At 36.3% G+C, this 60,948-nt stretch overlaps 1 protein-coding gene across 2 annotated transcripts; it reads left to right on the top strand.

The window, feature by feature from the left end:
• The first annotated feature begins 233 nt into the window (after positions 1 to 233).
• Positions 234 to 48,636, top strand: LOC131154198 (cysteine-rich receptor-like protein kinase 15). 2 transcript variants are annotated; one of them, XM_058106806.1, is made up of 7 exons: positions 401 to 1,400; positions 40,120 to 40,230; positions 45,834 to 46,045; positions 46,677 to 46,887; positions 47,270 to 47,507; positions 47,913 to 48,063; positions 48,155 to 48,636. In XM_058106806.1, exons 1-7 carry the CDS (start codon positions 515 to 517, stop codon positions 48,461 to 48,463), a joined length of 2,118 nt encoding a protein of 705 aa, XP_057962789.1. In that variant the 5' UTR covers positions 401 to 514; the 3' UTR covers positions 48,464 to 48,636. The 2 variants fall into 2 exon arrangements, with proteins under 2 accessions (XP_057962790.1, XP_057962789.1); XM_058106807.1 differs by lacking the exon at positions 40,120 to 40,230 and having other exon boundaries at positions 234 to 1,400.
• The last annotated feature ends 12,312 nt before the right edge of the window (positions 48,637 to 60,948 follow it).

Raw genomic sequence — 60,948 nt, 5'->3', positions numbered from 1 at the left:
CCTTATATTGTTACGATTGTGAATATATATTTTGTATTCACCATTTATATTGTCTCCAAGTATATGTTTGATTCTTTTACAACAATATAGTTATTCCGCTATACATTGTTTGGAAGAAGACTTATTTCACAACCTGATTTAATGCTAAGAATAATTTGTTCAAACTGAAACTAACGACAATTGTAAGAAAATAATTGATGATTATTTTCTGAGATCAAACAATTAATCAAACAGTGGACAATTTCTTCTCAGCTCAACTACCTTTTTCTTACTTCCCCGTGCTTTCCCATGAGCATGTATTCTATTCAATATTGCCACCAACGTTGATTTTTCCTCAAAAATCAGTCAGTCAACGTAAAGACAGGCAATACAAATAAATCAGCGGCGTTATCCAATGTCGTTTATGTGCAATGGGACTCACGCGCTCCTATAAGGTTGGTAAAAACACGGCAGCTACCCACTGTCGGCAAACCGCGGATCGAGAAGAACCCAGCAGCTGGCGATAATCTCAACAATGCCACCTTCCAGTGCTACGACTGCCGTCTCCACAGCCTACTCCGTATTTCTTTTCCTTTCCTTTCTGCTCCTCCTGCGCTCCGCCCGAGTCACTCCCACGCTCGCCTACCTCTGTGGCAGCGACGCGAAAAACGAAACCGAGTTCTCCCCAAACAGCACATACCAATCCAATCTCAATTACCTCCTTTCTAAAATTTCCTTCGACGACTCCACCCACAACAGGCCCTTCCGATGCACTGCCGTCGGCGTCGACGACTCCAATCCCCACGCCGTCTACGGCCTCTCGCTCTGTCGCGGCGACGTCGCCACAGACGTCTGCCAAGAGTGCGTTGACACAGCCAGAGTAGAGATCGTCCGCACATGCGCAAGGGTGAGGAGTGCCATAATCTGGTACGACGAGTGCATGTTGCGTTACTCCGACCAATATTTCTTCCCCAACGACATTTTCTCCATCCAGTTTAATTCGTCCAAGTCCATCGCTATGCTGAATACCGGGAACATCACGGATCCGAATCGATTTGCGCAGTTGCTTAACGACACGATGAGCAAGATAGTGACGCGTGCGGCGACGGACCAATCGCCTCCGGAAAAGTTTGCGACAGCAGAAGCCAACTTCTCTGGGTTTCAGACGCTGTACACGCTGGCTCAGTGCACCCCGAATATGTCGTCGTCCGATTGTCGTGGGTGTTTGGGAGAAGCCGTAGCGATGCTCGCCGATTGCTGCGGCGGGAAGCAAGGGGGAAGGGTCCTGAGGATCGCATGTTATGTGAGGTTCGAAATGTACCCGTTTTATAACGAGAGCGTGGGTGCGGCGGCACCTGCGTCTGCCCCTGGACCAATCATCCCTCGTCTTCTTCCCCCAGGTGTGGCTGCAAGCCCTAGAGGTAAACTTCCTTTCACAATTAGTTTAATGCAGATGAAGGACACTTCTTGTAAATCATCTATTCTTAAATCAGTGTAATAGAAGAATTTAATATTTTACCCAAGAAAAAAGTATTATTATCGAGTAACAATATAATCATCATTATGATTTCATAATAAAAAATAGATTAAAAATAACTATTTTAAAATAATAGTTATCATGTAGTACTATATATTTTAAATTAGCAACCTACATAAAAATCAATAAAAAGTCAAATATTTATAAATTTTAAATTAACATCCTATATAAATTTAAAAACATCCATAAGGAAAGCATAATCAAAGTTCTAATTCTAAAAGAGGAATAGCATAAAAGTAACCAATCTAAATTTTAAATTGTCATTAAAAATAAGAATGTAATTTAAATTATTAAACTATTGTATAAAATATAAATACACAATATATATTTTAATATACTTATAATATATGAAATGGTCCTTTAATCCTCTATCCTCTGAATCAATGCATGTCATATATTTCCGTTAAAATAGTTTCCCTAAATACACAAAAATTCAAATAATTGTAAAAAATGTCGAAAAAAATCTAGGGTTAGTTTGTAAGTTTTTGAGGTTTTCTTTGTATTTCTACAAAATCAAGATTTTGTGTGCAAAAAAATTTTAAAATGAAAAACTAAGAAAGAAATGATCTTTCTTTGTACATAAAGTTTTTACTTTATTTTGTCCTTTTTGCTTCTTGCTTTGGAAGAGTTAAACCTGTTGAATAGGAAAGTAGCATTGGTGTATGTTTAATAGCCTCTTTTAGTTAAGGGTAACATTCATATCTTAATTTCCTTATTATGATTATGGGATGATTTTCTTTTGAACGCTGTGAGTTAAGTTGATATTATTACTTCGATGGATCAACCTTATTACATGTTTTGGGAGGATTAGTTGTTCTCATTTAATTGATATATCTTTTTTTTTTGGAGATTTTAAAAATTACAATTTTAAAATTTTTAAAAGTTAAAAATTAACATTTTTTCTCGACAAAATATTCTATTTTGTTATAATGCTTATTTTTTAAATATTATAAAATTATCAAACCATTAATTATATTGCATAAAAAAATATATTCATTTTATTTATATAAAACATTTTTAGGCACCCTAAATTTTTTATTTTATTTTATTTTTTATCAATTACTGAAAGTTAATTTTTTCTTTATAGCCCCAATTTCTGACCATGGCCAAACAAATTCTACAACAATCCCAATTTCCTTATGTTCCTTTTAAAAGTTTACTTTCAAAAGTTATCTTGAGCAGGGGTACTAAGCCTTAATCATACAATTTGAATAGTTTACTTTTGAAAACCTCTAATTTGGATCAAAGAAAGTATGTGATAGCATCATTTTAGGGTTATTGGAGTGAGTATGACCTGCTTTTTTTCTTTTTCTTTTTATTTTTTTTCCATCAACTTCTCTTTTTTAAAGAAAATTTTAATTTTTATAAACCAACTTTTGGATATATCGGACAATTTTAAAGTTACAGATTTCAAGTTTTTAAAAGCTAGAAGTTAGTTCCCCCCCCCCAAACAAAATATTATATTTCATTTGTTATCCTTTTTTTTTTTTCAAATATTACAAAATTATCAAATCACATTAATTATATTTCTTAAAAATACATATCCATTTTAGTCACTTTTAATATTTTTACCAAACATTTAAAGACAATTTTCTTTCTTTCTAATAGCTTTTTTAATTTATTTTTATAAATAGATCAATTGATTTTCATAAAAATCTCAATTAACTATTTTTCATCATTTTTAAAAGTTTTTTTTTGTTCTTTTTTTGTTTTTGTTTTTTTTTTTTTTTGTTTTTTTGTTTTTTAAGTGAGGGAAGGTTTAAAACTAAGCATCCCTCTTTCATAACTATACTCCTGAACTCGTAGAACAAAGGTCTGACTTTTTAAATTAGATTAAGTTTAGCCCATGCTTTCTTTAAAATGTTAGTTTTTGCCACTAAAATCTAGATTAGGATTTGTTAGCTTGATCATGACCTAGATGATCTAGGAAAAGAAGAAAAAAAGAAAGGTTTGGAGTATCTGAGGTCTACAACAGCGGATGATTCCAATGGTTAAGTTAGAAAAACAAAGGATAAGTAAAGAAGGAAATGTTGAGAATGAATGATCATGCAGTGCAGCAATTATGATGAATACTACGGAAACACATATAGAGATAAGGAAAGCAAGAAACACACACAGATCTAATATGGTTCGGCACAATGCCTACATCAATGGGAGCAAGCAGTGGTTGAAATTCACTATCGTCCAAAATAGGGTTTCATCATTGTATTTATACAAACCGTCAATGATTTTCTTCCTAATTGTCTTATGGAAGAAATTGTCGATGTACCTATAGAAAACCATCAAGAGTTCTCTTCATACTAGCATCCTTATTTTCTTCAGCCTGCTTTCTCTGTACAAGTGTTCCACTTGATATGAGCCACATACTACAACAATATCCACCTTGGCGAATATTCACCCCTTATGAGAATAAGAAAACATAACCCGGAGCTCCGCCTAAGACAATGGGTTGGAATGCCTACCATCTATCATCTGGAGACATTAATCAAATCCAAGCAGTGGTTGAACTTGTCTGTGGTAACATGTTTTGTCAGCATGTCTGCTGCATTATTAAAAGTGTGAACTTTCTCAAGCAATAGTTCACCAGAAGAAACCAATTCCCTAATCCTGTGAAACCTCACATCTGTGTGCTTGGTCATCGCATGACACACCTGGTTCTTTGCCAAATAAATGACCCTCTAACTATTACAATGCAATTGAAATCTGCCTTGCTGAATACCTAACTCCTTGACTATAGGGGAAATAAACACACTCAGAAATTCCCAGAATGCAAAACGTGTGAGAAGCAAGATAGAAACAAGCACACGCCAAAGAGAATAATCACATGCACACACAAGACAATATTTACGTGGTTTAACAATGTTGCCTATGCCCATAGAGTTGTAGGGAATACAGATTGCAACAATTACAATTTCTCTCACTCTTAACAAGGAAGAAACAATGTGCACACACCTTAAATACCAAAGCGAACACCTTTGGATCGTGCACACAAGAGTCTTACACTCTCTCCACACTGCTGCACACTTCTACGCCCACCTCACGCACATAGAAGAACACTGGAAATATATATAACTTATGGTTTACAAGATCATAACTTTTGAGATAGGAAAGTTCTGCCGAAATCTCGCATAGAAGATCATCGCCATCGATTTAGTCGCACCCCTGTTCCCCATGGTTTGGACTTGGTCGAACCTCACGAAAAATCAGGAATCTTGAACTTTAGCATCCTCGACCTAGTCACACCATTAAGTCTTACTGGTTGAGATGATGGTCGAACCTCTTGGAATTTCATCCTTTAGGATATCTCAGAATCTCGACCAAGTTGCCTTTTAGGGTCTTCATGGTCGAGAACTTAGGCGAGACTCTCAGTATTTCTGGCTAGGCCTGGGCCGATAACATAACTAGGCTCCACAAAGCCCAACAAATCTCCCACTTGGAGACTAGTTCAATCACCAACATCAACCGCAATTCTCCGAAAGAATAATCTCTCGTCCCTGAAACTCATCCTCCTGTCCTCAAGCTAGAAAGCTAACTGAAGCTGCACACAACTTCAGCTTCTCAATAGTGACACCCTTAGTCAACATATTTTCCAGGTTCTTAGATCCACAGATCTTCTCAAGTATTACCAACTTATCTTCAACAAGGTAACAGATAAAGTGGTATTTTGTATGTATATGCTTCGACTTTGAATGAAAAGCCGAATTCTTAGTAAGAAAGATTGCATTCTAACTATCACTGTGTAGAATGCCCATCTTCTACTTCTTACCCAATTCATCTAAGAAACCATGTAACCAAATCATTTCCTTTCTAGTTTTAGTTGCTTCAACATACTTAGCTTCTATAGTAGACAAAGTAACAATATTTTGTAGATTTGAAGCCCAAGATATTGTTGTACCACCCAGAGCAAATACAAACCCAGTAGTACTCTTTCCACTATTAGTATCACCAGCGAAGTCAGTATCAACATAACCCTACAGTTTCAAACTTGTACCTGTGAAGTAAAGACATGTATCTGATGTACCCCTCAGATATCTCAAAATCCATTTGACTGCCTCCCAATGTTGCTTTTTTGGTCTACTCATGAATCTACTCACAATGGCATACATCAAGTTGCCAATAGTTGAGGCATAGGGCACCTTGCTCATGTGGTCCCTTTCTTCTTTTGTCTTTAGTGACTGTTCTTTGCTTAATTTGAATTGACTACCAAGGGTGTGCTCACTGGTTTAGCTTCATTTATGTTGAATCTGCTAAGAACTTTCTTCACATACTCTGATTGTGAGAGCTTCAATGTACCATTAGCCTTTTCTCTAATGATCCTCGTTCCAAGGATTTGCTTTGCAGCTCCCAAATCCTTCATTCCAAGTTGTCTTGACAATTGCTTCTTCATATTGTTAATCTCCTCAATGCTAGACCCTATAATGAGCATATCATCTGCATACAACAGTAAAATGATGTAAGAATTGCCAAAGAACTTGACATAGCAACAGTGATCAACTTCACATCTCTTGAACTCAATTTTATGCATAAGACTATCAAATTTCTTATACCACTATCTTGGAGCTTGTTTTAGGCAATACAAGCTCTTTCTTAGTTTGCAGACTAAATTTTCTTGTCCCTGAACAATAAACCCTTCTGGTTGACTCATGTAAACGTCTTCCTCCAAGTCACCATGAAGGAATGTCATTTTCACATCTAACTGCTCAAGATGTAGGTTTTCAGCAGCCACCATTCCTAGTACCAGTCTAATTGTAGACATTTTCACAATTGGAAAAAATATTTTTGTGAAGTCAATGCCCTCCTTTTACTAGAATCCTTTAACAACTAATCTTGCTTTGTAGCGCTTGCTACCATCATGCTTATTCTTTATTATGTATACCCAGTTGTTGTGCAAAACCTTCTTTCCTACTGGCAATTTAGTCAGTTCCCAAGTCTGGTTCCTCAACAAGGAATCCATCTTATCCTTCTTGGCTAACTCCCACTTGCTTGAGTTTTCATCCTACAAGGCTTCATCTTAACATTCTAGTTCATCACCATCAGTCAATAGGAGATAATTTAAAGCGAGTGAATAATGTTGTCGAGGTTTAATAGTCCTGGAAGATCTACGGACTACAGCTACAGGTGTACTTTGATCTACCTGTGATTCTACATTCTCCTTATCATCTTCACCCCTTTCCTAGAAGTTCTTTCCGTCAACTCATCTAAGTTAAAAAACTCAAATTTCTTTTGATCTATCTTAGTGACATCTGGCACTACAGTTGACTCATCCTTGTACATCATCTATTCATTAAGTATCACATTTCTACTTTTGATGATTTTCCTGTTTTTTTCATCCCAAAACCGATAGACGAATTTCTCATCATCATAGCCAATGAAAAAAATATTTTAGACTTGACATCAAGTTTACTACGAGCATTAGAATCAATATGGACATAAAAAACACGACAAAAAACTTTTAAATAAGAGAACGTAACCTCTTTATTGCTCTAAACCTCTTCAGGAAGTCTAAAACTCATGGGAACCGAAGGTCCTCGGTTTATTAGGTAAGCTGCAGTGCTAAGAGCATCAGCTTAGAAAGTTTTTGGTAGTCCAGCATGCAACCTCCTACTCCTAGCACGCTTATTGAGAGTTCTGTTCATGCGTTCAGCCACACCATTTTGCCGTGGTGTCCCAAGAATGGTATTCTCCATTTTGATTCCATGTGCAGCACAATAGTCTCTAAACCCTCCATCTATGTACTCTCCTCCATTGTTTGACCTCAAATATTTTACTTTCAAACCTGTCTTAGTCTTAGCCATAGCCTTCCACTTCTTAAAAGTGTAAAATACATCAAATTTATTTTTCAGAAAATAAACCCAAACCTTTATGGTTGATTCATTAATGAAAGTGATATAATATCTTGATCCTCCAAGGGATGCAACCGGAGAAGGCCACCACAAATTAGTGTGCACTAACTCCAATTTTCTAGCTTTCGGTGTTCTGTCGATTTTCAAGAAGCTCACCCTTTTCTGCTTCCTTAAAAAGCAGGTTTCACACTAGTCAAAATCAATAGACTTCAATTTTGGTAGCTTCCGTTGCGACAGCAACATCTTCATCCCTTTCTCACTCATGTGAACAAGTCTATAGTGCCATAAACTTATATCAGTGCTCCCATCAGCAATTGCAATTGCATCTCTTGGACTTGAGGTCATATATAGAGTACCATACTTCTTTCCACGAGCCAATACTCTAGCTTCTTTTGTAGCCTTTCAAGTGCCATCAGCGAACAACATCACATGCCCTTCATCATCAAGTTGTCTGACAAAAATCAGATTCCTTCTCAGGTTAGGAATATGTCGTACCTTCTCTAGTAACCAAACAAATCCATTGAGCAACGACATCCGGATGTTTCCCATACCCACAACATCCAAGGTTGTGCCATCAAGTGGACTGTCTACTGCAATAAGTAGTGCATCCTGTACCTCCTCTATTACGGCATTAGCAGAGTCATCTTCATTCTTCTTCTTGAGACTTTTACATTGCCTCCTGAAGTGACCCATTTTCCCACAGTTCCAGCAGTGCCCCTTTTGGCTAGGTCTCAATTTGCTTCTGTTCCTATTAGAATTTTTGGATTTTGATCTGCCTCGATTTGAATTTCTATCATGACATCTGCCTCTTGTCTCAAGGTTTAGGGCAGAACCAGATCCTAAGGTTTCACCAGCATCCTTTCTGCGAATCTCCTCAACCAAAACTAAATCTCCTATGTCGTTATACTTTAGTTTTCCCTTTCCTGTGGAGTTACTTACAGTCATCCTCATGGCCTCCCAAATGTTTGGCAATGAAGCCAAAACAATCAGTGCACGTATCTCATCTTCAAAATCAATTTCTACAGACGAAAATTGATTTGTGATTGTGTTAAAATCACTCAGATGTTCTGCAACCGATGCATTCTCAGCCATCTTTAAATTAAATAGTTTCTTCATCAGGTGTACCTTGTTATTCACAGATGGCTTTTCATACATACTTGACAACGCCTTCATCAAATCTGCTGTGGTTTTCTCCTTTACAACATTATGTGCAACAGACCTAGAAAAAATTAATCTGATAACTCCAAGTACCTGTCTATCAAGGAAAGTTCATTCCTTATCCTTCATAGTCGCAGGTTTTTCTCTTAAAAGCGGTAGATACAACTTCTTCCCATAGAGATAATCCTCGATTTGCGTCCTCCAGAATCCAAAGTCTGTGCCATCAAACTTTTCTATCCCAAGCGTCTTTCTTGCTTCCTCTGCCATTGCTCCCACTCAAGCCTAACCTGGCTCTGATGCTAATTGTATGGGAAATAAACACACACACAGAAATTCCCAGAGCCCAAAACCTGTGAGAAACAAGATAGAAACAAGCACATGCCAAAGAGAATAATCACACGCACACACAGGACAATATTTTCGTGGTTCTGCAATGTTGCCTACATCCACAGAGTTGCATGTGAAAGTAGAATAGTGATCCCAAGAGGGGGGGGGGGGCGAATTGGGTTTTTTTAAAAATTTAAGTTTCTTTTTTAAATTCTTTTACGTACTTGTTTAGTACTTACAGGAAAACTTAAGTAAATCAATCAATCATTAACCAAAACCAAAACACACAATCAATTTGCTAAAAACTTAAACAATCCAATCTACTACACAATACCAACAACCAAAATAACCAAGAAGTTGCAATCCTTTGAATTGCTTTCAACTTTTGTAATTAGCCCTGTAATTTGTATGCAAGCCCTACTTTGGATTGATTGTTTATTGCATTTCTCTTAATTAAGATTTCTGCAAATCAACCAGCGTACTCCCTTGTGGGATTCCGCAAACAGTTAATTGAAATGTACTTTCTATAGATTAAGAGTCTTCTTTGAATTCAGTGTTTAAGCTCTGCAACTTGCACTTAGTATACACAAGAATATATATAGTGCAGAAATTAGAAGAGTATGGTTGAGAAGAACTCCAAGTTTTTATAACGTTCATATTTAAAAAACTAATTTTTAAAATTTTTCTGTTGAAGTTTAAAAATATGGAATCCCATGGAGTCAGTTGGCTAGACAGGAGTCTGGGTAGTGTATTTCACAGGGTCAGTCAACTAGACAGGCGGCTGAGACCCTTCTGCTTATTGTCAGAAAGTAAATTCAGTAAATTTTTAGTCAGCTGATTAAACCACGTTAAAAAATGTCAGTCGATTGGACAAACTAGGTTGTCAGTCGGCTGACTGATCCTAGTTCATAATGGTTAGTCGGTTAAGCAGATTTTCAACATATAACTTGTGTCAGTTAGCTAAGCCATTCTAGTGTGTTCTAGTCAGTTAGCTGGCCAGTTCATTCTTTTTCCAAAATCTTCCAATTTTGATTTGTAAACCCTTGTAATTTAAAAGACTCAAATGTAACTTTACAAAATCATTTTCCAAGGTTTTCAAAAACTGGTCCCTAAGTCTTTGCACCCTAATGAGCTTCATATTTCTAAATTATATTTGATTTGAAGTACTTACAAACGAATTTACTGAATATGACTTTTTAAATACTAAGTCTTCAAGTCTCTTGAGGTTCAGCTTGACTTCGAGTCCCACTTAGCTTTTAAGTTTTTCATTTGTCTTTTATTGTTTCAATGCTCTGAGAAGCTACTTTCACTGATTGGCTTTGATTTCCAGCTTGCTTTCATGACAATCATGAGTGTAGTTTTATGTAATCTTGAAATAAAGTCACTCAACAACACATGTTAAAATATCCTTCATTTTATATCATCAAAATAAGATTGAAAAGTCTAGTTAGACCAACAATTTCTCCCTTTTTGATGATGACAAACGAGGAGCAAAGATGAGGGTTCCTTTGAAAAAAAACAAACTCCCCCTTACTATAAGCATTCTTTAACATGTGATTGGACCCCTGTTTGCATGGTTTGGCTAAAGGTGGTGAATTGCTGGTAAAATGGATTAAACTATGTAGGAGTAACAGTAACAGGGGGTTGACGTACTTGACCTCCACTTCCTTTTAGAATCCATCCATCCTCTTACTTTTCATAACCCGTTAATTTGAGAGTTGTGGAATTGAAAATGCCACAATGGGTGTGTTTCACAAAGAAATCAGAAGAGGAGGATACTTGGAGTTTTGAAAAAAGCATGTTTAGGATTCCTCCATAAGGAAGGGTAACTCACTGTGCTTCTACACGCGATATCATCCATTTAAGCATAAAACTCGGTAAGTCTAGTTTCTTTCCCTTGAGCAAGCACCAGAGGACAAAGCAGTCTGCATCGGAGATATATGCATATGATCCAGTTTAAGGAAGTATATTCTATGTGATAATTGTTTGTAAAATTTGTGCTTGAAGATTCAAACGTTTGTATAATGGAGGATTGTCAAAAGAAACAGGCTCGGTATCCAATATCAAGGGAAGGAATTCTTTTAGAGTGAAGTCCTGTTCTAGAATGCAAGAAGTACCAAAAGTAGGACATTCAAAATCTCCATTGGTGATTTTAAAAATTTTTGCAAGGGATTCGAAAGAGAGAGAGATAGATTTTCTCATCACTTTGGTAGAAAGTCCGTTTTCTTCCTTAACAAGATTTGTGTAGAAAATTTTAACAAGGTTTGGGAAGTGTCCCTTAGCTTGATAGAGAACGAAAATTTTCCATCCTATGGCCTCGACTAAGGAAATTATTTGTGGGAAATCAAATGTGAAAAATGAAGCATCAAGGATTTTACCTAGGATTGGATTTGCTGTGTTTAGATGATTTCGATAAAAGCTTTTGGCGTGTGGGACTACAAGCCATTGCTTGATCGAAGAATCTTCAGTGGGCTGAGATGAAGTGGAGGGTTTCTTACTTCCTATAGACTTGATCCTCGGCATTATGTGAAGGTGGTTTTGATAAGGCAGTGTTAGATTTTGGAAATGGAATACAAGATTTTGGTGATTTTTGGAAAAGGAGGAATTGAGGAAAGGGAGAGAAAGGGAGCACAGGTAAGAACAAAGCCTAGGTTAGTTGGCTGACCACTCAAATGGCTCGGATTTTTATAAATGAGTTTAGAATTTTTTTGCTAGTCAGTCGGCTGACTACAGGGTCAGTTGGCTGACTGGTCTCTATTTTAGAAAAAAAATATCTCAGTCAGTCAGCTGGGTCTTGGGTCAGGTAGCTGTCTGTGACACTCTTCTCATGCATTTTTTCAGTCAGTCTGTCAGGCCTGTGATCAGTCAGTTGACTATTGATCTTTCTTAAATTTTGACTTTTACTCAATTTCTCTACCGTGAAATAGACCAAGATCTCTTCTAATGGTTATGAATCTATTTTCTGAGAGAGGTTCAGTAAAGATATCAGCCTATTGATCATTTGTATTGATAAATTCAAGATTTATGTCTTCTTTTTTAGCATGATATCTTAGAAAAAGATGTCTTATGTCAATGTGCTTGGTTCTTTAGTGTGAAATAGGATTTTTAGATATGTTTATCACACTTGTGTTGTCATACTTAATTGGTATTGTTTGATAATCTAAATTGAGATCTTTTAATTGTTGTTTTATGTATAGTGTTTGTGCACAACAACTCCCGGCTTCTACATATTCGGTCTCAGTAGTTGATAAGGCCACAGAGTTTTATTTCTTTGAAAACCAAGATACTAATGATCTTCCTAAGAAGTGACGTGTCATTTGTACTCTTTCTATCAATTTTTCATCTGGCATAATCTACATCCAAATAACTAATCATTTCAAAGCCGGTGTCTTTTGGATACCATAGTCCTAGTTCAATTGTGCCTAATAAGTATCTTAGAATTCTTTTTACAGCAACTTGATGAGATTCCTTAGGTTTTGATTGAAATCTAGCACACATGCACACACTAAACATAATATCGGGTCTACTAGCTATTAAATACAATAAGCTTCCTATTGGTCCTTAGTAATGTTTTGTGTCAATTGGTTTTCCCTTTTCATCCTTATCAAGACTCGTGGAGGTGCTCATAGGAGTTCCTATAGGTTTACTTTCTTCCATATCAAAGTTTTTTAGCATATCTCTAATGTATTTGGTTTGATTTATGAATGTTTCATTTTTAGCTTGCTCAATTTGTAATCCTAAGAAGTAATCTAGCTCTCCCATCATACTCATTTCAAACACTTTTTGCATGCATTTTGCAAATTCTTTACATAGATATTCATTTGTAGCACCAAATATGATATCATCCACATATATTTGAACTTTTAGCGTGTCTTTATTTTTAGTCTTGATGAATAGAGTGTTATCTACTTTTCCTCTTGCAAAATTATTGTTAAGTAAGAATTTACTTAATCTTTCATACAAAGTTCTAGGAGCTTGTTTTAAACCATACAAAGCTTTAGTTAATTTAAATACATGATCAGGATATTTTATATCTTCAAAACCCGGAGGTTGTTTTACATATAATTCTTCATTTATATACCCATTTAAGAAAGCACTTTTCACATCCATTTGACATAACTTGAATTTCTTATGGGTTGCATAGGCTAGAAGCATTCTAATTGCTTCCATTCTTGCTACGGGGGCAAAGGTTTCATCATAATCAATACGTTTTTCTTGATTATATCCTTGAGTTACTAGGCTGACTTTGTTTCTAACAATTATCCCATTTTCATCCTTCTTATTTCTAGGAACCCATTTAGTTCCTATGATTGAATGATCTTTAGGTTTGGGCTTTAATTACCATACTTGACTTCTTTCAAACTGATTTAGTTCTTCTTGCATGGTTATAATCCATGAATCATCATTTAATGCTTCTTCTACATTTTTAGGATCATCTTGAGATAGAAATGCGTAGTGATTGCATACATTTTTCAAGGATGACCTAGTAATTATACCTTTTGATGGTTCTCTGATTATTTGTTCTTTTGGGTGATTTCTAACATAGTACCATTCTTTTGGTAATTCAGAATTTTCTATGGGTTTATCATTTGGAGTTTCTTGAATGATTTCTTCCTTTTCTTTTACTTCTTATTTTGCTTCAACTATTTCTAAGTCTTCTAATTTTTGAATGGGGTGTCCATCTTCAGCTTTTGGTGTTTTGTTGAAAGGGTTTTCTTCATCGAATGTTACATGTATTGATTGAACAATAGTAAGTGTCCTTTTATTGTATATCCTAAAGTCTTTACTTTTTAATGAATAACCTAAAAATACTCCTTCATCAGCTTTTGCATCTAATTTTCCTAACTCATCTTTATCGTTCAATACAAAGCATTTACATTTGAACACATGAAAATATGAAATATTTGGCCTTCTACCTTTACAAAGTTCATATGGTGTCTTATTTAACTTTGATCTTATAGATACTCTATTGATTACATAGCATGCAGTATTTACCGCTTCAGCTCAAAAATATTTCGGTAGATTATGTTCATTTAACATAGCTCTAGCCATTTCTTGTAGTGTTCAGTTATTCCTTTCTACAACTCCATTTTGTTGTGGAGTTCTAGGTGCTGAAAAATTATGATTAATACTATGTTCATTACAAAATTTTTCAACATTCTTATTGTTGAATCCTCTACCTTGATCACTCCTTATGTTTGACACATTATATCCTTTTTCATTTTGGAGTTTCTTACATAAATTTATTAGTAAGTTACAAGCTTCATCTTTGGAGGCTAAAAATAATACCCTAGTGAACCTAGAATAGTCATCTACTATTTCAAAGGTATATTGCTTACCTCCTAAGCTTTGGGTTCTAGTAGGACCAAATAAGTCTAGATGAATGAGTTCTAAGGGTCTACTAGAAGAGATATGTTTCTTCATTTTAAAGCTTGTTTTAATTTTTTTTCCTAGTTGACACGCATCTCAAATTTTATCCTTTATAAATTTTGAATTAGGTAATCCCTTGACCAAATTCTTTTTAGATAATTTTGATAGTAAGTCCATGCTTGCATTACCTAGTCTTCTATACCAAAGCCAACTGGCTTCATTTATGGTAGCCAAGCATGTTGCACTTTGATCAACTAGATTGTCAAGATTTATGCAATATACATTGTTAACCCTATAAGTTGTGAGTAGGATTTCTTGTTTATTAGGATTTTGAACTAAACATTTATTTTGCTTAAAGAGTATGTCAAATCCTTTATCACTAAGTTGACTTATACTTAAAAGATTATGTTTTAGGCCATATACTAACAACACATCATCAATAATGAGTAAGGGTTCCTTACCTATTTTACCGATTCCAATAATTTTGCCTTTAGCATTGTCGCCGAAGGTGACATATCCCCCATCTTTTTGTACTAATGTAGTGAACTTGGATCTATCTCCGGTCATATGTCTTGAACACTTGCTGTCCAAGTACCACTTTTCCTTTGATGGTGTTGTCCTAAAGCATACCTACAATGAAGGATTCATGGTGTTACTTTTTGGAATCCAAACTTTCTTAATTTTCTTTAAATCTTATCTAGTTCCATTGTTTTCTTTCCATTCATTTTTAACTTTAACATACTTCTTTTTAAAAGGACAATTAAACATGATATGTCCTTTGTTTTCACACAAGTAGCATGTGGTATGTTCATGTATATTAGTTGAGGATGTGCTAGCATAGTGTTTTGCCTCTTTTACAAAATACCCCATGAACAATTTCTTCTTTCTTTTATTTGTGATTCCATTATAACCGATTCCTTCTTTATTGTCATTCATTCTTTGTTGTCCTACCATCTTCTCAAAATTTTCTTTACCTTTGGTGAAGTTGTAAATAATCTTCTCTTTATCTTCAATTGTCTTTTTGAGATCAATTATTTCTAAATCTTTCTTGCTTTGATCATTTACTTGTAGCTTGACTAATTCTTGTGACATATAATTTATTTTCTCCATTAGATTATCAATGTGGGAATCCTTTTCTTTTTCAATGGATTTATAGGATTCTACTTGGCTTTTAAGATTTTCATTTTGTTCTTTCTTTCTAAATCTATTGTGAAGAGTAAATAACTCAACTTGAAGTTCCTTGTAAGTTGGCATACTAACACAAGAGTAGTTGCATGATTGATTACTTGATTCTTCTGAGGAGTAATAGGAATTTATCTCTTCATTGTGTGTCATGAAGCATAAGTTTGTCATCTCTTGCTCGCTGGTTTCTTTTTCAAATTCACTTGAGTTCGTGTCATCCCATGTGGCTTTCATCGCTATTTTCTTCTTCTTCTTATCCTTTTTGAGTTGACGACATTCCAGCTTGATGTGTCCTACCTTTTTGTAGTGATAACAAGTTGGCGGATCATTCTTGCTTTTGTTCTCCTTCTTACTTGTTTCACCTTTTACAATTTTTGTTCCTCTGAATTTTCTAAAGAATTTCTTGTTTCTTTTATAGAATTTTTCAAGTCTTTTAGTAATAAAGGTTAGTTCATCCTGATCTAAGTCACTTGATTCACTATCTTCATTATTTAAGCTTTCTCTTGATGCTTTTAGAGATATGTATTTCTTATTCTTATTTTTAGGATTTCTTTCTTTTAAAGTCATTTCACAAGTGAGTAGTGATCCTATAAGTTCATCTAGAGATGTGTTTTTAATATTCTTCCTTCGGTTATGGCTGTAGCCTTTGGTTCCCATATGGGTGGAAGACCTCAAAGAATCTTACGGATCATCTCATAGGTAGAGTATGTTTTTCCTAAAGCATTGAGAGAATTTATTATGTGGGTGAACCTAGTATACATGCTAGTGATTGATTCATCCGGATTCATTTTAAAAACTTCATATTCACTAGTTAGCATGGCAATCCTATTATCTCTAACATCATCGGTTCCTTCATAGGTTACTCTCAACTTGTCCCAAATTTCTTTAGCAGTTTTGCAATCCATGGCTCTATTAAATTCATTAAAGTATAGAACACAATATAAAACATTAATAGCACTTGAATTTACTTGTAGCATTTTGTGATCGATTTCAATCACGTCTTTTTCTTCCTTAGGGATTTCTTTTCCATCTACTAACTTGGTAGGAATTAAGTCACCATCTCTCACAACCTTCCAAGCCTTCCAATCCATAGTTTGAAGACAAATTCTCTTCAAAAAGTATAATTCAGTCCACAAAAGTTTGGTGGTCAAGTTAAGGCCCTCTCCGAAGGGAGCTATTCCTAGGTGTGCCATTCCAATCTTTATATAGCTTCTAGTTAAGACTTACTATAACTTAGCTCTGATACCAATTGAAAGTAGAATAGCGATCCCAAGAGTGGGGTGAATTGGGTTTTTTAAAAATTTAAGTTCTTTTCAAATTCTATTACTTGTTTAGTACTTACATCAAAACTTTGGTAAAGTAATCATTTATCAACCAAAACAAAAACACACAATCAATTTGCTGAAAACTTAAACAATCCAATCAACCAAATAATACCAACAACCAAAATAACTAAGAAGTTGCAACTCTTTAAATTGCTTTCAGCTTTTGTAATTAGCCATGTAATTTGTATGCAAGCCCTTCTTTGGCTTGATTGTTTATTGCATTTCTCTTAATTAAGATTTCCACAAATTAACTAACGTACTCCCTTGTGGGGTTCTGCAAATGGTTAATTGAAACGTACTTTCTATAGATTAAGAGTCTTCTTTGAATTCAGTGTTTAAGCTCTGCAACCTGCACTTAGCATACACAAGAATATATATATAATGCAGAAGTTAAAAGAGTAGGGTTTAGAAGAACACCAAGTTTTTATAATGTTCATATTTGAAAAACTAATTTTAAAATTTTCCCATTGAAGTTTCAAAATTTGAAATCCCATGGAGTTAGTTGGCTGGACAAGTGACTAGGTAGTATATTTCACAAAGTCAGTTGGCTTGACAAGCGGTTGAGACCCTTCTGTTTGCCAGAAAATAAATTCGGTAAATTGTCAGTCAGCTAGCTGAACCATGTTCAAAAATGCCAGTCAGCTGGACAGACCAGGTTGTTAGTCGGCTAACTGATCCTAGTTCATAATGGTTAGTCGGCTGAGCCATTCCAGTGTGTTCTGCTCAGTCGATTGACTAGTCCATTATTTTTTTCCAAAATCTTCAAATTTTGATTTGTAAACCCATATAATTTAAAAGACTTAAATGTAACTTTACAAAATCATTTTTCAGGGTTTTCAAAAACTGGTCTCTAAGTCTTTGCACCCTAACGAGTTTCATATTTCTAAATTATATTTGATTTGAAGTACTTACAAACGACTTTACTGAATATGACTTTTTAAGTACTAAGTCTTCAAGTCTCTTGAGGTTCAGCTTGACTTTGAGTCCCACTTAACTTTTAAGCTTTTCATTTGTCTTTTATTGCTTTAATACTTTGAGAAGCTTTCACTTGACTGACTTTGCTTTTTAGCTTGCTTCCATGACAATCATGAGTGTAGTTTCATGTGATCTTGAAATAAAGTCACTCAACAACATATGTTAAAATATCCTTCATTTGTTATCATCAAAACAAGATTGAAAAGCCCAGTTAGGCCAACAACATGGATTTCACTATTATTAGGGAAGAATATAGAGTGTAGCAATTACAGTTCTCTCACTCTCAACAAGGAAGAAACAATGTGCACACACCTTAAACACCAAAGAGAACACCTTTGGATCGTGCACACAAGAATCTCACACTCTCTCCACGCTGCTTCACACTCCTACGCCCACCTCACGCACATAGATGAACACTAGAAATATATATCCTAGTCGCACACCTGTTCCCTATGGTTACAACCTGGTTGAACCTCACAGGAAATCAGGAATCTTAAACTTCAGCATCCTTGACCTAGTCGCACCATTAAGTCTTGCTGGTCAAGACAATGGTCGAGCCTCTCGAGATTTCGTCCTTCAGGATAACTTAAAATCTTAACTTGGTTACCCTTCAGTGTCTTCATGGTCAAGCACTTGGGCGAGACTCTCAGTATTTTTGGCTAGGCTTGAGCCGATATATAACTAGGCTCCACAAAGCCCAATATTGACCAACCCTATAAGTCACAAAGCTTTCTTGGCAGCTTCAGCCATTGCCATATACTCTCACTCAGTAGTAGATAGTACAACTAGAGACTGAACCATTGACCTCCAACAAATAAGCCCCCCACAAGGTTGAATACGTACCTTGTGATAAACTTCCTATCATCCAAGACCCATGCATAGTCTGCATCCATGTATCCCACAACTGAAGAATCACCCTATTGTCTGCTAAACATGATGTCATAGTCTGTAGTACCCCTCAAGTATATGAAAATCCACTTGATTGCATCCCAATGTTGTTGTCCCAGATTTGATAGAAACTTGCTCACCACACTGACAACTTGTGCCAGATTCGATCTTCTGCAAACCATAGCATACATCAAGCACCCCACCACACTAGGATATGGAACCTTTGATATGTCTTGAACTTCATCATCTATTTTCGAGCATTGGGCTGTAGACAATATAATTAAAATGATTCACCAAAGGTGTACTCACTGGTTTTGCATTATCTGTGCTGAACCTCTCCAACACTCTCTCAACATAGCTACACTGAGATAACGATATTCTCTTGGAAGATCTTTCCCAACGAACATCCATTCCAAGAATCTTCTTGGCCACACCCAAATCCTTCGTATCAAATTATTTGCTCAACAAAGTTTTCAACTTGTTGACCTCACTCATACTCTTTGTAGTAATCAACATATCATCCATGTAAAGTAATAGGAAAATAAATGAATCATCATCAAGGATCTTCACATAAAACACAACAATCATACTTACATCCTATAGCCAATTTGGATAATGTAGGATTCAAATCACTTGTACCACTACCTTTAAGACCGTTTTAACCCATAAAGTGATTTTCTTAATTTACAGACCAAGTGTTCCTGTCCAGGCTGACTGAACCCTTTTGGCTATACCATATAAATCAGCTCCTCCAAATCACCATGAAGAAAAATTGTCTTTATATCCATCTATTCCAAATTCATATCAAAATGCACTACCAAACCCAACACTGCCCTGATGGAAGTGTGTCTGACCACATGGGAGAAGATCTCATCATAGTCAATCCATTTCCTCTGTGAATAACCCTTTGCTACTGGACAATCCTTGAATTTTTTTCTCTCATTTTTTGATACTACTTTCTTCTTATACACCCATTTGCATCCTATTTCTATTTTCCCCTATGGAAGCTCCTCCAACTCCCATGTCTAGTTCTTGTGCAGAGACTCCATCTCCTCCACCATAGCACCATCCATCAACTCTTCTCTTGGCTATGCACCGCCTCTTGAAAAAAGTAGAAGGATCCCCGCTACTAGTAATGAGTGCACAAGAAATCAAATCATCAAAACCATACTTGGTGGGTGGCCTGATAGTGTGCCTGGGCCTATCTATAGCTATATTGTTATGCTGCTAGTCTCCTAAGGTAGAACTCCCTGCATTCTGAATATTGTCCTCTCTACTATGAGTCTCTAGCACCACCTACACAACATGCTCATTACTGCTATAATTTTCTAGCACTTGTTTCTATTCTTCCTGAGTACGCTGTAATATGACTTACGCATAAAAAACCACATCTCTATTAATCACCACCTTGTTTGCCTTCAAATCTTAGAGCTTGAAACCTTTCACCCCTTTCTGATACCATAGAAAGATACACTATCTAGACTTTGCATCAAGCTTCAATCTCTCCTTACTAGAAACATGCACGTAGGTTGGACACCTAAACACTCTCAAACCAGAGTAGTCTACCGCGATGCTTGTCCACACCTCCTCTACTACTTTCCCATCTAGTGTTGCCCTTAGTGATTAATCTATTAATCAAGAAACATGCCATCATCATTGCTTCTCCCTAGAAGTTCTTTGCAAGCCCTATATTCAACATAAGAAACGTAGCTTTTTAAGTTATTGTTCTATTCATCCTTTTCGCTACACCATTTTGTTGTGGTGTCTTGCGTACGGTGAAGTGTCTCTTAATCCCATGCTACTCACACAACTTTGCGAACTTTGAATCTTTGTACTCAATACCATTGTTGGACCTGAGGCATTTGATCTTCCTCCCAGTCTGGTTTTCTACTTCATATTTCCACAACTTGAACTTGGAAAATGTTTTTGACTTGTGTCGCATGAAGTACACCCATATCTTTCACGAATAATCATCAATAAAACTCACGAAATACGTTATGTCCTCTCTATGATGCAACCCTTACTGGTCTCCAAACCTCTATATGAACATCATTAATAATTCCCCCTGTCTTGTGTGTGGCTATCTTGAACTACACCCTATTTTATTTCCCAATGATCCAATAGCTGCAGAAATTAAGTTTGCATGTTTTGAAACCCTTCAATAGATTTCTCTTATGAAGCTCCATCGTCCCATGCTCACCGAAATGACCTAACCACATATGCCACAAAATTGTACTATATATCTAACTTAGACTCTACAACTGTAGCTTCTCCTACAATTGTGGTACCTACCAGTGTATAGACATTTTCTACTAATTTCAGCCCCTTCATCACTGTTAAGATACATTTCAACCCCTTCATCACTGTTAAGATACTTTTACTCACCTTCATTACTCCACTTGCTGATTTGTAATTAAATTCATTACAATATAAAGTGTCCAATGAAATTAGATTCTTCCTTAAATCCAGTATATGTCTAACATCACATAACATTCTAACAACACCATCAAACATTTTAATTCAGATATTCCCTATTCCAACAACTTTGCATGATTGCATCGTTACCCAAAAGAACAAAACCCTAATTTGCTAGCCTGTAGGTGTCAAACCAATCTTTATTGGGTGTCATGTGATAAGAGCATGCCGAATCTAGAATCCAAGAATCTGCGAGATGATCTGAACTGGATGAAATAGAAAGCATATCCCTGTCATCACTCTTTGAGTCTTCTTCTTCCACTACATTTAGATTTTGATGAACCCTGTTTATTCCCTATATTCCCCTTCTTTTTCTCTAGACCATCTTGTTTTTTGTGCCCATTTTTCCCACACTTAAAACATGATATGTCCTTCCTCTTCTTGGAATTGGACCGAGATTCAATGTTACTCGGTCCGCTTTGGGACTTGCTTCTCCCACGTTCCTAGTCACTCCTCACCACAAGCTCTTCATCTCATAAATTCTCATCACTGGCTTTCTTCCTCTGATGAAAACTTAATAGAGCACTTGTGATCTTCTATAATTCGATAATTTCTTTTCCCCACATCAGAGTTGCAACCAAATTTTCATACGTAGAAGAAGCAGGTAGGGAATTCAGTAACATCAACACTTTATCTTCGTTTTCGAACTTCACATCAACTCACTTCAAATCATTGATGATCTGGTTGAACACGTTGATGCGTTGGTTCTGATTTGAACCCTATGGCATCTTAAGACCATATAGTTTCTACTTAATATAAAGGTTGTGCATAAACGACTTTGGCATATACCGACTTTCTAGTTTCAACCAAACTACTTCTAATGATTTCTCATGCATGATGTGATACATCACGTCATCAGCCAGACAAAACCTGATAGTTGCCACATCCTTCGCTTACAGTTCCTTCCAATTCATGTCGTCCATGCATTCTGGCTACTTTCTGTATAACACTTTCACCATGCCCTGCTACACTAACAAATCCTTGACCCTCATATGCCATAATCCGAAATTTCTAGATTCATCAAACTTGACTGTGTCGAACTTCACGAAAGAAATCCTAGCCATCGTGACTGGGGCTCTAATACCAATTATTGAGAATGAATGATCATGCGGTGTAGAAATTATGATGAATAATACGAAAACACACACAAAGATAAGGAAAGCAAAAAATACACACAGATCTAACATGGTTCAGCAGAATGCCTACGTTCACGAGAGCAAGTGGTAGTTGAAATTCACTATCGTCCAAAATAGGTTTATATCATTGTATTTATACCAACCCTAGACATACAGAGGTATTAGAAAAATTCCTAAAATACCCATGTACCATACCGCGGGGTCGTTGCCCCTGCACACCCAACCTATTAAAGTTAAAATGTCTTGAAGTTAATATTTTACCGTAATCCTATATTTGGAGAGGTCATAGATTTAGATTTGTAATTGATTTGGGTGAGTCTCAATATAAAATTGTGTTAAAATTCATCCAAATCCACTCACATATATAAAATTGTGTTAAAATTCATCCATATCCACTCACATATAAATCTATGATTCAGAATTCATGCTTTCAAATGAAAGGTAAATGTTAGGCTAAGAAATAAAATAAACTAACAATGTGTGTGTGCATGCATATGTGTTTAAGTACACACACATGTTTATACTACAAAAAAAAAAAAAAAACCAACTGAATAGGGTACAACAACAACAACAACAACAAAATAAGCCTTAAGTTTCACTAGGTGAAGTCAATTATATGAATCTTTTTTTGCCAATTTATGCAATTATGGACAATTTTCTTTGACAAATTTAAGGTTATTAAATCTTTACTATCTCATCTCTTTACTATCTCATTCCCAATTATTTTAAGTCTACTCCTACCCCTGTTATTACCCCTCATAGTAACTAACTCACTCATGTTTTCTCATTGGTATACTATGTGACCTACATTACAAGTATCCAAACCATCTTAATCATCCCACCCTTATCTTCTATGTTATAGGAGTTACGCCTAACTTAACGCAAATATGTTCATTACTTAATTTATCTCTTAATGTTATGTCATTCATCCATCTTAACATCCTCGTTTCGAAAATTTTTACCTTTTGGTTATGTTAGCTATTTTTAAGTTGCCCAACATTCTAATCCATATAGGATAAACTGGTCTTATAGGTATCTTATAAAACTTCCCTTATAATTTTAAGGTTATTATACAATCACACAACACACTCCAAGAACTTCTCCATTTTATCCAACTTGTTTTAACTTTATACATTATATATATATATATATATTGATTTCTCCTTCAGCTTGAATAATAGATCCAAGGTATCGAAATAGTGCTATTTATTTCTTTATTATCAAGTTTAACTTTGTCTCCAAAATTAGTTTTTCTATGATTTACATTACATTTCATATATTTTATCTTATTTTTACTTTTATTAAAGTCTTTTGATTCGAAAGCTTTTCTCCTAATTCTAACTTATATTCTACTTCTTCCTTATTTTTAACTTATAATTTGAATACTCTTAGTCAGTTCATTCATCACTAAAGCAAAAAAGATAGTGGCTTAAAGCAAATTCTTGATATACACCTATATTGATTGCAAATTCTCTAGTCTCTCCACCTATGATTTGCACACTAGTCATTACTCTATTGTATATATCCTTAATTGTTAAGGATGTGACTCATATTCAAAGTGAATCACATGTATCAGAGAAGGCTACATGAAGCGAGGTGCAAGTGCAAAAGAGGAGGTTGTAGATAAGACAACAAACCGTCAACGAATTGGACAAACCGTTGATGGTTTTAGTTGGTGCACATCACGTAAATTCAAATCAGGGGCCAATAGATTGGGCTAATCGAAGGAGTTTCCTCTAGGGATTGCTATAGGGATTGTTTAGATAGGATCTAAGGTTCCTATACGTTTAGGGTTCACATATAATTAATGATTTGTAACTCTATTGTAAGCTTTGACATTGTTCATAGTGGAAAAGCAATTGCTGCTCCCATGGACGTAGGCAAATCGCCGAACCACATAAATATTGCATTTTTTCTTATGTTTTTTATTCTTCTCATTGCTGAGTGTTTGCTTCTTGAGTATATTTCATCAATGAGTGATGGGATTGGTGGTTGTTGATTGATTTGTCTGCGATTGTGTGCTTTCACTATGCATATTCGAGAACGAACAACAACAAGTGGTATTAGAGATATTGGTTCAGCAATGGCTGAGGTCTCTTCGATTGTGTTTTATGTGAACAAGTTTGATGGAACTGGTAATTTTGGGCTTTGGAAATAAAGGGTGAAAGATATACTACTACAGCAAGGGATGGTGAAGGTTTTGTACGAAAAGAAGCCTGGCGACATAAACGAAGACACGAGTTAGAAAAAGCTTGAAGCAAAGGCGATGTCCACTATCTGACATTGTTTGGCTAATGACGTTATGTATAAAGTCATGGATGAGGAATCGCCGGTTGCAATTTGGTTGAAGCTTGAAAGCTGGTACATGTCCAAGTCGCTTACGAACAAGTTGTATCTTAAAAAAAAGCTTTATTGGCTTAAGATGGTGTAGGGTTCGGATTTAACTCAACACATCAACACATTCAATCAGATCATTAGTAATCTGAAGCATGTTTATTTGAAGTTTGAGTAAGAGGATAAAGCATTGATGCTACTGAATTTCCTACCGATGTCTCCTACATACGAAAACCTGGTTACGACGTTGACTTAGGGAAAAGCAACCTTGGAGTTGAAGGACATCATGAGTGCATTGCTAGTGCTCTACCAAAGGAAGAAGGCCAGCGATGAGGGTTGACATGCTAAAGGGCTCATGGCAAAGTTGAATTAGGATCGGGGCTGGAGTGGTTTCTTAGGCAGATTGAACAGCCATAGGGCTCGGTCCAAGTTCGGGAAGAAAAAGGATATGCGGTGTTTTAAGTGTGGGAAGAGAGGGCACATAAAAATCAAGTGTCATGAAAGGAGGAAGGGAGTTGCTGAAGGCAAAGAAGGTTCGTCAACTACGACGAATGTAGCAGAAGAAGGTTCACATATGACGCCCAATAAAGACTGGTTCACTATGTACATATTGGCAAGTTCTGATTCCGTTTCGATGGGAAATGATGCTGCTTGCAAAGTGATCAGGATGGGGAATATCATAATCAAGATGTACGATGGTGTGGTGAGGACATTGTGTGATGTGAGGCACATACCAAAGTTGAGGAAGAATATGGTTTCATTAGGCACCTTGGATTGTAACGGGTTCAATTACAAATCCAAAGGTGGGGTAATGAAGGTAAGAAAACGAGTTCTAACCGTGATAAAGGGGAAGAAAGTGTCGGGTAATATATACATAATGTTGGGTACCACGGTTGTAGGTGGAGCTATAGCCATAGAGTGTGAATCTGACAGTACTATTCTGTGGCATATGCGTATAGGGCATATGAGTGAGCGTGGGATGAAGGAACTTCACTAGAGGAATATTCTGAAGGGGGTAAAATCATGTAATTAAGATGGAGTTCTGCAAGTATTGTGTGGTTGGAAAGCAGAATTGGGTATAGTTCATGACAACCACGCACAAGACGGAGGGAGTACTAGACTACAATCATTCATACGTTTGGGGACCGGTGAGAGTGGCATCAAGAGGGGATATGTGTATTTTATGGGTTTTATCGACGACTACTCACGAAAGGTCTGGGTTTAGTTCACGCGACACAAGTGAGAGACATTTGCAAAGTTTAAATTTTGGAAAGATGAGGTGAAAAACTAGACCGGGAGAAAGATCAAGTTCCTCAGGGAAGATAATTGAATTGAGTACACAAACTCTGGATTTAGAGAGTTTTGCGAGCAACAGGGCATAAAGGAAGAATTTTACCATATACCAGACACTATAGGAAAATGGTGTGGTGGAGAGAATGAACCAAATCCTAGCTAAAAGGGCTCAGTGCCTAAGGTTGCATACTGGGCTCACTATGAATTTCTGGGTCAAGGCAGTTAGTATGTCATATTTCTTGGTAAATAGATCACCAAGTGCATCACAGATTGGGAAAGTTGCTAAGGAGGTGTGGACAAGTGACAAGGTAGACTACTCTGGACTTAGAGTATTTGGGTGTCCGACCTATGCACACATTCCTAGTAAGGAGAGGTCTAAGCTTGAGGCAAAGTCTAGACGGTGCATCATTCTAGGATATCAGAAAGGCATGAAAGGGTTTAAACAGTGGGATCGAGTGGCAAACAAGGTAGTGATCAGTAGGGACGTGGTTTACGATAAGAAAGCCATGTTACGGCGTACTCAGGATGAAATAGAGAAACAAATGCCAAAAAATTGCAGCAGCAATGAGCATACAATTCAGGTGGAGTTAGAGACTCGGGGCGGACATGCAGGGAGTCCTAGCTTGAGAGATCAGCAAACGGTTCAAGTGGAGTCAGAAACTCGAGGTGGAGATGACATAGGGAGTTCTAGCTCATATGACCAATAGTAGCGTCAGAGCATAGCTGCAAAAAAACCTAGACGCGTCACTAGGCCACCCCCTAGGTACGGTTTTGACGATCTGGTGTCTTATTCGCTTGTCACCAGCAGTGGGGATCCTACTACCTTTTCAAGAGGTCGTGCATAACTAAGAGAAGGATAACTAGATAGCCGCTATGGTGGAGGATAGGGAGTTATTGCATAAGAACCAGACGTGGGACATGTATTTTCAAACAAGGAAAGAGAGAAGTACAAGGCTCGCTTGGTAACGAAGGGGTACTCGCAGAGGAATGTAGTAGATTATGATGAAATCTTCTACTCTATGGTCAGACACACTTCAATCAGGGTAGTGTTGAGAGTGGTGGCATAACATGATATGCATCTCGAGTAGATGGATGTAAAGACGGCGTTCCTCTATGGTGACTTGGAGAAGCTGATTTTACATGACACAACTTGAAGGGTTTAGCGAATTTGGACAAGAGCTCTTAGTCTGCAAACCAAAGAAGTCACTTTATATGCTAAAGCAATCTCTGAGGTAGTGGTACCAAAGGTTCGACGCCTATATGACCCATATCTACTATAGAAGGTGTGAGTACGATTATTGTGTCTATGTGAGGAAACTTGTGTACGGGTATCTCATATTTCTGCTACTGTATGTTGACGACATGCTGATTGCTGCTAAAGACATGATCAAGGTGAATCAGTTGAAAAATCTGTTGGGAAATGAGTTTGACATGAAAGGCTTGAGTGCAGCCAATAGGATACATGGCATGGAGATTCGTAGGGACATAGTTATAGGGAGACTATGGTTATCTTAGGGAGGCTATGTGGAGAAGGTTTGGAGTGGTTTAAAATGGCTAATGTTAAGCCAGTGAGCATGCCTTTGGTGAGTCATTTCAAGCTGTCTACCACCCAATTTCCAAGGACGGATGATAAGGTCCGTGATATGTCAAGGGTCTCTTATTCTAGTGTAGTGGGGTGTCTGATGTATGTCATGGTGTGTATGAGGCCAAACCTGGCACATGCTGTCAACGTGATGAGCAAGTTCTTCTGGAATCCAGTTCAACAACACTGGGTTGCTGTGAAGTGGATTCTCAATCAGGTACTTGATGGGTATGACCAGATATGGCATAGTGTTTAGTACACAACAAAGTGATCCATCATTAGCAGGGTATGTGGATGCTTATTACGCACGAGACCTGGATGATAGGAGGTCTACCATAGTGTACATATTTACCCCTATGTGAGGACCTATTTGTTGGAGGTCTATGGTGCAATCGCTTATAGCATTGTCTACTATTGAGTTAGAGTACATGGCAATGGCTGAGATTGCCAATGAAGCGTTGTGGCTTACGAGGGTGGTCTGAGAGCTGGGTGTCCAGCAAGGTGGAGTTCATCTACAATGTGATTGTTAGAGTGCCATATACTTGGCAAAGAATCAGGTGTACCATGCGAGGACGAAGCACGTTGATGTGCGGTATCACAAGGTCAGGGAACTAATTGCTTTAAGGGAACTTCTTCTTGAGAAGGTTCATACGTCTGACAATGCAGTTGATATGCTAACGAAGCTGGTCATAATGGATAAGTTCAAGCATTGCTTGTACTTGATCAACGTCTCAATGTGCTAGATGGGAGACAGACCCAATCTACATGCTCGGTGGAGTAATAGTTATGCTTTCATATTTCAAAGGTGGTGAATATTCACTAAGGTGGAGATTGTTGGCTGGGGATGTGGCATATATTCAAAGTGAATCACATGTACCGGAGAAAGCTATGTGAAACAAGGTGCAAGAGTAAGAGAGGAGGCTACAAATCAGAGGGCAAATCGTCAAGAGATTGACCAAACCGTCAACAGTTTCATGCTGAATGCAGGGGTGTTTTTCTCAGCTCCAAACTGTCGACGGTTTCAGTTGGTGCAAATCACGTAAATTCATAATGAGGGCGAGCAGATTGGTCTAATCGAGGGGATCTCCTTTGAGGATTGCTACAGGGATTGTTTAGATAGGATCTAAGGTTCTTGTACATTTAGAGTTCGCATACAATCAATGATTTGTGACCTTATTGCAAACTTTGACATTGTTCATATTAGAAAAGAGGTTGCTGATCCTGTAGTCATAGGCAAATTGTCGAACCACGTAAATCTTGCGTTTTTGCTTGTGTTTTTTATTCTCATTACTGAGTGTTTGCTTCTTAAGTGTATTACATCATCGAGTGATTGCATTGGTAGTTGGTGATTGATTCGTGTATGATTGTATGCTTCTTCTGTGTGTCATGCCCCAAACCCCGAAATGGGACCCACGGGTGAAAATGTAACCTAACCTATCCCTATATCATACAAATCATCAAAGATACAGTACAAAGGATGAGGGTCCGACCCCGTGGGGTTCCCAGGCATCCTAAACACATCCAAACATAATCATATACATAGCGGAAAAACCATACATACATATGCAGTACCATACCAAAGTTTATACAAGAGCAAACACAATGCTCTATCAAAACATACAAACGGGTGCCCAACACATCCCAAAATGGCAACCCACCAAAATTACAGTCCTAGCACTTACCTAGCCCTAAATGCGGTACAACGGCCACTACGCTCCCTACACCAGGACGCTAGTTCCGGTTATCCGAATGACCTATAAAAATATACGTATAGTAGGGGTGAGACACCTCTCAGTAAGGAAGAACACAAGTTATATCGGGGTGTGGCATTTGAGTGTTATCATGATACAACATACATGCAATTGAATGCAATCTAGTACTAGTTCACACAGTGCATACACGCACACACACACATGATCAGCAACTCGGTGTCGTCACACCCTTTAGCCCGAAGCCGGTCTGCGATAATCTGGCGTTGGCCCAACCAACCCGCGAAGCACGGCACCACCGACACATGGCTAGTCCCCGACTCCCATGGCATTGTACCGGTGCTAACGGGTGGATCCACACCCTTCAGCCTAATCTACTAGTATAGGCTCACGCCCTTGGATACAGAGTCAGACACTCTTGCCTACGTGGTAGGTAATAAACACATGCCCTCGAATATAGAGTCGAACACTCTCAGTACTTGGAACAATTTCGGAACCCAGTTCCTACTAGCATTTCAACATATCACACACACATGCATGCTTATATAAACAAAAACACCACTCATTTGGTAATCTAAATCATGGTTTTTCAAACAAATACAATTTGAACAAGTCAAGGCACGACAATCCCAATGTCACCATATAAATCAACATATACTCGGTTTTCAACCAAAATCAGGGATGTAGCTCGTCGCCCCCTTTTTTCCAAAACTGTAATAATGAAAAACACATAGTTTTCCCCCGTTAGATCCCCCCAAATGAGTAGCTAAAACACACATAGGACCGTGAACCATAGTTCTACCGAATTTGATTTCAAAAATAACCAATATAAACATAGTTCCCCTTACCTTTTCCCCGAATAACAAATCCCAAACTCCAAGGCCCCTAAACAGCAAACCGAGTTCCAAAACCTACAAATCACAATACAGAATATATTCACAAGATAGTTACATACAAAACTACCGGATCAGAATTGAAAACCGAACCTTACCTCAATTTTTTGTCGAAACACAAAAACCTCTAAAACGAGATTCCGGTCTGTAGAAGTTGTAGAGAATTCTTCCACGATCCTCGTGGTAACTTCAAATTTCTGATTTCGTCAACAATCGACGAAGAAATCTAGAGAGAGAGAGAGAGTAAAGAGAGTTTTAGAAAGAGAAAGAGATATGATTGAAATTTCTTAATGGTGAAGTAATGAAAATTTCCTTTTATAGCCCTTTGACTTGGGGAAATTCGATGACAAAATGGTGTTCTCGTCGACGAATCTGGGATCTCCGATTTTTCCCAGACCCCTCAGCTTCTCCTCGTCAACCAATCTTTGAATTTCATCGACGAGAAGAACAAAGGCCTTGTCGACGAAATCTGGCTTCGTCGACGAAATATGCCAAATTCCCAATTTGTCCCTCTCTTTAAATATTTAACCCATTTATCACGATTCGGTTTTTACAATCTCCCCTCCTTACAAAAATTTCGTCCTCGAAAGTTGCCATCTCTCATTCATAAAGTCATACTCGGAATACACAAATATGATCTACCAACAATAAACTGGCGACTACTACAATGCAGTCCCATCATACACATACACATACATACCCTCACTTATGGCAGAGGAATACTGTGGTTACATATACAACAGTCTCAGGAGTTCACAGTACACACACACTCCCGACGACTAACCACCTATCCCAACCCACAGTAGAATCATGTACAAGTGCTCAAAACTACTGTGGATACTTCCAGCGTATCTCCGTTTCCAATTCCCAAGAAGCTTCCTCTACCTCGTGGTTCCGCCACAATATCTTCACTAACGGTATCTCTCTGGTACAAAGCTTCTGAACTTTACGGTCCAGAACCTGAATAGGTATCTTCTCATACGCTAAAGTATCCCCAATTTCCAACTCATCATAGCTAATAACATGCGAAGGATTCAACACGTACCTCATTAACATGGATACGTGAAAAACATCATGGACCCTCGAAAGTGCTGGAGGTAATGCAACTCTGTAGGCTACCGGACCCACTCGCTCAAGTTCCTCGAATGGTCCGACATACTTCGGGCTCAACTTGCCCTTCCTGCCAAATCTCATCACTCCTTTCATCGGAGCAATATGCAGAAATACCTTACCGCCCACTTCAAACTCTAACTCACGGTGGCAAACATTTGCATAACTCTTCTACCGACTCTGAGCTGATTTAATCCTCTCCCGAATCAAACCCACCTTCTCAGATGCCTGCTGCACAAGTTCACGTCCTAACACCTGACGTTCACCAACCTCATCCCAACACAAAGAAGATCGACACCTCCGACCATACAAAGCCTTGAACAGTGCCATCCCGATACTAGACTGGAAGCTATTGTTATAAGAAAACTCTATAAATGGCATAAACTGTATCCAACTACCACCGAAGTCTAACACACATGCTCGCAACATATCTTTCAAGATCTATATCGTCATCTTCGACTGTTCATCAGTCTGGGGGTGGAACGCTGTACTGAAAGTAAGCTTCATCCCCAATGCCTCTTGTAAGCTCATCCTGAATCGAGAAGTAAACCTTGGATCTCGATTTAACACAATGGACACTGGTACCCCGTGCATTGTCACAATTCCATGCATATACAAATCCGCTAACCTACTCGAAGGATAGCCAACTTTCATCGGTATGAAATGAGCAGATTTTGTCAATTTATCCACGATCACCTAGATAGCATTCTGCCCGTGAAGCGTTGACGGCAAATCGGTCACAAAATTCATGGAACTATGCTCCCATTTCTACATCGAAATAGGCAAAGGCTACAACAGCCTCGCTGGCCTCTGATGTTCAGCTTTCACCTGCTAACATGTCAGACACTGCTCCATGAACTGAGTAATCGGCCTCTTCATACCAGACCACCAGAAGGTCTCAATTAAGTCCTGATACATCTTTGTAATACTAGGATGTACTGAATACATAGAACGATGCGCCTCTTCTAGAATCGTCCTCTTGATCTCATCAACTTTTGGAACACACATTCTGGTCCCAAACCTCAACACACCTCCCTCAGAGATGTTAAACTCTGTAGTCAATCCCTGCTGTACCTTTTCCCTAACCTCTGTCAACTATGCATCACTAGCCTGCGCGACTTTAATACGCTCAAATAAGGTCGGTTGGACCACCAAACCAGCAAGATAAGCCTGATGATCACCAACCACCAACTCTATACCTGAGCTCTCCAAATCCCGTCTGATGTGACGTTGAGTTACAACCGCAGATATAGCCATAGGCTCTGACTTCTGACTTAACGCATCAGCCACCACATTAGCCTTCCCTGAGTGATAACTGGTCGTGCAATCGTAGTCTTTAATCAATTCAAGTCACTGCCTCTGCCTCATGTTCAACTCATTCTACGTGAAGAAATATCTAAGGCGCTTATGGTCAGTGAAGATCTCACACTGCACCCTGTACAGATAGTGCCGCCATATCTTCAGTGTATATACAACAGCAGCTAATTTTCAATTTCCAAGAAGCATACACTACTACCTTACCCTACTGCATAGGCACACATCCCAGGCCCTTCAGAGACCCGTCACTAAAAATCACAAACCCACCATCCCTCAAAGGAATGGTCAACACTAGAGCAATAACCAGCTAGTGCTTCAACTCCTAAAAGCACTGCTCGTAATCACAGGTCCACTTAAAATGCACTCCTTTTCTGGTCAATCATGTCAAAGGTCCAGACAGTTTAGAGAAACCCTCTATGAACCAATGATAGTAACCAGCCAGTCCTAGAAAACTTCGAACCTCCTACACATTCTTCGTCCTTACCCAGTTGACCACAACTTCAGTCTTGCTTGGATCAACTGATGTTTCATCCCCAGTAACCACATGGCCTAAGAACACAATATGACTCAACTAGAATTCACATTTCTTCAATTTAGCATACAACTTCTTCTTCCGCAGAATTTGTAACACTAACTTCAAATGTTCCACATGCTTTTCCTTACTCCTCGAGTATACCATAATGTCGTCAATGAATACCACTACGAATCAATCCAGGTACTCATGGAAACCCTATTCATCAGATCCATGAACACCGCCTAAGCATTCGTCAACCCAAAAGGCATGACTAAGAACTCATAATGGCCATATCTAGTTCGGAAAGCTGTTTTCGCCACGTCCTCTGCTCTAACCCTCATCTGATGATATCCTGACTGCAAGTCGATCTTCGAAAAGACCTGCGTTCCCTGTAACTGGTCAAAAAGATCATTTATACGAGGTAAAGGATAGCGATTCTTCACAGTTACCTTCTTAATCTCACAGTAATCAATGCACTTCCGCATTGACCCGTCCTTCTTCTTCACAAACAATACTGGAGCTCCATAGGGCAAAACATTAGGTTGAATGAAAGCCCTATCCAGCAATTCTTGCAACTACTCCTTCAACTCTCGAAGTTCTACTGGAGCCATCATGTATGGAGCTTTGGAGATTGGTGTCTTACCGGGCAGCAACTCTATCGCAAACTCCACCTCACGATCTGGAGGTAAACCGGGTAAATGATCTAGAAACAAATCCGGGAATTCACTGATTACCCGAATGTCCTCGAGTCTCAACTCATCTCACGGCAGTTCCTTCATACAAGCTAGGCACCCCTGACATCCGTCCAAGAGTAGCCTTCTCGCCTATAGTGCCGAAAGAATCTGTGGCGCTGAACGCACACACGATCCTACGAATTCATATTCGTGCCCCCCAGGAGGTCTAAACACTACTACCTTCCTACGACGGTCAATCACAACATAACTAGAGAATAACCAATCCATCCCTAGAATGATATCGAACCCCGACATGTCATATACTATAAGATTCTCCGGTAGCAACTTCTCCTGAATTTCCACTGGGCAGTTTACTAATATCTTCCTACAAAAAGATACACTCCTAGATGGTGTAGTAATAGATAATACTTCATTCATGTCTTGGGTCTCAACCCCACACCATCCTACAAAATTCACAGATACAAAGGAATGGGTTGCACCCGAATTAAACAAAATATAAGCTTCATTTGAAAGCAATAATAAGGTTCCTGTCACCACGTTCCGTGCCTACTCAGCGTCTTCTGGAGTAAGAGAGTATACTTTGGCCGAAGCTGTATTCATCTGAACGGTTCCCCGAGGTATCTGGTTGCTCCCTCGGTTCCCACTAAATATAGGCACATCTCGCTTCGGTGCACGGCAATCACGAGCCATGTGACTTGGTTGGCGACAGTTGTAGTAGTTACCCTCAAATGATTGGCACTCACCCTTGTGCTGCCTGTGGCATCTAGTACAACGACCACTAGTTTGACTCCCCTGAGAGTCTTGGCGCTCGGTATTCTGACGGTAGTCCAAGCCCTTGTTCCTTCTCTTCCACGATCCCTGATGAAATCCTATTTGAGAACCAAAAGGTACTGTCCTCTTCCTCGATTCATGATCTGCCTCGTCCTCTTGGATACCAGTCTCAATCACCGTGGCTTTATCCACCAACACCGAGAACTCGCGGATCTGAAGCACACCCACCAGTCTGCGGATATCCTTCCGTAAACCCTTCTTGAACCTCCGAGTCTTCTCATACTCGCTCGAGATCATACATGGTGCAAAGCGAGACAGCTCTATGTATTGAGCTGCATACTCCTGCACCGTCAAACTCTCCTGAGTCGACGCAGAAAACTCATATGCTTTCGCATCATGTACTGAAGCCGAAAAGTATCTGTCAAATAACACCTCCCTGAAACAGCTCCACATCATCTCCTCAGGACCATCCCTTTGCTTCTCCAGCAGACTCACTGCAGTCCACCATCGATCTGCCTCCCTAGAAAGCTGAAAAGTAGCATAGAGGACTCACTGCCTATCCGTGCAGTGCAAAACTTCCAAAATCCTCTCAGTCTTCTCCATCTAGTCCTTCGCTGTCGTCGGGTCAGGTCCTCCAAAGAACGTCGGAGGATGCATACGTGTGAACCTCTCTATGGTGCACCTCGTAGCAGTAGGAGAGCACTCGCATCTCCTCACACTCCGTCCGATCTCCCGTAACACCTGCCTCGTCAAACCTCAAGGCACAGAAGGAGACTCATCACTCGCAGTCTCCTCGGAGCCACTTCCCAGGTCATTATTCTTAGGCTCCATTTTGTAACATAATAGGAATCTATCAGTATCCCTACAACACATACAGTTAACATAGTGATCTATACTAATCATGTTAACTACTCCCTACCAGGTCTAGGTTTGTCCTATCACACCGATACGAAAGTCATCAATGATCTACCCTACTTTTACTGGAATCATCATCCCAGGAGAAACACAGAATACCATCGACAAATCCCGGTCTAGCAACCGAACAACCCTCAACCAACTCTACTCATATCCACATCCTATACTCTAGTATGTACTCACAATTAAGCCTAACCATGTCTACAAGATCTAGTAACCTCATTAGCTTTGATACCAAGTTCTCATGCCCCAAACCCCGAAATTGGACCTAGGGGTGAAAATGTAACCTAACCTGTCCCTCTATTATACAAATCATAACAGATACAGTACAAAGGATGAGGGTCCGACCCTGTAGGGTTCTTAGGCTCCATAAACACATCCAAGCATAATCATATATGCAGCAGAAAAACCATACATACATATGCAGTACCATACCAAAGTCTATACAAGAGTAGACACAATGCTCTATCAAAACGTACAAATAGGTGCCCAACACATCCCAAAATGGCAACCCACCAAAATTACAGTCCTAGCACTTACCTAGCGCCAAACGCGGTACACCGGCTACTACGCTCCCTACACTAGGACGCTAGTTCTGGTTACCCGAAAGACCTATAAAAATGTACATACATCAGGGGTGAGACACCTCTCAGTAAGGAAGAACACAGGTTATATCAGTGTGTGGCATTTGAGTATTATCATACAACATACACACAGTTGAATACAATCCAGTACTAGTTCACACAGTGCATACACACACACACACACACATGATCAGCAACCCGGTGTCGTCACACCCTTCGACCCGAAGCCCGTCCTCGACAATTCGGCATTGGCCCTGCCAACCCGCGAAACACGGCGCTACCGGCACATGGCTAGTCCCTGACTCCCATGGTATCGTACTGGCGCTAACTGGTGGATCCACACCCTTCGGCCTAATCTGTCGATATAGGCTTATGCCCTAGGATATAGAGCCGGACACTCTTGCCTACGTGGCAGGCGATAAACACATGCCCTTAGATATAGAGCCGGACACTCTTAGTACTTAGAACAATTTCTGAACCCAGTTCCTTCTAGCATTTCAACATATCACACACACATGCATGCTTATATAACCAAACAAACCACACTCATTTGGTAATCTAAATCATGGTTTTTCAAACAAATACAGTTTAAACAAGTCAAGGTACGGCCATCCCAATATCACAGTATAAATCAACATATACTCGGTTTTCAACCAAAACTAGGGATGCAGCCCGTCGCCCCCTTTTTCCCAAAACTGTAATAATGAAAAACCCATAGTTTTTTCCCATTAGATCCCCCAAAATGAGTAGTCAAAACACACACAAGACCGTGAACCATAGTTCTACTGAGTTCGATTTCAAAAATAACCAATATAAACATAGTTTCCCTTACCTTTTCCCCGAATAACAAATCCCAAACTCCAAGGCCCCTAAACAGCGAACCAAGTTCCAAAACCTACAAATTACAGTACAGAATATGTTCACAAAGCAGTTACCTACAAAACTATCGGATCAGAATTGAAAATCGAGTCTTACCTCGATTTTTCGCCGAAACCCAAAAACCTCCGAAATGAGATTCTGGTCCGTATAAGTTGTAGAGAATTCTTCCACAATCCTCATGGTAACTTCAGATTTCCGATTCCGTCAACGATTGACGAAGAAATCTAGAGAGAAAGAGAGAGTAGGGAGAGTTTTAGAGAGAGAGAGAGAGAGAGAGAGATATATATATATATATATATATATATATATATATGATTGAAATTTCTTAATGGTGAAGTAATGAAAATTTCCTTTTATAGCCATTTGACCTGGGGAAATTCGTCGACGAAATGGTGTTCTCGTCAATGAATCTTTCACAGACTTCGTCGACGAATTAGTGGCCTCGTTGACGAATCTGGGATCTCCGATTTTTCCGAGACCCCTTGGCTTCTCCTCGTCGACAAATCTCTAAATTTCGTCGACGAGAAGAACAAAGGCCTCGTCGACGAAATCTGGCTTCATCGACGAAATATGCCAAATTCCCAATTTGTCCCTCTTTTTAAATATTTAACCCATTTATCACGATTCGGATTCTTACACTATGTGTATCCGAGAATGAACAACAACATTAATGATATAAAAAACAATTTATTTCTAGATCTATAGATTTGTAGACTTATACTCTTGAAATAATAAAATTTAAAGGTATTTGAAATTGATTATAAGTAAATAAAATTCTTATAATTATAAATATTTTTCGGTAGAAAAGCACAACTTAGAAATTCCAATAAACTTATTAATATTTTCACTGGAAGAAGTCATACATTAAGGGGTTGTTTAGTATCACTGTCAAAAATTAGAAAAACAAAAACTACTAATGAAAAAAAAAAAAAAACTAGAATTAGAAATTAAAAACTAGAAACTAGCAATTTGTTTGGTTAACATTTATATAATTAATTCAAATTAAAATCTTAATTTAAAAAATTCTCATTTCCATTTTTAAATCAAATAATATTATAAAAATATGATTAAAATAATAAAATTACAAATAATACATATTAAAAAAAGTACTATAATAAAAATAAATTTTATTATAATTATTTTGCTTAATTGTTCAACTTTCAAAATTTACTTTACAATACTTTTTTTAAAAAAATTTATAATTCTTTTTTCTATTTTTTGTCAAATAGGTGAAAACTAGAAGTAGAAATAGAAAACTGATAACATTAATATATACATTTTTATAATTTATTTCTTTATTATGAAGAAACAGAAATAGAAAATAAGAAATAGTAAACAAATCTTAAAATTTTTACAAGAAAACAATAATAAAAATGTATAAGTACTTATTAAATTTTTATATAATATCATATAAATTTTAAACTTTATAAATAACTTTAAATAGAACATTTTTGTTGTAGAATCCCATCCTGTAAATTTTTTTTTATCCTTTATATCCACATTGTATCATAAGAGCGTCTTATGATTATGTTTGTATTTCGTAATTTCAAACAACATATAAATTTTTATAAACAACTTTGCACACTCACACTTTATGTATTTAAACTAAATTGTGAAATATATTATATCTATACTTTATCAAGAATTGTAGAAGTACTTTATAGTATTCTTTTATGCAATCACATGCAATGCATTTGAGTATTTACTAGAATGTGTGTATATTTATGCATGCACACAATAGGTTAGACAGTAGTTGTAGTGGAAGTAGATTCAAATAATAATATATCAACCTAAATTTTACATTTTTGCTAAACTTACATATAGATAAAATATTACAACTTGACTTTTAAATTATTTCTAAACTTAAATAATATTATTTTGATTATTTTAAATATTGTGGATCATTTTTTGTAAATTTATTCTTTGTTTATTAAATAATATAATTTTTTCTGATTTTTTTTTTAATTTTTTAATTTGATATTATTAGAATTAAGTGTTGAAGTTTTGGAGGAAGCTAAAAGATTCAAGCCATTAGCTAAATTTTCAAATGTGCTATTCAAACGAAAAGATTATCCTAATATTAAAAAAATTAAAATCTTGACAAATCAATCAAGAGTGAAAGGACAAAAAATTCTAAGTTGCAAACTCCTACTAGAACATTTCAATTGGCACCTTCTTAAAATAAATGTATATAGTAGTGCATCTTTAGACACATTTATTATAATAAAAAATAACAACTACAATAAATCAAGCATTAAGTTCCAATATACGGGTCGTTTACATGAATCTTTTTTTGTCAATTTATGCGATCATGAGTAATTTCCTCTAACAAATTCAGAAATATTAAATCTTTAATCAATATCTCATTTCAAGTTACTTTAAGTTTACCTTTATCCCGTATACTTGCCCCTCGCATAGTAACTAAGTTACTCTTCTTTACTGGCACACTATTTGGCATATGTTACACAATTCTGATTGAATAAATGATAGGTCAAAAATTAGAGGATAAGCCTTATTGTAACTTTTTCCATATTTAATCTTTAAATTGTTTAGTTAATATTTTTAAAATTAAAAATAAATAAAAAATTTAATTAAACTTATGTTGATCTTTGTCCTTGAATCAAATAACTATAGTTAAAAAATATGATTAACATAATAAAAATACATAATAGTATATATTACAAAACAACTAATTATAATAATTTATTTAATGATTATATTTTAAAAGTCACTTTTTAGTGCTCCAAAAGTAGTCTTATTGTACAAGAAAATAAGAAAGTGATATAAATATTTTTTAATATGGCTTCTGCTATTTTTCCCTAAATTCTTCAATATTTAATGTATATTTTAATTTTAATTATTTTAAATCCAAAAGTTCATTTTATTTTGATATTGGTTAAAAATATTTTATGCATATTGAATGATTTCTATTTTTGCAAAAAATTATAACAAAAACAAAAATCTATCGACATAAGCACAAGATTTGTCATGACATATTTTTTTCAATGTACAAACCTAAAAACAAGTAAAAGAAAATTGAAATTATACTAAGCAACTTCAAAAACTCTTATCGGTGCTTTCTTTCTTAAATGTCCAAATCAAAAATTAAAGTTATACTTAGTAGTAATATTTTTCATCTTGTTATTAGGGTTGTATTTCTATTGTTTTTATTGTTATTATCATTATTGTTGTAGTAATATTTTTCATCTTGTTATTAGGGTTGTATTTCTATCATTTTTATTGTTATTATCATTATTGTTGTTGTTGTTGTTGTTGTTGTTGTTGTTGTTATTGTTATTGTTAATGTTATTGTCGTTTGTTAGTACAGAATGGAAAAGAACGAAGACAATATGGATTATAGTCAGCATAGGTGCATTCGGGTTAATGCTCTTGGGTTCTTGTTTATACTTTATATGGAGAAAGAAGAGAGTAGAAAGAGGTATACATTGCATCTTCCTTGAACTCGAAGCTCATATTTTGCATAAATTATGTGAATTAATTTGTTCTATGTCTCATAGCTGATATAGAAAGAAAAAAGAAGAGCACAAAAGGAGGTATAGAATGCATCTTTGAGAACTCAAACCATGCAATTTTTATCCTAAAGGCGACCAAAAGAGTGGGTGAATATATTAGGTACATGATACAAATTCACTTCACAACTAAAAATAAATAAATAAGGCTAACCTAAGGACATGTAATAATGTATTTCAAGTGGAAGATTCACTATTAAAGTGCACTCACTCAAAATTACCCAATGAAAATGAGAGAGATTGATGTAATATCTTCAAAAATCTTCCAAAAAAGGGATTTTCCCTATCATCCTGAAAGGAACTCAAACTCTTTGTAACTCTCTCTATTTGTCACCCTTATTCCCCACTTGGACATGTAAGAAATGAACCAATAATGACCTTGGTTGTTGCCTAACACATGGCAATGACTATAGCACGTGAGTTACTACTTGCCACTTGATTGCCTTAGCTGATTTATATATGATATCATATTTGGATAACAACATGCATGCTCCAATGAGCTATCCTTTCTAACGATATTAGTTTCTCAAAAATGTTTTATAATGGATCCATTAGAGATATCAAAATGAATCATATGATATAGCAAGTACCGTCTTATTCTATGAGCTACCCAAGTTAAAGCACAACATATTCTCTCTATAACAGAATATCTAGATTCACACTGATTGAATTTCTTAATGACATAATAGATTACTTTTTCTTTTCTTTCTGTCTCATCATTTTGGGACAATATGCATCCCATACTCTTATAATACTATTAAGTAGAGAATTAATAGTTTCCTTAGCATTGGAGGCATAAACACTAGTGTAATTCTTTAGATATTCTTTAATTTTTTCAAAAAATTTTCCAACATTCATCTTTCCAAACCTTGGTCTAAAGATTGGTTCACATGTAGTAGTTAATTGATTAAGATATGAGCCAAGCAATGTAGTTCAATCTTCCCAATAATCCTTACACTTTCTTCCAAGTAGAAAGAAGTTCCAACTTATCCGCAACTAAGATTTTAGTTGGATCCACCTCAATCCTTCTTTGGTTTATGACAAATCTAAATAATTTACTAGGTGTTGTCCCGAAAGTGCATTTAGTTGGATTCAACCTCAACTTGTACTTTCTCAAACATTCAAACAATTTTCTTTCTTTTTTTAGAACCTGGGGATGTTCTTCATCAGCCTTGGACTTGGAAATCATATCATTAACGTATATATCAATCTCATTATGCATCATATCATGGAATAGTGCCACCATGACTCTTTGTAAGTTGCACCAGCATTTGTTAATCCAAAAGACATTACTTTGTAGCGAAACGTGCCCCATTGAGTAATAAATATGGTTTTAGTTTTATCTTCGTCTACCATATTTAACTGATTGTATACAGGAAAATCATCCATCAATTAAAACAATTTATGTCCTTCTGTATTGTTCATTGATATGTTAATGTGGGGTAATGAAAAATCATCTTTTGGGCGAGTCTTGTTCAAATCCCAATAATCAACACAAATTGTTACTTTTCCATCCCTCTTGGGAATTGGAATAACGTTAGCTACTCATTATGAATAGTTGCACACCTCTAAAAATCCTACACAAATTGCTTCTTGACCTTTTCCTATATTTTCACTTGTCATTCTGGCACATTCTATTGAGCTCCTAATTCACAAACTTGCAATTATGTCACATTAGTTTTTGATGAGTCACCATATCTATATCCAAAAACCAGACACGTGCTAGTAAAACTAGTCAAATATGCCTATATATTTATATACTAACTCCATTATCTTTTTCCTTACTCGTGGATTCATCAAATTACAAATTCTCACCTCCTAGGGAGCATCTTCTATTCCCAAATTTGCAACATTTACACCCTCTACATGTTTAATTTTCTTATCTTCATACTCTTAACATTTTTAAAAGCTCGTTTGATGATCTAATTCTTCATCTCCTTCACTAGGGTTAGGCAAAGTGCCTGTTATTGTAATCAACAATGTTCTCATGGCTCAAGATGGGTTTTGATTTTTTGCAAAGATAAAATGAACTAATTCTAAAAATATAATCCAAGGAAACAAAGGCAAAAAAGAGAAAAGATAAGTCTGGTTATAAAAAGTTCTTTCTTTGACCACTAGTTAGATCAAAGATAGATTTATGTTTTATTTTTAGCAAATCATTCATACATAAGGAGGAATTCGGTAGTCCACTTATCAAGCCACCTTGGTGCAATAATGGATAGTCTATCTTCAAATAACATTATTGAGCTCAATGTTTTCTTTTGGAAGCATTTCCAATCCATGATGCATCACACATGATGACTAGTTTGGAAAACGAGGAATTACTAAGCCATCTTCTTATGAAATTCTTCCTTCAATCTTCGCCAATATCCTTTCCTTTTTATGGGTAAATGCTTCAACTTTGTCCTCCTTGGATGGTGGAAGCTCAATTCAGAAGTATCTTTATGGCTTTTAACAAAATTGGTTCAATTATTCATTGTAGATACTTCCTAACCCTTTTCCTAATTCATATTTTTTGCTTCAATATTTGCCTTGTAATCATCATACTAACTCTCATATGTTTTCCAAGTTTGCAACCACACCCATTTGCCAGAGTGGTCTCTGACAGGTCCAGGACGTCATGACATAGGGTGTTTTTTTTTTCACATCAAATGGAGCCCATTTTTGGCGTGCTAGAGTGTGTGTGTGTTCTTGGACAAGTCTAGTATGGTTGGCTTTAGATTTAGGGTTTCAATTTGAGGCCATGTCCATGTGAGGGTAGCTTTGAGTTTTTGAAGGTTGACAAAGCGAGGAGAGAGAGAGAGAGAGAGAGAGAGAGAGAGAGAGAGAGAGAGAGTCTTGTGACCCCAAAAGCACGTTCTGAAGGGGAGAAAACACCTCAAAGTAAAAGAACTCCAACCATCCAGCCATGGTTTTTGTAGGTTTTTGGCTCTTCTAAGGGCCAAGGAAACATCATTGGAGTAGGAGGAGTTGAATGGCGGCGTCAGGGTGAGTTTTTACCATTGGGATAAGACAAAAAAGGGAAGTGTCCACACTAGGCATCCTGCGTCTCTCCGGAAAGTCTAGAAACATGACTGACGTGCAGCGCACCTGGCCAACTTAAACTAGTCTAGTTCTAGAATGGTCAGCCGATCCATGTAGACTAGTTAATTGGTCCATCCTTGCTTTTATTTATATTTATTTTTTTATTTAATTTTAATAAATTTGTTTAAAGTTTAAAAGTGAATAAAAAATGGTTTTTCATTATAGAAAACTCTTTAAAAAACAGGGAATAACTAGAAAAAAAAATATTTTTTATAAAAAATTTGGAGCCATTTTCTTAATTTATTTTATTTTCTTTAATTTGAATTTCTTTAATACGATTTAGGTGATGTAAAATGCATAAATGATAAGAAATGATAATGTCTTAACCAGAGAAGAGGACATAAAAGAAAGGTAGTAAAGATATTTTGATAAGTTGTTTAATGAAAATCAAAATAAAAGGTTGAACTTAGAAGTGACAAACAAGGAAAGAACTAAAAATATGAGATTTATTCGCAAAATTAGAGTTTTTGAAGTTAAGATGACACTAAAAAAATGAAAATCGGGGAATCTATAAGATCAAATAAAATACCTATTGAAGTTTGAAAATATTTAGGGGTAAAGGAACTATTTTGTTAATTAATCTATGCAACATTATTATAAAAACCAACAAAATGTTAGAAGAATGGAAAAAAGTATGTTGTACCTTTATAGAAAAACAAAGTCAATATTAAAAATTGTAATAACTATCTGGAATTAAAATTATGAGTCTTTATGATGAAATTATGGGACATGTTAATCGAACATAGAATAAGACTAGAAACGAGAATTTTTAAAAATCAATTTGTTTTATGCTTGGGAGATCAACAACAAAAGTTGTTTATCTTTTAAGAAGTTCAAGGAAAAGAAAAGGGACTTGCATATGGTTTTTATTGACCTAGAGAAAGCTTATAATAGAGTACCTAGGGAAGTATCCATAGTTAGGAGAGTATATCCATCGCGGATAGTATCCAAAACTTCAGAGTCAAATAATTGAATGTAAATTTCTATTCCAGTCTTCAAATAAGTAAAAATCATTACCATTGAAAAGTAGTTGGCTAACAGAAGACTACCTTGTTATGGGTATAATGGTTGTGTTGGTTGCTATAAATCACTTTAAGATGGTGAAGTCAAAAGAAAAGAGACTTGGTTTGGTGCTAATTGTTATCCCAAAGGTAATTTGAGAGGGGACATATTAGATCTAATTAATCTCCATGGTTAGCTATGAAATAAAAGCAATGGTGCAAATATAATCAAACAAGTTCACGCAAATGAAAATAATAAATAGATAAAAGGAAGAAGAAATGCAAACTCTTTGTAAGGGTTTGGTTATGCCAAGCCTATTTTTGCTATCTTAAGACCTCACCCATCTAGAGGTTCCATTATGACCAACTGGACATTACACTCCTTGCTTTCTACAAAGGCAAGGCACCAATATTACACCCCCTTGTTTTCATGGTAGTAAGAACACTAAATACTTTTAATACAAAGAAAAGGATACTCACAAGGATATATATACATATATACAATTGAAAGTGCAGCTCTAAATCAAAAACTCTTAAACAAGAATATAAAGGTATAGTGCAAAGAGTAATAAGCTTTAGAGAAACATTCATAATAGTCTTAGTGATGTTCTTTAGGGCTTATAGACAAAGATTTGTGTGGTCAAAGTGTACACTTTTGCTTATTAGGTATCTAGTCAAATGTCCAGTGGATTTGGTCAACATATGAACTTGTCATTAATGCATAAAGGAAGAATTTACCTACCGGAAAGCCAGGACTAATCAACCATTTAGAAGGTTTAGTTGACCAATCCATTAATTACTAGGAGAAAATATTAGGTATGCCCAATGTACTAGTCAACATGTCGATATTTGTACAACGAGACCATTACAATTTCACCATGTGTTTGTGCTTTTAATGTGAACCAATTTGTTTGACTGAATTTGACATTTATAATTGCTTTTAGTCTAATATATAGAACATATGGTGAAACTATATTGATCTCGGAATACTAATAAACATGTTCATGGTACTAGGTGTACCTAATAATTTCTTAATCACTAGGGATGGTCAGGATTCCAAGCATTCTACGATGGCTAATTGACCATCTCTGAATATGTATAGTCCATCCAACGCAAAGTTGGTCTAGAATTGTCTAATTTTGTTTGGTTTAATGTTTTGTTCTGCAAGATGATTATCCAATGGAGTTTTTAAGCACACAATCAATACTAAGTAAGAGAATTACTAGAACATAATGATAACTAAAATTAGATCTTCAAGCCCTCTTAAATATCCATATATAATGACATAGAAGCTTGTTGCAGACACATCTTAAACACAAAATCATTAGTCTAAATAGTTGCTATCGTCAAATTTTAGCTAATGAAACCTTAAGGCTAATAACATTTCCATAATTATATGATTAAATTATGTTTTCTTTATCTTATAGAGGATGGAGACAAAAGCCAAGATGTTCAATTGCCCGACCTTGGAGTAGGAAGATTAATGGGGGTTGGCTGCTCAAGAGAAAATTTTCAAGAAAACAATCAAATGAAATTTGAAGATTTTCCAGTGATCCAATTAGATCTCATATGCACGGCAACACAAAATTTCTCCAATGAAAATAAGATTGGAGAAGGTGGCTTTGGTCCAGTATACAAGGTAAAATAGTTTATGCTCCTATTAAAATCATTTAAATAAATGAATAGTTTTATTTAAATAACTCAGATTAAATTGAATGCCAAATATTCTGAGTTCTAAAATTAATGACCATTATGTTATATACTGATTAGCATTTTAAATAATGGAATTTTCACTAATGAAATTAGATTTAGCATGAGTCATATGATTAGATGGCCCATAATGAATAGGATTTAACATGAAACTATATATAAACAAAAGGATAAGTCCCTACCCTCATCCTACACTAATATGAAACTGTATATAAACAAAAGGAGAGCTCCCTGCCCTTATCCTACATTAATGTGATTTCCTCAAGTTGCAAGCAGAGGAAAAAGAGAATAGGGCGCAAGCTCTCCAAATGTAGGCATGGTCAAGACCTTAGAGGCCATGAAAACTATGTTACATGCTTGTTGGTTTATTTTATGTAATTTCAAACCCCTATGCTTGGGTTATTGAGATGAAATTGTAAGAAAATTTAACAGCACTCTGACAAATGGCTAGAAGTCATACTTGAATATATATATATATATATATATATATATATATATATATATATATATATATATTTATAACAAGTTTGCATCACTACGTAGAATGTTTCTTTTTCTAGGGTTTGTTAATGGATGGCAAGGAAATAGCAGTCAAGAGGCTATCAAGAACTTCTGGCCAAGGACTAAAAGAGTTCAAGAATGAAGTTAATTTGATTGCTCGACTACAACATAGGAATCTTGTGAGGCTTTTGGGTTGCTGCTTTGAGGCAAAGGAGTTGCTACTCATCTACGAGTATATGCCGAACAAAAGCTTAGACTTCTTCCTCTTTGGTTAGACTTAAACCTTATTCATTTATTTGTGATAAAGTTTATATCTAGTTCATGAAATATCTCTTCCTAGAATTGAATGAAATATGATGGAAATGAAATAAAAATTATAAAAGGATATCATATAGTTTAGAAAAAAGTCACTTATGCACAAGGTTGTATTATTACATGCAACATGGAATTGGAGTGGAATAAATATTCCCATGTTTAAATTTGGTAATAGTTATTCCTCATCCATTCTGTTCATTTTATGGATTGATAAATTTTTTGCATAAGTATATACATTGCGGCCATTCTATATGTAAGATTTGAAATTTTGTGAAACAAACATAACTTGAGATGGAAAAAAAATTTCATCAATGATTAACATCTTCTTTTCTTTCAGACTCAACAAAAGTCGTACATCTAGATTGGAAAATATGCCTCAACATTATTAATGGAATTGCCCGAGGCCTTTTGTATCTTCATGAGGATTCTCGTCTCAAAATTATTCATAGAGACCTCAAAGCTAGTAATATTTTGTTAGATTATGAGATGAACCCAAAGATATCTGACTTTGGAATGGCAAGGATTTTTTGTGGGAACCAAAATGAAGCTAATACAAACAGAGTGGTTGGAACATAGTAAGTATTTTCATTATATTGCTAATCACTATTCACTTTTGTTTTCATTTTTTACCATAGCCCTGTTCTAGTTGAATTAAAGTGTCTAATGAAGCTTTAATGGGTAGCTACCATAGATAAATTGTCTCCTTCTAGTCCTCTCCCTATTTCCATAATTAAGCTGAAAAAAAATAATGATGAAAATCAAAAGGAATTTACATTTTTCTATAACAAAAATGTGGTTTGAAAATGCTATTTCTTAATAATCATGTCATCTTTCTTGGCTGCAACTGACACAAGTTGTGGCCTTTTATTTATCATTCTCTTTTATACAAGTATAAGTTTCAACCTCGACGATAGAAACCATTAATGCTTTTAAATTTTTAGGATATAAAATCTTATTTTATTTGTCTCAATTTGAAACAGTGGATACATGGCCCCAGAGTATGCCATGGAAGGACTATTTTCAATTAAATCTGATGTCTTTAGTTTTGGAGTTATCATACTTGAGATAGTAAGTGGAAAAAGGAATGGTGGATTTCATCTATCTGATACTGGTCAAAGCCTACTTACCTATGTATGTTCTATCCCTTACTTTTGTTAATAAAAGTATAACTATAAATAACGTTTTTCTTTTTTTAACTTAGATGAATTTTGTAATATCACAGGCATGGAATTTGTGGTCTGAGGGCCGAGGATTGGACTTGATGAACTCGATACTAGTACAATCATATGTGGCAACTGAAGTATTGAAATGGATTCATATTGGATTGTTGTGTGTCCAAGAAGACCCAACTGATAGACCCGCAATGTCATCTGTAGTAGTTATGTTGGCAAGTGATGCCTTGACACTCCCTCAACCAACAAAACCTGCATTTTCTGTTGGGCGAGATTTCATGAGATATGTTCATTCACAACCAAGTAATAAAGTGGGTTCTATTAATGAAGTAACTTTTTCAAGTGTATTGCCTCGATGACCATGCTTAAAATTGCTTTTGAAAGTACAATTTTCAATTTGTCTGAATCTTTATAAATCCAAATTCCAAACTCAAAGTTCAAGCTTCCACATATGGGGAAATAATTTCTTCCTCTGTTGTAAAGATTCAGAGACTTATATTATCATGTATGGGCTAGTCAATGTTGTTTACAATCTTATGTACATTGTACTTAAATATTAATGCACAAAGTAGAAAAACATACAATGTTTCATATCCAAAACATGATTTTATAGATTTGGAACAAGCTATGGCGCATAGGATCATATAAGGGAATTTTAAGCTTGAGGTTGTATGTGCCAAGCCAATTTGTATGACAATTACCTCCAAAATATATAATACATGGTTATTTGTCCATTTATCCTCTTGATATTTTGGTAGGTTTTAATATAAAATAAGTAATTGAAGAGATAGTACTAATTCAACAAAACAATAGTACTAGCTCAACTACTTTCTAAATCCCTTCAAAGTTGATAATATGACCAAATAAATTCAAGCAAATGCAACCCATATTGAGCATTAAAGCCACATACATTCAGGTGTTGGTTTAACTATAAATTTTCCTTACATGTCCTGACCAACTAAAGCCCAAAAATATACAAAACGGTTACCTACAAGACAACCACAATCCACAAAAGGGAAAAAAAATATAAAAGTAAAAAAAAAACAAGCATGAAGCTATTCTTGAAAAATACGAAAAGTAACTAGGAATATAATATCTTTGTTGACTTTTTGAGTCCGATCCCTATTTTGATTATGACAAACCACAGCATTTCATTTGTGTGTTTAGTATTTGAACAGATTTATGACGCAAAAGGCATAAATGACAAATGTAAAATGGAAGCCAAGAAGTACTTAATTGAGCACAAATTTTGGCGTATTACATAGTGTATTAAGGAGCTGAAGTACGAAGATTTTGTTTATTGTTTGGGTTGTAATAGTAATTAGGTTTGAATGTGCATGCATAATCATGATTTAATTTGAAACTCACGAATGACCTTAGATTGACCTTAGGACTCCAAGTTTGATAAAAACCTTTTAACTTAAAATGCTAAACTTTTTACAAAAGGCTTGAAGGGGTTTCAAACTAAAAAGAAAAAACTTAATTTTTAAATGGGCCCAATCGACTGGCCTTACAGGCCCAATCGACCGGCCTGTGCAAATGGGCAATTATATTAAGGCCCAGCCGACCGGCGCTTTAAAATCCGTTTGAGGCTAGTCGACCGGCATGTGTAAAAGGCCAAAATGTAATTTTATATGGCCCAGCCGACCGACCATTCAAGGTCTTTAATGCCCAGTCAACCAGAGCATGCGTAATGGCCAGAATATGAAGGCTTAGCCAACTGGCACCCTTTTGAATGAATGAAGCTCAGCCGATCGGCTTTCAAAGCCCAATCGACCGGATCTTGAGCCTAGAATGTCGTTTGTCGCAAAATTGGAAATTGCCTTACTAAACCTCGGGCCGGTTGACCAGATCTCTCGGGATTTCAAATTTCTAAGTATATAATGGTCATAAAATTCAAAATATAATATTATTTTAATGTCCAACGATCAGATAACGGCTATATTGTGTTTTTGCCTATAAATATGGACCCAAAACATGTGGAGAAGGTTGGAGAATCACTTGGGAAGTTTAGTCAAATATTTTTTTGATTCTCCCACATTCTTTTACCCCTTTTATTCTTTAAATTTTTATTTTTCCTACTCTTCTTGAAAATCCTTTTTGGAGAAAAATATGTAACAACCTGCTTATTTTACTATAATTTTTTTTTCATAATAATATCCAACATAATAACCCTAACAAATCATAATCAACCTGAACCCATGGGTACCAGGGATACACCTACAATACAACACGGATACCTAAGCAGCAAGAAACGTAAAATCATATACATATCAAATTACCAATCAACACAATACTAGAGTTTTACTACAACTGTCATATACATACACGTACCCTAAAATATCCAAAAGTGGCCTAGGGTCACCACCCAAAAATCTGTTAGACCCTAGCAAAAGGACTTGCCCTTCAGACAGGGTAGAACAGCTAAACTCTAACGTTGTGGAGCTCTATCCGCTCTTCTATCTGGAGTTCCTGAAATATTTATATAGCTGAGGTGAGACACCTCTCAGTAAGGAAAATAAAATAATATCAGTGTATGGCAACATGAGTATTTTCGTGTTATACATATAATAGTACATAAATCATACTTGATAAAACTATCTGTAATATATCTGGGAAAAACATATTTTATCACAACATGGTATAACATACTAAATTTATATACATATAAATCATCTCATATAACTATACATGGAAAACACCATAGATGGATAGTTGGCTAGTGTCATGTCTTAACCCCACATGACTGGGTTGTGCGGCCTGAAAGTGAGACCTAACAATGGCTAGCTAACCACGCTAGATCAGCATAAGTTTGTGAGTACGATGGGTCTGCCCTTCTTAGTCCGGACACTAGAGAGACGCCTGCGCTACAATAAACCACATCGACTGCCAATCTCCCACTGCCCCTTATGGCGAATGGTAGCACTAATATAAATATGATTGTGATCATATAGTTATGGTAACGTGCTTCGTGAAAGCCTAAACCAAGCCAACCAGGTTCTGATAACATATAATATATTTCCAAATAATAATACATGGCTATTTCATAATAATATATGTCACATTAATATCTTCACAAAACTTTGCATAACTTATCATATAAAATTCATAGCCCTTATACCGACATTTTGTATCTTGTAAATCACAACCTTTACGCTGGTATAGCATATCATAAAAACCTTCGGCCCTTACGCCAATATTTCATATAAAACCTCGGCCCTTACGCTGGCATATCGTATAAAATCCTTAGCCCTTACGCCGACATATCATATAAATTCCTTAGTTTGAAAAGTCCTTGTATCATTTTAACATTTTCTAGGAAGTAATAATAACATACTTATTTTGTAAACATAATATTTCATCATCATAATTTCCATGGTAAATATTTCTCATGCCACACAAAAGAGACAATAATCTTATTCCTAATATTATACATGAAATCTGTATTTCTGATCAACGGCATTATTTCCAACATAATTCTACGATATACATATTTATCTGAAATTAAATGCTGTAAAATAGTAAATACATTTTCATGAGATCTTGACTTAGTTTATCCCCTTATTTGACTTCTGGAAAGCCCCTAAAATGACCAGTCTTTCACCCGCAAGGTTCCCCGTTCAACAACCTGTAAACAACATCGTCCTGAACAAAACTTAAGTATTTCTTCAAATACTACCTTTCCTACAATTGTAGGAAAGCCAAATACTAAATAAAAAATCTTACCCTGAACTTGGGATGGAGTCCAAGTTAGCCCAACCAACAATCTACTCCAACAAACTTGAAGAGAACTTCCCCAGGAGTAGCATGGCGGCTTCGGATCGTCGATCTGACGAAGAATGAACCCAAAATTTTAGAAAGAAGGGAGGAAAACTGAAGAGGAGTGAGTGAGAGAGAGAGAGAGAGAGAGAGAGAGAGAGAGAGAGAGAGAAGTTATTTGTGTGATTTTTGCTGCAAAAATTGAGTTTAGGCTATTTACACACCTACACTCGTCGACGACACACGTCACCTCATTGATGAGGCCACGAAGGGAGTTCGTCAATGAACGCTTATTCCTCGTCGATGAAATTCAGAACTAAAAATAGCCTCTCGGTAACATCTCGTTCACAAGACACGTGTCCCAGTCGACGATCCCATCAAGCATGTTCGTCGATGAACGTGCTGCGTTCGTCGACGAGACCCTGTTTGAATTTCAAATTCAATTTTTTTTTCTCTCCTCCTCCTATTATTTAATTAATATAACTCACCAGATCTCTACAATCTCCCCTTCTTATAAAAATTTCATCCTCGAACTTTACTATCCATATGATTTACTATCCCCTAAAGGCAAACAGTCTACTTATTTTATTACTTACCCTCACTTATGGTGAAGGAATACCGTGGTTACATGGAGATTACATATATTTAAAATAAAATTTTCTCAAAACCAAAATACTACTCACTAACTTAACTACTACATATATTGACTAACCTGCAAAAGAAACATTTCATAATTACTTACACTTTTCTGATTACAATTGAACTTCACTGAATAAATGCGAATATTTCTACCTTATCTATTCCTTGAGCTCCCAAGAAGGTTCTTCTATTGTGTGATTTCTCCATAAGACTTTTACTAAAGGAATCTTCTTATTACGTAATTCTTGTTCTTTCTTGTCCAGAATCTATGCTGGTACCTCCTTATAAACTAGTGAATCACTAAACTCTAATTAACCATAATTGGTTATGTGAGAAGGGTCTGAGACATATTTTATCAACATGGAGACATGGAATATGTTGTGTATCTTTGACATCACAAGTTGTAAAGCTAACTTATAGGCAACCGGCCCCACTTTCTTTAGAATCTCGAACGGGCCAATGAACCTAGGGCTAAGTTTACCTTTCTTTCCAAATCTCATAACCCCTTTTAACGGAGCTATTTTCAAAAACACATGAGCGCCGATATCAAACTCCAATTTCCTATAGTAGGTATCGGCGTAACCTTTTTGTCGGCTCCGAACTGCACTAATTCTATCTCTGGTGAGCCAAACTTTATCATATGCTTACTGCACTAACACTAGCCCCACAACTTACTGCTTACCCATCCCATCCCAATATAAAGGAGAATGACATCTCCTACAATAGAGCGCCTCAAACGGTGTCATGTCAGTGTTGGCTTGATAACTGTTATTATACACAAATTCTACCAATGGCATAAACTCGGTCCAACTATCCCCAAAGTCCAGTACGCATGCTCAAAACATATCTTCTAATATCTAAATCATCCTCTTAGTCTACTTGTCTGACTGAGGATGGAATGTTGTACTAAAAGATAACTGAGACCTTAGAGCTTCCTGCAAGCTCCTCTAAAATCGTAACTTGAAAGGCGGGTCCCAATCTAACATTATATACACAAACACACTATGAGAACAAACTATCTCCTGAATATAAATCCCTGTCATTCTTTTAATAGAGTAGTTGATCTTAATGGAAAGGAAATGGGCGGTCTTGGTCAAATGATCTACAATCACCCAGATTGCATTTTGGTCATGCAATGCCAATGACAGCCCTAAAGAAAAATCAATAGATATGTGATCCCATTTCCAATCTAGGATAAAAAGTTGTTGCAACTGACCTGCCGGCCTCTAGTGCTCAGTTTTTACCTACTAGCACGTTAAATAATGTGTTATATACTCGGCAATCTCTTTCTTCATACCACTCATCCAATAAGACTCTCGCAGATCCCTATACATTTTTGTGTTTCCGGAATGAACTGTGTATAAAGATCTATGAGCCTCTTTTGAGATGGTCTTTCTAATATTAGCATTAGTAGGAACATATAATCTAGAACGGAACCGTAAAGCTCCATCATATGTAATACAAAATTCCTCTCCTTGACCACTCTATACTCTAACCATTACCTCTGCTAATTCTGGATCCTCCTTTGAGCAGCTTTAATCCTTTCCTACAAAGTAGGTTGCACCACTAAACTAGCACTAAATGCCTGAGGATCACTCTTAACCAACTCTATGACGAGTCTCTCTAGATCCATCATGATCGGATACTGAATCTCCATAGCTTCCAGCACTGGTCCCACAGACTTCCTGCTTAGCACATCAGCTGCCACGTTTGCTTTTCCAAGATGGTAACTAATAGTATAATCAAAATCTTTAATAAGCTCCAACCACCTTCTATGCCTCATGTTTAATTCTTTCTAAGTGAAAAAATACTTTAAACTCTTATGGTCGGTGAAGATTTTGCTTCGCTCACCATATAGGTAATGCCTCCAAATCTTTAATGTCTGTACTACTACAACCAATTCAAGATTATGGGTAGGGTAATTCTTTTCATACTCTTTCAACTGCCTGTAAGCATACGCTACTACCCTACCATGTTGCATCAATACACAGTCAAGTCCCTTCAAGGACACATCACTATAGATAACATAACTCTCACCCCCTAACGGGATGATCAATACTAGTGCTATGACAAGACTTTACTTAAAATATGGTATTCTTCCTAGTCAGTTGTGTTAGAGGCCCTGATAATGCTAAGAATCCCTCAACAAAATGATGGTAATACCCAGCCAGCCCCAAGAAACTTCTGATCTCCTAAACATTCCTTGGTCAAGCCCAATTCACTACCACATCAATTTTACTAATATCCATAGAAATTCCATCCCTTTAGATGACATGCCCCAAAAACACAACCTTCTCGAGCCAGAATTCACATTTTCTAAACTTGACATACAACTTCTTCTCTCTGAGCATCTATAAGACCTGCCTCAAATGCATCTTATGCTCCTCATAGCTCATCGAATAGACCGGTACATCATTAATAAAAACAACAACAAACTGGTATAAATATTGGTAGAAGATTCTATTCATCAAATCCACGAATATTGTAGGAGCATTCATCAGACCAAACGGCATAACAAGGAATTCATAATGCCCATATCTGGTCCTAAAAGCTGTCCTCGAGACGTCTTCTGCTTTTACTTTCATCTGATGGTAGCTTGATCTAAGGTCAATCTTAGAATACATCGTGTACCCTAGAACTGGTCAAATAAATCATCTATATAGGGTAGAGGATACTTCTTCTTGATTGTCACCTTATTAGTTTCCCTATAATCTATACACATCCTTATGGACCCATCTTTCTTTTCACAAATAACACTGGAGCTCCCCATAGAGATACACTAGGTCGTATAAATCCCTTATCAAGCAAATCTTGCAACTTATTCTTTAATTCTACCAACTTTGCTGACGTCATTCGATAAGGTAATTTAGAGATCGATGATGTACTTGGAAGAAGATCAATAGGAAAATCTACCTCGCGATCAGGTGGCAAGCCCGGTAGCTCATCTAGAAAAACATCTGTAAACTCTTTTACTACTGGCGTACTAGTGAGCTTCAATTCATTCCCTGACATTTCCTTCACAAAGGCCACGAATCCCTAACAACCACTAAGGAGCAGTTTCCTCGCCTGAATAGCTGAAACTAATTGAGGTGGGGATTGCACTCATGACCCTATAAACCTAAATTCTGGTCTTCCCAGAGGTCTGAATATTACTTTTTTCAAACGACAATCTATGCTAGCGTAATTGGTTGCCAACCAGTCCATACCAAAAATTACATCGAACCCATGCATGTCTAATATTATCAAATCAGATGGCAAAAATTTCCCCTGAATATCAACTAGACAGCCTAGGAGCACTCTATTACACCTCACTACTGACCCTGTCGGTGTAGTTACTAACAGTTAGGTGTCTAACCACATCGTCGGCTATCTCAGTATCCCTAGGCGTCAAAGCATAGATCCTCGCTGGAGCTACATTCCTTTGCTAGCCACCATGGGGCGCCTAATAGCTTCCTTGGTATGGTCTGGGAGCAGGAGCAGTATCTGGTGGTGTAGGGCAGTCTCGCACTTGATGTCCTTGTCTACCACAGCGATAGAAAACAACTCTCCCCACTCGACACTCTCCCAAGTGTCTCTTCCCACAAGTCTAACAGATAGGGAAATTCTGCACCGCCTGAACCTCACTGTAGACACCCTATTTTTGCCCTAACCAGATAGAACAAGGAGTCTATTCTTATTTTCATTATTATTATTATTATTATTATTATTATTACCCTATTATTATTATTATTATTATTATTATTATTTTTATTCTTATTATTATTATTAATATTTTTTATCTTTATTTTATTATTACTTTATTATAATTATTTGTATTATTTATTATTATTACTAGTAGTATTATTAGTATTACTTTACTACTATTATTTTGGATATATTTATATTTATTATTATTATTATTATTTTCATATATTATTATTACTTTATTATTTTTATTATTATTTTACTATTATTATTTATCATTGCTTTTAATATTTGTATTATTACTTTATTTACTAATTATTATTATTATTATTATTATTATTATTATTATTATTATTATTATTATCATTATTACTATATCTATTATTATCATAAAAGTATAAAAAGAATAAAAATGAAAAAGGAAAAGAGTAGAAGGATTTTTAGGGTTGAAAGTTTTATAAAAAGGAGGCGCAGCACAGCACAAGGGGGGGGGGGCGCACAGCGGAAACACAAAGAAAAAAAAAAAAGCCTTCTATCCCACGGCCACGCACCAGCCATCCTCCATAGCCGCACCAGCAGAAGAGGAGTTCCCGCCGCCGCTCCCTGCTCACTGCCACCATTCGCGCCAGTCACTCACAACAGCAAAACCCGTCACGGTCTCCAAGATTTCTAGCCAGTCTCCAAGATCTCCGGTGACAACCACGACTCGTCCAACAGCAGCAGCGCCAATATTCTCTAGCAGCCAGGTCGTACTCCTCTCTACTCTAGCAACCCCCAACTCAGCCGAGCCCAGCAGACACACCACCACCACAAGAACAGCCAGAACTCCAGTGACTCGGCACTTCACGGCCATCTTCTCCAGCAATGGCCACACAGCTTCGGCACCACCACAGCACCCTCACTCATCTGCTGCTGCAACTCCGGCCACCTGCTTCCCTTCCATGACCACAGCCACTGTCCCCACGGTGAGTCTCCCTGCACAAAACACACACACACACAGGCATGCAATTTCATTTTATTTTTGTTATCTTGTTTTATTCTATTTTTATTTATTTCTCTTCTGATTTTGGTCATTACTAATATATAATATTTGGGTTTTTTTGTTTTTTATTTTTATTTATGCAGGCATGTGTAATATTTAGTGTCTTTTTTTTTTTGTAATATATAGTTTTCATGTTTAGACTCTTATTATATGTATTAGTATTATTGTTGGATTATTATTTTTTTAATACCTTATTACATGTCCATATTTATTGTTTGAATATCGGTGTAAAGTGTTTATATTATCATTGTATTTTCAATCATTGTGATATACTTATTTATTATTTAGGGTATCTATGTTATTGTTGTATACTGTCTTGTGGTATGTTATTTATTTTAGTATATATTGTGTATTTAGGGTTTAAATTATTACGTGTTGTATTTAGGGTTTTGTTCATCATATGCTTTATTTAGGGTTCGATTGGTCTCTCATATTGTCATGATATATTAATGGTAAGGTTTTAAAATTATTTCCATAATTATTGTCGCGTGTTTTATTTGTTAACTCTAGGGTTTAAATTGTTTCCCATAATATTACTTGTGTAACAGTTTCCATTATTGTATATATTGCATGTGTATTATAGGGTTTAATTTGTTTCCACATTGTGATTGTACATTAATTGTAAGGTTCTAATTATTTCCAAGCTATTATTATTATTATACATATTGCCTATTATATTTAGGGTTTTGATTGGTTTCCATGTTATTAATATTTTTAGGGTTTAATTGCATCTAAATAGATTGTTTATTAATTTTAGGGTTATGAGTGTTTCCATATTGTTATCACATTTCAACTTTAGGATTTCATATGTTTCCAAATTATTAGTACATATTTTTTAGGATTTTTTATTTATTTCCATATTATTACACGTTTGATTATTTTCATATTATTGTATATTATTGCGGGTTTGATTGACATTGTATATTTATTTTAGGGTTTGTCTAATTTCATAATTTCGTCCTATTTGTTTCCATGTTTGTTTATATTACCTTTAACTTTTAGGGTTTGATTTATTGTCATGTTCTTAAATGTTTCCTTTATTGTTAACATTAGGGTTTTATTAGTGTTATGTTAAAGTTTTGATTATTTATAGTTAGGGTTTTTGCATGTATTTGTTAAGATATATTATTATCATATTGTATAGTTAGTAAAATTATGATATATATGTATTATTAGTCTAGTAGTATTATTATGGTATAGTATTAATATTTACGTGTTATGATATATATATATATATATATATATATATATTAAAGTGGTATTATAATATCGTATTGGTATTTATGTGTTATTAATATTATGAGATATATATGTGTTATTATTATAGTAGTATTATTATTACAGGTAATGTATTATCATTATAATATATTAGGGCTATTATTTTCACTTATTTATGGAATTTTCAAATATATCATATGTTTATATTTTGTATTGAGATATCCATTATTTCTAATATTTTGGTATTATTTTAGTAAGTATTTTTGTGTGTGTATATCCCTATGATTTTAATGTTAGGGTATTAGCCTTCGGGCTTCACATACCCTTAGTTCTGAGGGAATATGTAAATATTTATATTTTACATATATTTTTGTATTATTTATTTATTCACTTTGTACGTGTATTAATAAATTTACTGGAGGAGTAATTTTAAAAACTTACTAGATTAGCTTAGGGATAATTCCAAATTAGTTAGGTACCGTTCGTAAGAACGGGCGTGTAGGGGGTGCTCGTATCTTCCCCTCGCGTAACCAAACTCCCGACCCCAACTCTGGTAATATAGACTCATTCTACCCCTAACGGGATAGTAATCGCGTGTTCTAACCACACTAAAGGTTAGTGGCGACTCCGACATCCCATATTTTTTCTTGAAAATATTAAAATACATTTTTCATTTCGCCGCTCGAGGCACACGCGCTCCGAGACGTCGCGACACTCACGACCTCCAGTCTCATGCCTATGTCCAATGCAATAGTTTCCTCTCCTCCATTGACCCTGCCTAAGTCTCTACTGGAAGCCTGAAGGTGCAGATCACTTCTTCTGTCCCTGCTCCTTTATGTCCATGCGCTCACTAGCCTCAACCAAAACTACTTTGTCAACTAACTCAGCAAAATCTCATTTCTTTAGAACTACCACCTGCTTGTATATGCCTCGCCTCAATCCTCTTTCAAACTGTCTTGCCTTATTTACTTCATCAGGAACAATATATGGAGCAAAGTGATATAGCTCTATAAACCGCGCTGCATACTGCTTGACCGACTGATGTCCCAACGTCAAATTCAGAAACTATTCCACTTTAGCTTCCGTGACAGTGGCTGGGAAATATATGTCAAAGAATAATTCTTTAAATTAGTCCCATGTCATAACTATCGGTGTCATCCTCTACTACTCCAAAAGTTTCACCCCAGTCCACCACCTCTCAGCCTCCCCTGTCAATTTATAGGTGGCGAAGAGAACTCTTTGCTCCTCCATACACTGTAATACTGCCCAAACTTTTTTGATCTTTTGCATCCAATTCTCGGTGGCTGTAGGATCAACTCCTACTAAAAATGTTGGAGGATTCATCTTGGTAAATTTCTCTATTGTGCCTCTATGGCCTACAGATGGGCCTCCCTGCTCTCTGGAGCTCCTAGCAATCTCGACCATAACCTTCTTAGCCACACTGCGTAATACCGCATCAGAATCAGCCCCGCCTGCACTCGAGGGCATTGCTCCAGCACTACTGCTCGCATAAGCACTACCTTCTCCAGGATCCATCCTAAAAAAAAAAATAAACGTGATTTAGAGACCCTATCCTTATAATTTATGCACCTAACATAGTCCCCTATCTTGACATCCTCATCTTATTTCTAGATCCAGTCCTACATTCTAGGAACACAACCTGACAATAGTTTACTATGGTTTTCCTGAAATTGTCACCCTAGGAAAAACATAAAAACCACCATGGAAGTCCTACCTCTAGACTATAGAACAAAACCTTAAATCCTTTTTTTATACTCTGGTATCATTTCCACTACACTCTAAAGTTTATAGAATCTAACAACCTAGGCTCTAATACCAAACTATAACGACTTGCTTATTTTACCATAATTTTTTTTCATAATAATATCCAATATAATAACCCTGACAAATCATAATCAACCTAGACCTATGGGTACCAGGGATATACTTGAAATACAACACAAAAACCTAAGCAGGAGGAAACGTAAAATCATATACATATCAAATTACCAATCAACACAATACCAGAGTTTTACTACAACTTTCATATACATACACATACCCTAAAATATCCAAAAGTGCCCTAGGGTCACCCCCCCAAAAATCTGTTAGACCCTAGCGAAAAGACTTGCCCTTCAAACAGTGTAGAACAGTCGAACTCTAACACTACGGAGCTCTATCTGCACTTCTATCTGGGGCTCCTGACATATTTATATAGCTTGGGTGAGACACCTCTCAATAAGGGAAATAAACTAATATTAGTGTGTGGTAATATGAGTATTTTCGTGTTATACATATAACGGTACATAAATCATACTTGATAAAACTATATGTAACATATTTGGGAAAAACATATTTTATCATAACATGGTATAACATACTGAATTTCTATACATATAAATCATCTCATATAACTATACATGGAAAACACCCTAGATGGATAGCTGTCTGGTGTCATGTCTTACCCCCACATGACTAGGTTATGCGGCCCTAAGGCGGGAC

The sequence above is a fragment of the Malania oleifera genome, chromosome 4 (assembly GCF_029873635.1).
Source record: "Malania oleifera isolate guangnan ecotype guangnan chromosome 4, ASM2987363v1, whole genome shotgun sequence".
In the NCBI taxonomy this organism is placed as follows: domain Eukaryota; kingdom Viridiplantae; phylum Streptophyta; class Magnoliopsida; order Santalales; family Ximeniaceae; genus Malania; species Malania oleifera.
Note: the sequence above shows the minus strand (reverse complement) of the source record. Positions and strands in the feature narration are given on the sequence as shown.

Coding starts and splice junctions, on each gene's coding strand:
- LOC131154198 (XM_058106806.1), top strand. CDS start 515: ATGCCACCTTCCAGTGCTACGACTGCCGTCTCCACAGCCTACTCCGTA. Junction 1,401..40,119: donor TGTGGCTGCAAGCCCTAGAG/GTAAACTTCCTT, acceptor TTGTTAGTACAG/AATGGAAAAGAACGAAGACA. Junction 47,508..47,912: donor AACAGAGTGGTTGGAACATA/GTAAGTATTTTC, acceptor AATTTGAAACAG/TGGATACATGGCCCCAGAGT.